Genomic DNA, 60948 nt, shown 5'->3' with positions numbered 1-60948 from the left:
AGCAATTATTTGTCACTATAACAATCTGAAGTCATTTATAACCATCCTATATTAACTCTTCCACATGCCAGCTCAGTGAGCTGTCTTCAATTTAGGCCTGTCAACTGTAACACATGAAATCATTTTTTTTTTCATTCATCATAAAGATTATCACAGAAAAAAAATGATGTTTTTATTTTATAATAACTTTTTGATTTTGGTTTTGGTGATGAGGTAATTCATTTCAGATATTAAAATCAGGTTTTATTGAGTACATGAATCATGCAGTTCTAGGTTTTTTTCAAAACAAAGACCATTTTAAATTTTTGCATATAAATCTTCCGTTTTTTTAGTATATCAAACACAGAACTGATCATTTCATTGTTAATTGATAGGAGATCTTAACAATCTTTCTGTTTAAATTTATCAAGATGCTTCGAGCTGATAGCATCTGAATTTCCTTCCATGTAGCTTGTGACATATTTTTTCAAATAAAGCTTTTGTTGGAAAGTTACCATTCACCAATTGTCCTTTAGGAAGATATATGAGCAGAAATTGCCCATTGAATTGGTTGTCATTATATACAGTTTAGAGTATTATGTTAAGTCTGTATCCAGATGTTTTAATATGTTACTAGATGGAACTCCTTGGAGTGGTTGTTATCTTTGAATGAAAAAAAGGAAAGTTTTGATCTAAGTTCAAATCCATAGAATCGAATCTTAAAACTTTAAAAAAAAAAATAATTAAAAAATGTATATACCTTAAAATGTCTAAGGTTAAGCATGTTGTTAAGTGAAGTATGAAATATATGTTAAAGAATCTGCTAAAATGATTATCTTGTCAAAATGAGATACAATTAGTTGGGTGTAACCCAATGATACCCCTGCCTTTGAGCAGATAGTACAGTTACATGTCAATAACAATAACTGTCAATCATATGTAACCATCGTTCGTCAACTGTAATCTGTAACCAACGTTCATCACATTATGCATTAACTGCCATCTGAACCATCGTTCACTGTGTATAATTCTTGCTTTCATTTGTAACCATTACATGATGTTAGCATCGGGTGCAGTAGGACCTATTTACCCTATCTGAACACCTATTAGAGGTTTTAATTCTCAGTCGTTAGTTTTCAATGTAGACTGTTGCTTGTCATGTTTTGTTTTTGCTTTTTTAGTTCGGATTGGATTTTCGTTTGGTTTATTCTGCCTCTCAATTATTTGGATTTGCCTTGATTTACGAAAAATCTTTACAAATTTTGTAATGCTGCATGATAAAAAATCCTTAGCAAAGATACCATGCTTATGATATTAGATAACAATATATTACTGAAAGGCATGCATGACTAATCCTTTCTTGTTCTTTGTAATAGTTTTGACATTTCTTTAGATGAAAATGTTAGTAATATCAACCTACCAGATGCTTACGTATGTAATGCTTTAAGGAAACTTAGAATATTCTTCACTGGTCAATAATATATATCAAAATGTAGGTACACACTATTTACAATTTAAATTCAATACCATATAAAAATAAGATGTGACATAATTGCTAAAACGAAAACCTTCCACCAAAGTTCAAATAAAGTGGATGAAAGCATTATAGGCAATCATGTGGCCATGTTAAGCTCACCTAGCCCTATGGTCCAGTTGAGCTGTTGCCTTACTTGGTGATCACTGTTGTCCATTGTCATTATAAACTTTTTAATCTTCTTCTCTCAAAACACCACAGGATCTATTTCAGACAAACATTGGCTGAATAATCCTTAGGATATCTGGTATCTAGTCTGTAGGGTTTTTTTCTATCTTCATTGATGATTTGATTCAAATTATTTTGCAAAATCCGTTTTTATCTTGCCCAGGCATGAGTAACTGCCCTTTTTAGCATGTTTTCAGAGTCTCTTTTTCTCTTTTTCAATAGTTTTTCCATATCTTGTATTAATCACTGAATGCTTGCCTCAGAGTCAAATGTCTGTCTCTGGATTTGGATTTTGTCTGAAATCCACATGTTTGTTACGATGAACAGTGACATTTATACTGTTTTCAAAGAATATGACATCACTTTTGATTCCTTAAGGTATTAAGATTAAATCGAACAAAACAAATCATCAGAATTTATTATTTACTATTAATAGAAACAGTCATAGGCATCTGATAAATGATAAATTAAAGATTATATTTGAATTGCATTCCAGTCTCAAAGTGCATAATTATTTAGTTAAAGATTAAGAAATATTAATGTGTTGCTGTTTTACAATCAAGATGGCAAAAGATAAGTAGTTTAACAGAATTCATCAAACATATTGGGCATAAAAGTATGTACAGGCAGATGTGTTTTTGTCTATACAAGACACATCAGTAACACTGAAATTTAAGTATTGTTGACTAATGCTATAATAATAGATTTTATTAGAACTTGAAATCACAACATTTTTTAATGTAGTTTTTTTTTGTACAATCCAGTTCTGGTACTGATTGATTGATTAATCAGTTTGCTTGGTATTATGCATGGCATACAATTATAACAATCTGGCAGGTCGAAACTTTCCTGGTGCAGTTCAAAATTACGTTTTGTTAGTGGCCCTGATTAAGATAGATAAAAAAAAATGTAATAATGTTACTGATGGAGTTGAGGTGTTATTTTCAATAATGTAACATCACTCTGAAAATTTGAATATGCTGTATTGATAAAAACACAATATTTGGTTTGTTATATATTCTTTTAAAAATTGTATGATGAATATTGAGAAGTGCTGTATATATTATACATTTACAAGCATATGTAACCAGGAAGGTCTCAGGGAAAAGTCAGATTTGTATTTTATGTCCCCCACAAACTGTAAATTTGATGCATTCCCTGACTGATGAGACCAAATATGCGATCAAATTTATGGTATTATAAGATAGTTATATAACTGCTTTGAAAGCACATATCAACTTGCCCTGCTGTTACATTTTTTCAGGATTACAGAAAAATCATTTTTTAGCAGAAACAAGGAAAACTGGGAAATCAGCTATACCTTAAACTATTTTAGCATGTTGAAACTGGATGTTAAAAATAAGTAAAAAAAAAAAACAATCAATCAATTTAAAATTGTGTCAGGCTAAAATCATTTGGTATTTATTTTTTTTGGGGTGGGGTACAGGAGGAATTTCAATATGAACATTGTGGCCTTGTAAGAGGTGAAAAAAATAGGTATCCACTTCATTGATCTTTGGTGAATAGTTGTGTCATTGGCAATCATACCACATCTCCTTCTTTTTTATAATTAGCGACAGATTAAAATTAATAATAAGTCCTAAAAAAATCCTTCTGTCCCCCTCTCCCTGCATAGAATATAAAATAATCCCCTAACTGCTACTGTCCATGTATTCGTCTTATTATTATCCAGTTTATCGTCCCTACAGTGATATCCTACTAAGATCTACTAAGGATTGTGTATCATAAACACGTTTATCACAAAGCATGTGTGTTGGGCGTCTCTTCCGTCAAAACTACCCATTTAAAGGGAAGAGAAAGAAGAGAGCCTGAAGATCTTCCCAATGCAAAAAAAAAAAGACCATCATTATAATACATTTATTTGGTTTCTTATTTACTAATTTATCTTATTTCAAAAACACTATTACATAGTATTAGTACAAATTATGGTTTGGTTTTAACTATTCAATATTTTAACTTCCCTGATAGAATTTCACAGCAATGGAAAATATATCATTGTGAAATATTTTCCCCCGGATAAGATAAAAAAATAACAACATCAAATACAAATACAAATATTTTTATTGGCACAAACTCATTTACAATAAATGGTTAAGACCTATGGCATTACACATAACTATAATAATTGACATGGTAGAATGAAAGGTTCCATAATAACATATGCTAAATTATGAAAAGTTACAAAATGATGTATCATATAAGTTCACTATTTCTTATATTTAGACACTCTGATATGAAAGAGGAAGACAGTCTAAGTAATAATGCTGAGCTATTATTGACCAATAGAGATATTTTTTCATCAACGGTAATGTTACACTGTATTTGAAATATAACGTTTATTTTATTTTCATACAGAAAAATGTCGGGGAATTGCTTCCTGGAAGGAAGCAATTAAAATAAAGTAAACTTCTTCTAAATATGAATAAATTAAAGAATTTTCTTCAGACAAAAGTATATATGTCCATAAGTTTTATAATGAAAACTATCCATTGAGTTATAAAAAAACATATGCATTATTTTTTTAATTTGAGGTTTAATAAGAAATGTTGTTCATCCTCAATTTCCCCATTTTTACAGACAGGACAGTATCTTTCCTCTCTAGGATTATTAAGATGTCTTCCCCTTTCAATCATTAAAAGATGTGCGTTTATGGGTATTTTGCATATTGCTGCTCTATCATTTAAATTGTTTAGTGAATCAACATATGATGGTCTTTGACCCATTTTGTAGACTTGACAAAAGAAACTGAGCTTAGAAGACTCAAAAATAAAATTGTTTTTTCAAGCATAAATTTTCTAGAGCATATACTTTCATCAGCAAATACACTTGTAAATCAAATTTTCTGTGCAACAAGATTTTCAAACCCTTGGATCCTAAAAACTCAATGCATTTTACAATTAGGATATTCATATCGTGTTGAAAAAGTTGTCTAACAAAGCAGCACTTGGGACAAGTAAAACAGCGAATTTATGATCAGTGCTTGCAAAATTAAAATGCTTTGTTAGACAACTTTTTGGGGGCCGCTCAAGGCCCCCAGCAGCTCTGAGAAAAATAACGTAAAATCGTGCATTCTGAGCGTTTACCGGACTCTTTCTGACATTGAAATGCAAATAATTTTTAGCAATTTTTTCGACAATATTCTGGTCTCAAAGCAAAATCATAGGCTCATTGTAATTTAAGACTGTAGGTTTTATGGACAAACATTAAAAGACCGATATGTAGGAATCAGCAAAAATCATAATTCTCATAATCAATATAATGATAAACATTCTAGATTCTTTCCCATTGACCGAGGAGTAAAACAAGGGGACAGTATTAGTCCCACACTCTTCAATTTATTTATTAATGATATAGTTGAAAATTTTGACCATAAAGGTTCAAAACCCTTGAGAATATTAAATTCTGATATAGGAAGTCTTTTGTTTGCCGATGACCTTATAATTTTATCCGAAAGTAAAGAAGGTCTTCAAAATAGCTTAAATAACTTATCAAATTACAGTGAAAAATGGCAGTTATGTCTAAATACTAAAAAAACAAAAACAATGATCATTGAACAAAGAACTACAAAACTGGAACCATACATTGTAAGGTTCAATAATGAAAAAATTGATAACGTTACTGAGTATAAATTTCTGGGCACTCTGATAAAAAATAATGGAAATCTAAATGCAAGTTTAACAGATTTAGCCAAAAAAAGCTAGGAAAGCTCTGTTTTCATTAAAAACACATGCAGCCTTTTTGGGAAATTTTCCTGTTAATGTATCCTGTAATCTTTTTGATTCTCTTATAAAACCAATTTTAACATATAATGCTGAAATATCATACATGGATACATATCAATCTTATTATAGAGCAAAAGGCAGATTAAAATCCCAAAACAAAGATATAGATAATTTCCAATATTTGGATAAGACTCCCTTCGAAAAGGTTCATGTTAATTTCTGTAAATATATTTTAGGTACTAAAAAAACATCTGCTAATTTAGGTGTTAAAGCTGAACTTGGTAGACAACCAATAGAAAAATATATAAAAACACAAGCAATTCTTTATTGGGCTAGATTAAATACTGAAAACATAAACCCATTGCTAAAAGAAAGTTATACATTAAGTAAACACCTTGATTCACAAGGAGTTTATACTTGGTCCACTTTTATAAAAGATTCAACACAAGAAATGAATATTGATATACAAAAAGTAATGTCCTGTCAAAATATGGAACAAGTTAACAAACTAAAGACTTGGATTAAGAATATTACAAGTAAATTTTATTCAGAACTACTGGAAAATAAAATTAATAGTTTGAACGAAAATAACAAACTTTTTCTTTTCAAAAATATTAAAGTCAAACAAGACCAAGAATTTTATCTAAAATATCACAATTTTGAAACTAGACGTTTATTTACAAAAATTAGAATTAGTGACCATAATTTGCTCATTGAGAAGGGCAGATATCTAAAAATACCTCGAGACAATAGAACATGTCCAACTTGTAAAACCTTAGAAGATGAAAATCACTTTCTCCTCCACTGTCAAATTAATAATGTTTTACGTATAAAACTTTTTAATGACATGGCAATAGATAATCCTATGTTTCCAAATCTATCTGATACTGAAAAACTAGTAGTCCTACTAAATCCTTCTAATATAAACCAAGTGAAAAAAACAGGTTCCTTTATAAAACAGTCTTTAGAGCTGAGGACAGGGGACTCTTAGTTACTTTTACTTGTATATATATAGATATGTGTGTGTTTAACTCAGTTATTTTATTGTTGCTGTTACTTTTGTTTATGTCACAAGTATAATGTTATACTTATATGACAAATAAAGATTATTAATAATACTTGATCTGTCTGCCTGTTCTTGTAGTGTTGTGCTTAGACTTTGGTGATTTTTTGTATGACTAGATTTAAATATAGTGACAGTGCAGTATCATACTTTAAGTACTAGTACTGCTAAAATCGACATTAGGGACCTGTTTTAAGTCATAGATGATTATTTTATTGTTGAAGCCCCTCCAGCAACTTTGACCATTGATCATTAGTATTTTTCTATGCATTGACTTTGTGTGTGATTAGGTTTCATGCACATATTTACTCCATATTTCTTTATTTTCTGTTAAAGGGTGTTTGCATGACTTAAGGATGTACTTAGGTGAGGTTTTGGAATTTGTGTCAAATGTTCGGACTTCTTTGTGTTTTTCTATACAATACAATGTAAAATATTTTGCCCCATAACACCCATTTTTTTTTTCATATTAGACTTAAGATTTTTATAAAATTTGATGAAACCCTTACAAAATTATAAGGTGACGTATTACGCCTGGAAATAAGGCGTAAACCAGGCGTAAGTGGTAGTTACGTGTCTATATCCAAGCGTAAGGGAGCAGGAAATGTAAATTTGTAGTCCTTAAGGGCGTAGAAAAAAGCAGCAAACCTGTGGCATAAATTGAAATAAGCAATTAAGGTGTAAGTTTTCTTACGGGCGTAAATTGAAATAAGCAAGGCATAAATTTTCTTACGGGTATAAAACTGTTGGTATGGCGTAAATAGAAATACCCATAATGCTTTGTTTAAAGGATCATGGGATTTTTTTCAAAATTTGGCTCTTTGGTTTTAGTTTGATAGAGTTGGACACATGGCAGCTTCATATATTCAGGGATAATTTGCTTGTTTTGTGCTTTTAGGAAGAATCTGAAATTGGAAATACTGAATCAAATAAATTAATGAAAATTGTGAAATAAAAGGAAAGTAGTAATACATGGTAGATAATAATAATGTGAGTATAACTAATTATAAGTTATAAGGTATTATGTTCTATCAGAATTTTTGAAATCCCAAAACCTTTATCCTTGGATAATTACATTAAAATCTTTTACATTATATTTTAGTTCAAAAGACAATAATTTTCAAAAACAACTTAGTTAAAATGCTACTTTTATTTAAAAAAAAAATAATTGTCATAATTCTAATTTAAACTTAAACTAATTTGAGCCATTGTCTGCATAAAATGTATTTATTTCTAATTTTTTTATTATAACTTCTTCAATCATGGTTAATATTTCAAGTTTTTTGTCAAACAATAAGAAATAAAAGCAATAGTACAGAAGTTTGTATCAAATACACAAAAGTACACAGCTAGGTTAATACAATGAACTAAAATAAGTGTAGTATTATGTAATGATATTATGCCTGGTTCATTTATTGACCAGGTGTACTCATTTGCATATTACGCCTATTTTTTGGTGAACCAGGCATACTCATTTGAATATTACGCCTGGTTTACGCCTTAGTTACGCCTAATTTACGCCTGGTTTAAGCCTGGTTGAAGCCTGGTTGAAGCCTGGACATGCATTTTGTAAACACTGCAATGCCGCCAGGATAAAGTATGATTTTTACGCCTGGTTTCCGTGTCACCTACGGGCGTCACAGTTCGTACAGGAATTTTTTTGGGGAATATCATTAGCAGATTTATCTTTTATTTCTAATTGCTAACTAAGTTTGTTCAAAATCTTCCAGAAAACCTTGGGATTCTTTTCACATGTGTTACTAAGTTCTGAGCATATTTTTCTTTTATATGTTTTTTCTTCATATTTACACAAAGTCGTTTAAATTTTGACGGGAATTAATAAAACTTTTTCCTGTTCTCTGCATTTTCAGGAAATTTATTTACAAGTTTTTCATAATTTTTCACTGAAGTGCAAAGCTCTTTACAAGATTCTGAAAACCAAGGTTTTGGGTCAGACCTCTTGTTTTTTTTGTTTTTTTTAGCTCACCTGGCCTGAAGGGCCAAGTGAGCTTTTCCCATCACTTTGCGTCCATCGTCCGTCTTCGTTAACTTTTACAAAAATCGTCTCCTCTGAAATTACTGGGCCAAATTTAACCAAACTTGGCCACAATCATCATTGGGGTATCTAGTTTTAAAAATGTGTCATGGCTAAAAATAGAGCATAGGGGTAAAATGCAGTTTTTGGCTTACAACTAAAAAAACGCCCTGATTTTATATTTTTTTTAATTGGTGTCTAGTTTCATATTGTTTATTATTTGAACAGAGTGTGTTAAAGTTTAGAAATTTCAAGGAATATATTAGTATTGCTGCACACAAATAATTATTTTCCTTTCATTTACATACTAGCCCTTACCAAACTGAAAAGTTTGCGGCAAACCTGCGGCTAACAATTTTGTTCGCCAAAGACTAGTAGAATACTGAAATATAATTTATTTATCTAAGATATCTTTACTGATATTTGTTAACAATCTAAATTCTAGTCAGTCAATTTTATATCCGTAATACTAACTATATAATAGTCCCAGTTTATATGAAGTTTAATAATATAAATCCATTTTTTTTATGTTTTACAATTTCATACATCATTGTTTTTACTGATTCATTCCAAGCTGACTAGTTCCCATGTGTTTTAATGAATTTCGAGAATTTATACCATATACATAGTTGAATAAGTTTATAAAACGTTAATATTCTTAATATTTATATTTTTTTGTTTATTGAAGTATGGAGAACGAGCCCAGGACGAACGGACTCTAAATATACAATGATATATGTGGGCGAGCGAACTCAGGACGAACGGACCCGATACCGAACGAACCTAGGGCGAACGGACCTATTACCGATTAGAGGGCGCTGAATTAAATATGTCGGAAGAAGGAGCAGGTGAAACCACGAGGGTTAAACGTCAAAAGATAGATGACTCGGACTCGTTTTTTAGGGATTTTTTAAAGAAGGAAATTGAGAGAGAGTTATTAGAGGAGGCATATACGTCTTTGTGTCGAGGATCTTCAGATATGGTTTTTCGGATATTAAAAGTAATGCAGACCAATGCTCTTCTCAGTGAGGGATTCTCGCGTGCATCTTGTAAAGTTAAGATGTATGAAAAAGAAAGGACTGATAAAAAGCCGCTCGCCCGTCTTTATGCAGCTGGGTCTATTTTTAAAAATGGTATTTACATTTTAAAGAAATTCCTGGCTCCAAACCCGGAAGTTCCGGTAGATGGAGAACAAAGAGAAGCTTTAAGAAAATTGTTGAATTTCTTACTTCAGGGTGAGTTAAATAAATATGCATGTAAAATTATATGTACACACTTAAATTCAAAGGGCTAGTGTGATGGGATTGGTTCCCCTAGTACAATGTAGTATATGTTGCAGATACTAAAGTAACTAAGTACTTCTTCTAGCTCAGTGGTTGAACATGCTGCCTTGTGACACAGAGGTCCCAGTTTGGAATCCTGATGAAGACAGGCAATTTTGTAATGAAATTCATGCTCTCTGGCAACATTGGTGCCCTACAATAAAAACCCATGGTTAGTAGAATTGCCTAGCCCGGGAACTGGGGTCGTATTTAAGTTTTTTTGTACCTTTATACCTTTATCTTCTGGTCGTTACATAAGCCAAAGGCGTCTACTGACCTCTCATCTTGGATTGTCGCATATGATTTCTCATCTCATCATAAATATCATATATTAAACTTATCAAAAAATACTTATTTAGGTGTGTGCTGCTGAAACACTTAAGGCCAAAACAAAAAATATGTGTGTTTCTGATTACCCAACCTACCCTATTTTTTTCCAGCCCAAATCCCGACCCTAAACTTTTATTAGAGGATTTCCGAAATTTCCGAAAAAACTACGTATTTTTTCCATAACCGTCTCTTTCATTACATAACCCGTTTTAATGGCTGCGCATTTGTTGACAGCAACAAGTTTGTTGGCTGTATGAATAAACAAATGCCAGCACCTTGTAGTAAGATAAAAATGCCATCCTATGCATTGAAAATAGGAGGACCCTGTTGAATGTTTTTTACGGAAAACCATGGAGAGCTGCCTAATAAAGGTTTGCAATTGACAGTTTAAAGATACAGATCTGGATCAGACCGGAAACGATTTTTTTCAGGAATTGAATAAAAAAGATTCAGGGTCGGGGGTTTGAGTCGGGGTTGGTCGGGAAATAGGAAACAGACATATATAGTTTTTTTGCCTTATGATACTACATTTACTGAAATTCCCTAAGATGTTTTTAAAAAAATATGACCTAAACAATGTTTGTTTGTTGTACAGTAACTTGTATCATGTAGTAGGGCAAATTGCAAAATAATAACTTGTGTTTTATACGGCGTCTTGTAATATACTACATGTACAAATGTGTTATAATGTTAAGATTACATCCCCCAAATAATGAAAGGTAACAATTTATTCAAATGGCTTAATTACAAATGCAACTGTATCCTCACTGGAGCCTCAGCATTACAATGTATAGCACTCCTGTAAATTATCATGAGTAGTAATTGATATGGGAGAACAATGGAGCGATCTTTTTTTAGTTATATTTTACCTCAAACTTTCAGACGTGAAACAGGACAACAAATACGTACAATATTCATCTTACACAGGCATGACAGGCAGATAAAAAAGATAAGAAAAGTCACAATTTAAGAATCTTCAAACTTAAAAGGGGGTACTTATGAATTTCAATTTACTAGTATAACGGTAAATATAAATTTCAGAACTCAACATGACTGAATATTGTGTGGTCAATATAGAAATTAATTGCATGTGACTGTCAAACTAAAACATATTTATTTTGCACTTAATTCGGCTAATCAATGGATGTACATGCAAACACATGAAATCGTTTTCGAGAAATCACCTGGACAAAATTTGTTGCAAGAAAAAAAATAATAAGAAAAACTAGATTTGTAATTGCTAGCAATAACGGATGGCACCCTCGTCCCCCCATTGCCAGGCGAGCGGCAGCCATTTTTGGAAATTCCAAAGTCAAAGAAGGCATCTACCCTTGCAAGTTATCATTTTTGCAAAATTTCATTAAGTTTGAAGCATTTTGAAATTTTGGACAATTTTGCTGTTTCCATGGTTACGGCGGCCATTTTGGAAATTCCAACTTCAAAATGCAACTCCGCACATGTCAGTCACTATTCCTGTAAAGTTTCATCCAGTTTGCAGCACTTATTTTTTTTGGGAAATTTTGAACATTTGTGCTGCAACCATGGTTACAGTAGATAATTCCAAAATTCTAAAAGCAGACATCTCATTGTCACATGTCATGTTATATATCAATACAGTTTCATTTACTTTGGTGCACTACTCTCTGAGAAAATGCTGATTTTATGCATTTTTCCATAGGGTCAATGCAAAACTTGGCCCCAGTTTCCATGGCAACGGCGGCCATCTTGAACCATTCCATGCTTACTGCAACTCTGCATTTGGGGGTCCTTACTATAGTAGAGTTCCATCAACATTGGTCCATTGGATTTCAAGAAATCACCTGGACAAAATTTGTTGCAAGAAGAAAAATAAGAAAAAAAAGAAACGTAGAATAACAATATGTCACCCCAACTCTGTTGAGGGTGCCATAAAAAGAAACGTAGAATAACAATACGTCACCCCAACTCCGTTGAGGGTGCCATAAAAAGAAACAGAGGAAAAGCAATATGTCACCCGACATTGTCGATCGGGTGACATAATTAAAACAAAAACAAACTTGAAGAAATGAAATGAAAATATGTTTAAAAACCCTATGTCAACGAATACGATACAAAACGGGAAAAAACGACTACAAGCAACACATACAGAACCATGAATATACACATGATACTTAACAATTGAAAAATAATTAGCCATAGTTGTCTTTCATAATTGCTTGACAGAGTAAAAAAGCATACATACATACTGTACTGGTACATGTACATATGCTTTTTCCCACGTCGCTGGCAGCATCAACAATGTATTAGTTTGTGATAATAAGGTCTAGTTTATGGTGAACCACAAGTGGTAGGTCAAAGATATTTGGTAGGCAGTTGAATAAACATTGGCATATCTCATAGCCATATAGATTATTTGGCCCTGCCCCCTCAGTCATGGTCTAATGACTTTGAAGCTTTTGCTTAGTTTACATGTATTTGTTTGTGATTAGGTGAGTTTATGGGGAACTATATAGCTACTAGTGGCGGTTCAATGATATTTGGTATGCAGTTGTATAAGCATTGGCAAATCTCATTTCCTTTGAGATTATTTAGCTCTGCCCCCTTAGTCATGGTCTATTGACTTTGGAAACTTTGCTTTGTTTACATGTACATGTATATTAGTTTGTGATTAGGTCGGTTCAAGGGGTACCATTAGTGGTAGGAAAATGATAATTGGTATTCAGTTGTATAAACATTTGTACATCCTATTTCCATGGAGAATATATGGCCCTGCCCCTCAGTCATGGTCAATTAACTTTGAAACATTTGCTTAGTTTGTACATACATGTAGATATAGGAGGATGTGGTATGAGTGCCAATGAGACAACCCTCCATTCAAATAACAATTTATAAAAGTAAACCATTATAGGTGAAGGTAAAAATACATGTATGTATTAGTTTGTGATAAGATGAACTGCTAATGCAAGTGAAGGGTATTTGGTATGGATTTTATTAATTGGTATTTACAAGTCTTATTTCCATAAAGATTATAAAGCATCACCCCTAATAAAAGTTCATTGACTTTTATATAGTTTAAAAGTTAATTTTTGTTTGTACGTTTGTTTAAAGGGAATGATTTATGATAAGTCGATGTTTTTTTAGTGGTTCATGTATACAGTTGTATTAACATTGTTACATCTCATTTACATTTACAACTTTTGATGATAAAAAGTATAATACATGTACATAAATCGGGGGTTCAAATAAACTGTGATCTTCCATATACAGGCTCGGATCTTCCCACTGGTAGTAAGTCACATTGACTTTCATATTTCACATTTGTTTTGGGTGCAGAGACTGCTGTCCCAACTGAAACATATGAAAATTTCTTTGTTAAATTATTTTGATATTTTGTTTTAACTTATCCCCAGATCATGATTCAGCATTACTGGAAAGTGAAAAGTGTGATGAAGCCCAGTGGGCAGTCAGAGTAGCACAACATTTATTATTACCTCTAACAGTGGCTGACAGTTACACAATTGATGATTATTATGATGGTTTAAAAAAAATCCTTCCACAATGTCCATGCAAGACAGGTGAAAGAATCAATGGAAGCTTGGGTGACACTTCATTTGGTAAGTGTACATAAATTTCCTATTGTTATATTATGAATCAAATTGGTACATTGCATGTTTAATAATTCAATTCATTGTCCATCATGTCATTTTCACAAGTTTGATGAATGCCATTTATGTATGAACTAAAATTGCTTCGGTTTGCCCTGAATAAGTTTCTGACACCTGTCTAGACGTTGTTGGATCTCTATGAAATTATATACCACAAGAAAAGGGTTACTGCTGTATTTACGTCAGGAAAAAGGGAGGACATTTTTATATGACCTACAAATTTTTTTCTTGCATCGTATTATGGTATGATGTTGTCCAAAGACACATTTGGTTTCCGGACTATAACTTGAGTTTAAGTCATTGGATTTCTATGAAATTCAATAGGAAAGTTCAATACCACAAAAGGAAGGTTGGGATTGATTTTGGGGATGATTGTCCCAACCGTTTAGGAATAAGGGGCCCTAAACATGCTAAAGGGGCCAAAACAAGCATTTTTCTACTTTCAGTATAATAACTTGTCTATAAGAATTTCAATTGCTCTGAAATTATACCTCAATGTTTAATACCACAAGAAGAAGGTTCCTAATGGGAAGGATTGTGCCTGATATTCATATGATGAAATCATAATCTTTCAATCAGTTTAATTGAAGTCTAGAGCTTGCATGTCAGTTAACTGCTAGTAGTCTATTGTTATTTATGTATAATTGTCATTTTGTTTATTTTCTATGGTTACATCACTCAGACTTCTCTTGAATTGAATTTTAAATTTACGTATTGTTATACGTTTACTTTTCTACATTGGCTAGAGGTATAGGGGGAGGGTTGAGATCTCATAAACATGTTTAACCCCGCCGCATTTTTGTGCCTGTCCCAAGTCAGGAGCCTCTGGTCTTTGTTAGTCTTGTATTATTTTAATTTTAGTTTCTTGTGTACAATTTGGAAATTAGTATGGCGTTCATTATCACTGAACTAGTATATATTTGTTTAGGGGCCAGCTGAAGGACGCCTCCGGGTGCGGGAATTTCTCGTTACATTGAAGACCTGTTGGTGACCTTCTGCTGTTGTTTTTTCTATGGTCGGGTTGTTGTCTCTTTGATACATTCCCCATTTCCATTCTCAATTTTATTTGATCAATTTTGAGGGTTATGGTGCCAATAGTTTAGGAATTAAGGACTACAAAGGGGCCAAAAACAAGCATTTTTGTTGTTTCTTGACAACAACTTGTGTGTTTATGGATGTCTCTGATATTGTGTCACAAGTTTCCATATCACAAAAGGAAGGCTGGGATTGAGTTTGGGGGTAATTGCTCAATTCATGCAGTATTCAGGGGCTAAAAAAAGGCCACAATCAAGCTTTTTTCTAGTTTTGAGGCGATAACTTGTGTTTAAGAGTACGGATCTCTCTGACATTGTACCACATCTTATCACCATTAACCAAAAGAGTCAAAATAAACTTAGTATACCCCCACCCCAACCCTTACCAAAAACAAACCCAGTATAAACAAAACGTCTCATATTTTTGAGTTGTCTTATTTAAAATATTCAGCTAGAGTTTGGCCCTCTAAATTACATGTATAATCATTTCTGTGTTAAGGAATTATTTAGTATAGTTTAACTTCACCTAACCCAATTTTGAAGGACTTTAAACTGACATTGAGTATGTGAATTAAATTGACAATGTCTAGATAGAACATGGATCAATTGGTAAAAGTATGATTATCGAAACAAATTGCAATATATTTTTTTTTGTTTTTTCAAAGACAGTTTTGATCCTTAAGCATTGTTAAGGTAACATTCTTATATAATTTTGTATTCAATTGGTACTTAAAATTCCTATTTTCAATGATAGATAATATTTTAGGAGCACAAATTTGTATTAAGCTAACTCAGGGGAAGTAACTCCAAAGTTAATTTCCAACATGTTTATGATGAAGTTAAGATGGAAGGAGTTTCTGTTAAAGCAAAGTTGTATTTTGATGACTTATTAAGTTAAATTCTATTCTAAAGTCATGAAAGTTCATTTTTACACTCTTCCATTGTGACTTGGAGATGGAAAATACAGACCCAAGATAAAAACACTCACTGACACGTTTATCAAATTTATATTCAATTTGACAAGGTACATTGTCTTAACTAAATTACCTATATGTAGTTATTAACACCTTTGAAGTCTTATCCAATGTAATTGATTATAATGACATGATTACCCTGGTGGCAATCACCAGGTGTCATATATATGTAATTACCCCCGGCTTAGTATATATCTGGGATTTTGATTGGTTAAAGCACGTCGTTACTAAACCCATAGCCCCTGGGTGTTGCTAACCCATATCCCCGGACGTTGCTAACGGTTTTTATACGACCGCAAAATTTGAAAATTTTTTCGTCGTATATTGCTATCACGTTGGCGTCGGCGTCGTCGTCGTCGTCGTCGTCGTCGTCGTCGTCGTCGTCGTCGTCGTCGTCGTCGTCCGGCGTCCGAATACTTTTAGTTTTCGCACTCTAACTTTAGTAAAAGTGAATGGAAATCTATGAAATTTTAACACAAGGTTTATGACCACAAAAGGAAGGTTGGTATTGATTTTGGGAGTTTTGGTCCCAACATTTTAGGAATTAGGGGCCAAAAAGGGCCCAAATAAGCATTTTCTTGGTTTTCGCACTATAACTTTAGTTTAAGTTAATAGAAATCTATGAAATTTTGACACAAGGTTTATGACCACAAAAGAACGGTTGGGATTGATTTTGGGAGTTTAGGTTACAACAGTTTAGGAATTAGGGGCCAAAAAAGGGCCCAAATAAGCATTATTCTTGGTTTTCGCACAATAACTTTAGTTTAAGTAAATAGAAATCAATGAAATTTAAACACAATGTTAATGACTACAAAAGGAAGGTTGGTATTGATTTTGGGAGTTTAGGTCCCAACAGTTTAGGAATTAGGGGCCAAAAAGGGACCCAAATAAGCATTTTTCTTGGTTTTCGCACCATAACGTTAGTATAAGTAAATAGTAATCTATGAAATTTAAACACAAGGTTTATGACCATAAAAGGAAGGTTGGTATTGATTTTGGGAGTTTTGGTCCCAACAGAATAAGGGGCCCAAAGGGTCCAAAATTAAACTTTGTTTGATTTCATATGATTTCATCAAAATTGAATAATTGGGGTTCTTTGATATGCCGAATCTAACTGTCATGACTGTGTATGTAGATTCTTAACTTTTGGTCCCGTTTTCAAATTGGTCTACATTAAGGTCCAAAGGGTCCAAAATTAAACTTAGTTTGATTTTGACAAAAAATGAATCAGTTAGGTTCTTTGATATGCTGAATCTAAAAATGTACTTTGATTCTTGATTATTGGCCCAGTTTTCAAGTTGGTCCAAATCGGGGTCCAAAATTAAACTTTGTTTGATTTCATCAAAAATTGAATAAATGGGGTTCTTTGATATACCAAATCTAACTGTGTATGTAGATTCTTCATTTTTGGTCCTGTTTTCAAATTGGTCTACACTAAAGTCCAAAGGGTCCAAAATTAAACTTAGTCTGATTTCAACAAAAATTGAAATCTTGGGGTTCTTTGATATGCTGAATCCAAAAATGTATTTAGATTTTTTATTATGGGCCCAGTTTTCAAGTTGGTCCAAATCAGGATCTAAAATTATTATATTAAGTATTGTGCAATAGCAAGTCTTTTCAATTGCACAGTATTGCGCAATGGCAAGAAATATCTAATTGCACAATATTGTGAAATAGCAAATTTTTTTTTAATTAGAGTTATCTTTCTTTGTCCAGAATAGTAAGCAAGAAATATCTAATTGCAAAATATTGTGCAATAGCAAGATTTTTTTTTAATTGGAGTTATCTTTCTTTGTCCAGAATCAACTTAAATCTTTGTTATATACAATATACAATGTATATTCACTTTTTACTACCAACTGATAAATTATAATAAATAACATTCAGTGATAACAAGCAGTTTTTTTTACATCTTAATATTTTATGATGTATTTAAATGAGTAGTTATTGTTGCAAACTCCATTAGAAATTTTAATTGAGATTAGTTTTGGAATAAGGGAAAGGGGGATGTGATTAAAAAAATTGGGTTCAATTTTTCTCATTTGAAATTTCATAAATAAAAAAGAAAATTTCTTCAAACATTTTTATGCCCACCTACGATAGTAGAGGGGCATTATGTTTTCTGGTCTGTGCGTCAGTCCGTCTGTCCATTCGTTCGTCAATCCGTTCGTCCGTCCGTCTGTCCCGCTTCAGGTTAAAGTTTTTGGTCAAGGTAGTTTTTGATGAAGTTTAAGTCCAATCGACTTCAAACTTAGTACACATGTCCCCTATGATATGATCTTTCTAATTTTAATGCCAAATTAGAGTTTTTACCCCAATTTCACGGTCCACTGAACATGGAAAATGATAGTGCGAGTGGGGCATTCGTGTACTGAGGACACATTCTTGTTTTGAGAGGATTAATATTCAACAGCATAGTGAATTGCTCTAAGAGAAAACAAAAATTTTAAGTTCATTAGAACACATTCATTCTGTGTCAGAAACCTATGCTGTGTCAACTATTTAATCACAATCCAAATTTAGAGCTGAATCCAGCTTGAATGTTGTGTCCATACTTGCCCCAACCGTTCAGGGTTCAACCTCTGCGGTCGTATAAAGCTACGCCCTGCGGAGCATCTGGTTACTTTATGATAAGAAATTGATGAGACAAAAGCCAGTACATTGCCAAAATGGCACAAGGATTTTTTGGAAGAGGCGTCAGAGCAAAAGGGCGATGATGAGGGCACTCAGGGCACAGCACCCAGTGTTCTCCCCAGGCCGTTTTAGCGTCGCGGTACCGCGACGCTATATTTCTTCCCGTGACGCTATAATTATTTTCAGGATGTTATTTTTCTCGTTCCTAAATTTTGAACTTTCATCTAATTACCACTTATGATCATAAAAAAAATATATCACTTTTAATTGTAATCCCTTCAAGTCGGACAATAGAGGCAATTTAGAATGGTTAAATAGGTGTTAATTGCCCTTTGGGTGATAACTGTTTGGATACGAATACCCCAAGCTGTCAGTTTGACATGATTGATACCACATGGTTTGCAATCGGCAAATTTCGACAAGGAGAAAACGTTATCAGAAAATCATAAAAAAATCGAAATATATGTTTGCTAAATGAAATTTCAAAGAAACAAACAATTTTTCTCATTTAAAATGAGGTTGAGTCTTAGCTTTTTACAACTTTTGATATATTAGTCTACTTTCTTTCTCTTCCTATTAAATCGAGAGTGAAAATTTTGATTTTGGCCATGGGCAAAATAAGTTTTGTACTTTCTATAGAAAGTGATCAAAATTTGCTTGTGCATATGTTTCATCCATTTAATGCATTAAAAACGCCATATTCATTCCAAATATCTTGTCAAACATTGTTTATTTTCGTATTTTTCATTGCTTTCTGCGGCCATTCTGTATCTGTATCTGTGTAAGGAATTCCCTCCTTCAAGGAGCACTTCTTTTCAGAATCGGTTTAAAAGTTCACAATATATATTTACCGGACTATATTTACAGGGGTCTTCGGTATTCAAAAAAAGCAAAAATCTACGCCCGTGGGGTGAATGTTGGCTACATTCAATGGCCCTTTCGTTTGTTTGACGGTAGAGCTTTCAAAAGTTCATTTCTTTTGGTATGTAAAGCATAGCACAGTTTTCTATTTATATACTCTACTTTGAAGCAGTTGTCCATACATTTGCATCTACAGCCACATACGCATAATTTAATATTTTAGTGTAAACTACTGATCGGAACCGGACCAGATATGACAAAAATCCGCATTTTACATTAATAACTACATATGCACAAATGGCACAGTAGACAGAAAACAATGATACATAAAGAGAAAACTAAGCATTAACAGACTACTTGTAGATAACTTTGTTAAAAATATATCATTTTGTAAAAAGAAACAACTGGGACCATGAACCAATATGTTTCAAAGACATGATAAAGAATTTTTTCTATTCAAATTTTTTATTAAGAACCCATGTTTTTTCCTACATATTTAGTGTAATTGTATCTATACAGGTTGCACTATAATAAACCATTCATTCATTTAGCTGGGTATAGGTAGGGTAACTGGAACCATATATTTTTATTTAGACTAAGAGGAAAAAAATAATTCTGGAACTATAAATGAATATAGAAAACATAAACTGAAAATACTGTTATCATGGTTATAGTTTAACTGTATTCTCAGTTATGAATTCAACAATATAAAAACAAAGAATAGGGTGGAATAGAATAATTTATTTACCAAATAAGGGCCTATAGCATACAAACAATATAATACATAACATAAGGGAAATAAAGCGTTGCCACGACACGATAAATTACATTGAAAAAAAATACAATTAATTTTTTTACGCCAAATGTGATGCTATCCAAAATTTCTGGGGAGAACACTGAGCTGCACCCTTCTATTTTAGGCTAATGAGACCACTGTCTCTGAACATTAAGAAATAAGGGACCAAAAAAGGGCCAAAAAGAAGCATTTTTCTAGTTTACAGACAATAACTTGTGTTTTAGTGTATGGATCTCTCTGAAACTATACTACACGTTTCCATACTACAAAGGGATGGTTAGGGGGGTTATGGCTCAAATCATTTAGCAATTAGGGGCAAAAAAGTTTTTTTCTGGTTGAAGGACAATTTTGACAATTTAAAAGCAGTGAAGGGGAGGTAAACCAATTAAAATTTAAAGAACACTGTTATATATGTTTGATTACTTGATTACCTCCCTTACACTGCTTGAAAATTATGTATTAAGAAAAGGTTATCTTCTGATGTGAAGTAGTAAATTTATTATTTAAAGTTACTGTTAATTAATATTAATTTTAACCATGACTGTATGTCATTTTATATTTTCTTATTTTATGATGTATTTAAATGAGAAGTTGTTGTTGCCAACTCAATTAGAAATTTGAATTCAGAAATTTTTTGGAATAAGAAAATGGGGGAGGTGAAAAAAAATTGGGAGCAGGTAAAATTTTTCTCATTTCAGATTTCAGAAATTAAAAAGAATTTTTCTTCAAATATTTGTTTTAAGGCAATTGATATTCCACAGCATAGTGCATCTGGTCTCAGATAAGCTCATAATTTTTGGAAAGATTAGAACTTGTTCTAAATCTTTACTTAGGCACTGGCCTCCTTAACAACAGGACAGGTTAGCTACTGTTAAAAAAAAATAAAAAAGTTTAAAAAAAAGTACTAAATGTATTCACACTGAAATATAGTTCCCTATGGTTATCATGTATGTGCACATAATACACAAATAAACTATGAAAAAATGGGTATATTATTGGAGCAGTTCATTCTAGAATGTATGTCATTAAGATGTGTTGATGTGCAGGCTTTTTAAAAAAAAAACATTTTGATTAGATACTTTGGTATTGATTCAATACTAGTATGATTGACAACTGTCATTATCACTAAACAATCAGAGACAAGGTGAACCTTTAATTACAAGGCCCCACCTCCTTAACTGCCAATCAAATTGACCACATTACCTATCAACCTCAGTCTTACATATTTATACAGACCACTCAATATGCATCTAATTCTTAATACACAAGTATTTGACCTCATAATGGAATACACAAATGTGTGTATTAGATGATTGATATTTATAAGGATGATAGATTTATTTATTGCTAATTACTTTTGATCTACATTACATAAAGTGATTCTGTAAACTATATCTGAAAAGTATGGATTAACAAGATCTTAAAAGAAATGAAATGTGAATATAAATACGAATATATAAAAGGTATTTGTAAGGCCTATAATCATATGATAATTTACTTGATAAATTTCCAATAATCATCTGTATAATTAATCAACAATTTAGATTAGTTGACTTTTTATACGACCGCAAATTTTGAAAAAATTTTCGTCGTATATTGCTATCACGTTGGCGTCTGCGTCGTCGTCGTCGTCCGGCGTCCGAATACTTTTAGTTTTCGCACTCTAACTTTAGTAAAAGTGAATGGAAATCTATGAAATTTTAACACAAGGTTTATGACCACAAAAGGAAGGTTGGTATTGATTTTGGGAGTTTTGGTCCCAACATTTTAGGAATTAGGGGCCAAAAAGGGCCCAAATAAGCATTTTCTTGGTTTTCGCACTATAACTTTAGTTTAAGTTAATAGAAATCTATGAAATTTTGACACAAGGTTTATGACCACAAAAGAACGGTTGGGATTGATTTTGGGAGTTTTGGTCTCAACAGTTTAGGAATTAGGGGCCAAAAAAGGGCCCAAATAAGCATTATTCTTGGTTTTCGCACAATAACATTAGTTTAAGTAAATAGAAATCAATGAAATTTAAACACAATGTTAATGACTACAAAAGGAAGGTTGGTATTGATTTTGGGAGTTTAGGTCCCAACAGTTTAGGAATTAGGGGCCAAAAAGGGACCCAAATAAGCATTTTTCTTGGTTTTCGCACCATAACATTAGTATAAGTAAATAGAAATCTATGAAATTTAAACACAAGGTTTATGACCATAAAAGAAAGGTTGGGTTTGATTTTGGAAGTTTTGGTCCCAACATAATAAGGGGCCCAAAGGGTCCAAAATTAAACTTTTGTTTGATTTCATCAAAATTGAATAATTGGGGTTCTTTGATATGCTGAATCTAACTGTCATGACTGTGTATGTAGATTCTTAACTTTTGGTCCCGTTTTCAAATTGGTCTACATTAAGGTCCAAAGGGTCCAAAATTAAACTTAGTTTGATTTTGACAAAAAATGAATCAGTTAGGTTCTTTGATATGCTGAATCTAAAAATGTACTTAGATTCTTGATTATTGGCCCAGTTTTCAAGTTGGTCCAAATCGGGGTCCAAAATTAAACTTTGTTTGATTTCATCAAAAATTGAATAAATGGGGTTCTTTGATATTCCAAATCTAACTGTGTATGTAGATTCTTCATTTTTGGTCCTGTTTTCAAATTGGTCTACACTAAAGTCCAAAGGGTCCAAAATTTAACTTAGTCTGATTTTAACAAAAATTGAAATCTTGAAGTTCTTTGATATGCTGAATCCAAAAATGTACTTAGATTTTTTATTATGGGCCCAGTTTTCAAGTTGGTCCAAATCAGGATCTAAAATTATTATATTAAGTATTGTGTAATAGCAAGTCTTTTCAATTGCACAGTATTGCGCAATGGCAAGAAATATCTAATTGCACAATATTGTGAAATATCAATTTTTTTTTTAATTAGAGTTATCTTTCTTTGTCCAGAATAGTAAGCAAGAAATATCTAATTGCAAAATAAAGGCAACAGTAGTATACCGCTGTTCAAAACTCATAAATCCATGGACAAAAAACAAAATCGGGATAACAAACTAAAACCGAGGAAAACACATTAAATATTGTGCAATAGCAAGATTTTTTTTTAATTGGAGTTATCTTTCTTTGTCCAGAATCAACTTAAATCTTTGTTATATACAATATACAATGTATATTCACTTTTTACTACCAACTGATAAATTAAAATAATCTTTACCATTCAGTGATAACAAGCAGTTTTTTTACATCTTAATATTTTATGATGTATTTAAATGAGTAGTTATTGTTGCAAACTCCATTAGAAATTTTAATTGAGATTAGTTTTGGAATAAGGGAAAGGGGGATGTGATTAAAAAAATTGGGTTCAATTTTTCTCATTTGAAATTTCATAAATAAAAAAGAAAATTTCTTCAAACATTTTTTTGAGAGGATTAATATTCAACAGCATAGTGAATTGCTCTAAGAGAAACAAAAATTTTAAGTTCATTAGAACACATTCATTCTGTGTCAGAAACCTATGCTGTGTCAACTATTTAATCACAATCCAAATTTAGAGCTGAATCCAGCTTGAATGTTGTGTCCATACTTGCCCTAACCGTTCAGGGTTCAACCTCTGCGGTCGTATAAAGCTACGCCCTGCGGAGCATCTGGTTTTATCAGGAATTGGCTTGAAACAGTTTTAAAATTTTAAAACTTTTAATTATAACAAACCATTATTTATTACTTTATTTCCCATTAATAATTATTAATTTTGGACCCCGATTTGGACCAACTTGAAAACTGGGCCAAAAATCAAAAATCTAAGTACATTTTTAGATTCAGCATGTCAAAGAACCCCAAGGATTCAATTTTTGTTAAAATCAAACTAAGTTTAATTTTGGACCCTTTGGACCTTAATGTAGACCAATTTAAAAACGGGACCAAAAATTAAGAATCTACATACACAGTTAGATTCGGCATATCAAAGAACCCCAATTATTCAATTTTTGATGACATCAAACAAAAGTTCAATTTTGGACCCTTTGGGCCCCTTATTCCTAAACTGTTGGGAGCAAAACTCCCAATATCAAACCCAACCTTCCTTCAGTGGTCATGAACCTTGTGTTTAAATTTCATAGATTTCTATTTACTTGTACTAAAGTTATGGTGCGAAAACCAAGAAAAATGCTTACTTGGGCCCCTTTTTGGCCCCTAATTCCTAAACTTTTCAGACCTCAACTCCCAAAATCAATCCCAACCTTCCTTTTGTGGTCATACACCTTGTGTCAAAATTTCATTGATTTTTATTTACTTATACTACAGTTATGGTGCGAAAACCAAGAATAATGCTTATTTGGGCCCTTTTTTGTCCCCTAATTCCTAAATTGTTTGAACTAAAACTCCCAAAATCAATCCCAACCTTCCTTTTGTGGTCATAAACCTTGTGTCAAAATTTCATAGATTTCTATTTAATTAAACTAAAGTTATAGTGCGAAAACCAAGAAAATGCTTATTTGGGCCCTTTTTGGCCCCTAATTCCTAAAATGTTGGGACCAAAACTCCCAAAATCAATCCCAACCTTCCTTTTGTGGTCATTAACCTTGTGTTAAAATTTCATAGATTTCTATTCACTTTTACTAAAGTTAGAGTGCGAAAACTAAAAGTATTCGGACGACGACGCCGCCAACATCATACCAATATACGACCAAAAAATTTTCAATTTTTGCGGTCGTATAAAAAATATAAACGAGTCAAAATTGAAAACTACGTTCAAACCTATGATTGCGTTGGATAAAAACCGCAATTTTTATATGTGTGCATATATTTAATAATAATTGTTGTATTCAAGAAACACTTTTCTTTAACCCTTGATTATAATCTTTTGTTAATATTGTAATTTTTGTCAACTTTGAATTGACAGGTAGAAAACCACTTAAGGTTTGTTTTCATTGCAATTACCAATTGAGTATATATGATAAGAGATTAATCAGACATGTGGAAATTTATCTAATTAGCACGATAGTTATCAAAGGTACCAGGATTATAATTTATAGTACGCCAGACGCGCGTTTTGTCTACATAAGACTCATCAGTGACGCTCATATCAAAATATTTATAAAGCCAAACAAGTACAAAGTTGAAGAGCATTGAGGATCCAAAATTCCAAAAAGTTGTGCAAAATACATCTAAGGTAATCTATGCCTGGGATAAGAAAATCCTTAGTTTTTCCAAAAATTCAAACTTTTGTAAACAGGAAATTTATAAAAATGACCACATTATTGATATTCATGTCAACACCGAAGTGTTGACTACTGGGCTGGTGATACCCTCGGGGACGAAACGTCCACCAGCAGTGGCATCGACCCAACTACACAAATGAACTAAATTAAAAGTCATGTAAGTTGGACAAATTTCATGTTTAAAATAAGCAAATTTGTGTATGTATTTAGACTGGACATGTAAAATGCAATGATTTTAGTACTTGTTTATGTTTACAATTTGATTACACAATTCCATTAAAATTTTACATAATTTTTAAAGCTATATATTCAATTAAAGTCAAAATAATTCAGAGATCAATGATGATTAAGTGTAATGGGTCATAACCAGTGAAACAATGTTCATGTATATTTATGTAGTAACCTTTTGTGGTTTATTAAGTAGATGAAGTTTGAAGTTATCATTTTATAATATATCAAACAAAATCCTTTCTAAAAATGCTCTAGATATATTAAAAAAATATTCATTCACATTATTCAAAATGTTTTCTTTATTAAATTCATTGTAATCAGATGTAATCATGATTACTTTGCCAATTGTAATCATTAATTTAATTTAATCGTACAAATGACAAAGTAATTGTAATTTAATCAATTACATTGAAAGTAATCAGACCCATCTCTGACTATAGGTCACCGTACGGCTTTCAATAATGAGCAAAGCCCATACCGCATAGTCAGCTATAAAGGTGTAATACCACCATTGATTTTCCCCTATTAGTCTTTGTTAAATTTGCACTTTTCAAAAAATTGTGCAGAATTTATCTTTGTTTCAAATAAAGAAATACTTGGCATGAGTTAAGTTTTATCCTGTCCAGTTCTATAGAAAAAGTTTCACATAACATTTCATTGCATATAAGAAAATAACCATCATTGTAAGTTAACCAATCAAATTTCTCCCCTTATTCTATCTGTGTACAAGGTTTAGTCACCATGTAACCTCAAGATTACAAAATTTTCTATAGAAATCACAAATAAAAAATAATGGTGTTTTGAAATACCCAAGACATATGTTTATGACACAGAAATAGTTTTACTGCAATAAAATGAAGGTTTAATTACCTACAATGGTCAAATTCAAGGGAATATTTTTTTAGACCTACTTTCGTATGCAACCGGATGTGACGTACCATGATTTGGTGGTATTACACCTAAAGAAGACCTTTTTGTTCAATAAACTGAATGTGACTTTTTCCCTTTGTAATACTGGTTATTTCAAGCATTTCTGTCAAGTTTTGTCATAATCAGTTCAATAGTTTGAGAAAAATCTAGTATATTGAAAGACGACATCTACAGCGATTCGAGCAAAATTTCTTCGACAAATCCAAACCAAGCCGCATCAAGATAGAATAGAGTGTGGACCAATAAATGATCAAATATCTATCTTATCTGCCTACAAACAGTTGAAAATGATACACAAGATGATTTTAGGAACATAAAATACCACTAATAAACCTCTTTGTCTTCTTTATAAGGTCTCTTTGGGTCAATTTATACCTCTCATTTCCTCAAAATTTCAACTTTTCAGGCCAATAAATAAAAATATTGGGGTAACTTTCAATCATTTATGGTGGAAATGTTATAAGAAATGAGTAATTGAAGCATTTTAGCAGAATGAACAATCCATATAAAAGTTTACTGTCTCCATGAAGGTTTCAATAAGTCCTTACGTAAAAAGTAAATTTACGCCACGTTCCAAAGAGGGACATAAAAGGCTTCTCTTTTAGTGAATAACTTGTCGTTACAACATTAAAAATAATTTCATCTACTTATAACTATATATTTATTTAAGTATTACCTAGGAAAATGTTATATCATAGCAAAATATAAGAAATAAGGAGAAAAAGCCCACCCCCCTCCAAAAAAATAAATATATGCACTTAGTATGGCTTGTTCTGTCAACTGAATATTCATGGTACAGTCCTATTTCAAGACAATTTTCTCATAAAATGTGTTTTGGAGACTCAATCCACTCAGAATATTTCATTTTTTGTATTATTTCACTTAAATAGCAAGAAATTTTAACACATGAGATTACTCACAAGGCTATAGGTGCATGTACAGCTTCCCATATTAGGTGTAATACCACCATTGATTTTCCCCTATTAGTCTTTGTTAAATTTGCACTTTTCAAAAAATTGTGCAGAATTTATCTTTGTTTCAAATAAAGAAATACTTGGCATGAGTTAAGTTTTATCCTGTCCAGTTCTATAGAAAAGGTTTCACATAACATTTCATTGCATATAAGAAAATAACCATCATTGTAAGTTAACCAATCAAATTTCTCCCCTTATTCTATCTGTGTACAAGGTTTAGTCACCATGTAACCTCAAGATTACAAAATTTTCTATAGAAATCACAAATAAAAAATAATGGTGTTTTGAAATACCCAAGACATATGTTTATGACACAGAAATAGTTTTACTGCAATAAAATGAAGGTTTAATTACCTACAATGGTCAAATTCAAGGGAATATTTTTTTAGACCTACTTTCGTATGCAACCGGATGTGACGTACCATGATTTGGTGGTATTACACCTAAAAGGCCCCGAACTGACAATGTAAAACAATTCAAACGAGAATTGTTCCTTATAAACTATGAGATTTCTCACAAGTATTAATTTATTATTTAGTTCCAGACATGCAAAAGAAATAATCTTCGCTGATGTAACATTTCAATTCATTACAACAACATGCCTTCACTGAATTCATTCAGGTGCACACATGATACGATTAAAGTTATTTTGTTTCTATATTTGGGGTACAATTTCCTTCCTTTATGGTATGCTTATAGCTACTGTGTGTATGTTTTATAGCATGAAAATAATAAAAGAGTCAGTGCAACCCATCATTAATTATTGTGATGGATCAGTATTATGAGATACTTATTATAAGTGACTACGACATTGTTAGTATTATAACCTATCGTCAGTATGAAAGAAATTAAAAGTGGTTCATATTCATCCGTATAAAAGTGGCACATGTATTTTATTTTATCCTTATATTTCTCATCATGCCGGGTACAAGACCTTAGAATATTACTTAATACAAAATATCAGTATAATATTTCGACCCCACTATATGAGAAAAGACCAGTGGCAAATATTTCTGTGTTCCTCCAGTCGATCCCGGAAGATATTTTCAAATGAATTATTTGTTTGGCAATGATGATGCTTTGTGTCTTAATAAAGGGCCTATAAAGCTACCTAAAGTGTTTTCTTTTTATAACAGCAATATATCAAGTTTAGACAAATAATTTTGTTAATGAACATTTATAATAATGGTCATGGATATCAATTTTTTTCAAAAAACTTCTTTAGATATACATGGTAAAATTTGTGTTCTAAATAACTAGTTTTGTGTATACACTTAACCCACACAAGGCCTACATTGACTATCGACTGCATGTAGCCAAAACATGATTTCACCTACATGTAAATATTGAGTTTTATCAATGGGCACGTAATTGTGTTTAGTTTACATGTGAATTACACTAACACAACACTGAGTTTAGTCAATGTGAACATGGCCTTACATCATTCTACACGTGACATCCAAGTTGAAAATTTTCCTCACATTCTGAAATTACGTTTTAAAAAAATTGAATAGACATCACTTGAAACAATGTGTTTATATCTTATAAAGACAATATTTTAAGATTTGTTAAAATTATATTACTAGAGTTGATAAAAAAAAAAGGTTGAGTTTTCTCTTCAGTTTTTTTTTTAATTTAAAAGGTTGGATTGATGGTTGGCATGGCAGATCTGATATATTGGTTAACAGTGTTGCAGTTGATTTGGCTTATCCAGACATGCCAGCAGATGATGATTTAGAGGTTTGTTCGTCAGTTTCTTCATCAGTTTCTTCCACAGAGGTTAAGGCATCCTCTAATTTCAATGAAAAAGATCAGCAACAGGTTTTAGCTCAAACCATAGTTTTTTCATTTCTCCAGCGAAAGGAAAATAAACTAAAAGGTAACTTGAAACATTGTTTGGTTCCGGGTATTGGAATCTCAAAGAAGAAGGCAGTCATCTATTCTTACGATTGTGATGAAGATGTGCTTCTTGGATCAACACAAATGGATTTATTTGGATATAAATCAATATGTTATAATACTATAGTAGTACTTTGGCTAGCATTGAACTATAAAATTTTTGGTACAGGAATCACAGAGTCAATGAAAAATTATAAAGCAGAATTTTTCAACAGAGTTGGCAGTTTCCTAGAAAATTACAGAAACGATGTTACTAGAACCTTGTGTAAAAAACATAAAAGATCAGACGAGGATACTGGTTGGACTAAAAATGGAGCAGTTGAAGATAAAATTGCTGTTAATGCAGATAATGAAGACTTGGGAATCAAAATGAAAAGATTATAGAATAGATTCATATTACAGTGTATGAATTACAAAATTTGATACCTCCCACATGCCCTAATTGTGTGGCCAGATTTGGTTTTTAGTCTCCAATGCTTATGGTTTTTTTTGGTTAAATAACAAAAGCTGCTTCAAGCATACATGTTAATAACATACAAAAATGACAAAGATGAGACTCAGTTAGCATCGTTAGTCAGTTTTTTAAACAGGTCTTTGTCAGGATAGGGTAGGTGTTGTACATGCCGAATTCGGCCAATATCATGTCCATTATTTCAAGACATAAAATGTTCCTCAAATTGACAGATAAATTTTTGAGAAAGTGATTGATTTCTTTAAAAATGAGAATGAATATTTTTTGTGTAACTTGTCTCAACTTTATGCATGTATTTTATTAACATAGTATAATTTAGATTATAATAAATTGAGAAATACACTAATGTTAATGTAGACATCGATTGTTTTCATATTGTATAAATAGATAAATTTTACTTGATCATCATGATGATATTTGAATACCATGGAATAGTTCATTTGAATCCATGAAAAAATCTTAGGTATAAATATATAGTCGGAATCTGAGAATCAGTAATATGGTAATTGTACAAATGTAAATCATGTAAAAAAATGTATATAAATATGTACATGATGTACTAGGCGAATATAAGAGTGTATATACAATTACACTTTTATCGTAAATTCATAATTGAAAAACCATACAGAGTATATTTTTTTTGTCTCTCCTCATGTCTACTGTCCGTCAGGTAGGGTTCACCTGACCACGTCCTCATTTCATGGATTAAGGGTAACATTTTATGGTCGTCAGTATCTCAGATACTATATTTTCTATACGGAGTTAGTCAAATATATTTGGTGTATGGGATGATTGTAAGGTTGACGATGTTGGACTGACAGGTTTCATCTGACCATGACCTCATTTTCATGGTTCAATAAACAATATTTAGTGTTTTGCTCACCGCCATGTGAGCTTATGCCATCACTTGTCTTCTGTTGTTGTCGTAATCTATTTCAAAAATCTTCTTCTCTGGAACTACTGGCCAAATACCTTCAAACTTTAACTGAATGTTCCTTAGGGTATCTAGTTTATAATTTGTATCCGTCGACAAACATGGCCACCATGGCTAAAAATAGAACATAGGGGGTCAAATGCAGTTTTTGGATTATATCTCAAAAACCAAAGCTTTTTGAGCAAATCTGACGTGGCATTAAATTGTTCAATTGGCCAAGATCTATCAGCCCTGAAATTTTCAGACAAATCGAACAACCATTGTTGGGTTGCTGCCACTAAATTGATAAGTTTTAAGGAAATTTTGAAGTTTTTTGGTTATTATCTTGAATATTATTATAGATAGATAGATATAAACTGTAAATAGCAATAATGTTCAGCAAAGTAAGATCTACAAAAAAGTTAAATGACCAAAATTGTCAATTGACCCCTTAAGGAGTTATTACCCTTTAAAACAATTTTACACAATTTGTTCATCAAGTTTGATAATATTTAAAAATCTTCTTGGATATTTTAAGGAAATTTTGCAGTTTTTTGGTTATTATCTTGAATATTATTATAGATAGATATTAACTGTAAACAGCAAAAATGTTCAGCAAAGTAAGATCTACTAAAAGTTTTAACGACCAAAACTATCAATTGACCCCTTAAGGAGTTAATGGCCTTTAAGGACAATTTTTAAGTTTCTAACTTTTAAAATCTTCTCAAATGAATCTAGTATAAATTTTGTATTTTATTTTTTTGTACATGTTGTATGTCAAGAAACATAGACACTGGCTAAAATGGAACATATGGGTAAAATGCATTTATATGCTTTTGAAGAAAATATGACCGATACAATGAACATTTAAATGGCATTTTTAAGCCACTCATTAATATGGGCGCATTGCATTTGCACCAATTTTTTTCAAAAATCCAATCTTTCATTTGCGCCACAATGTTATATTTCATTTGCGCCAAAAATAAAAACTTCATTTACACCATTTTACATGTATTGTATAGAGGAAAAGTTCAATATCCGTGAATAACATTTGTGTTTACAATATTCCCCCTGGAGAACTGAAGGAGTTCATACACATTTCTAATACAAAACTGAGAGTCACTAAGGTTTGGAATTATATAGTTTGAGGTGTCAAGATGGACATTAATATTGTCAATTTAGAGACAAACAAACAAAATAGTCTGTATTTTAGGATGGACACACATATATGTTATCATATGTTCTGAAAAATTTGGAAAGCCAGAAGACAAAAAAAAAACCAATTATTAAAACTTAGAATGAACATGCTTGTCGAAATATTATTTTCAAATCAAACAGAGAATAAATAAGTCATATGAAATGAGTGAGTGGTGAAAAATAATGTTTATCCTATTCTTGCTCCAATGTAAGTATATATCATAAACTTAGTCCTTTGTGCACGATTTTATCATTTTTTATGCAAATATATTGTATAATCGTCAATTTTTTTTCTCTGCCTGTTATGATTTAACAAATATGGCTTCTCATTAAATGCCATGTTTTGAAGCAGAAGTTTACCGAATGTCATCATAAAGTAAACACATAACAAAAAGTATGGATATTGAACATGTGTTTAACATGTACAAACAGATAATTGTTTATTTTAATGACAGATCCATACGTATTCCTGTGATCACCGAATTTTTACGAGGAGGGTTACGCTCAGGTCAATATGCATACGGAAAATATGTTGGCGAATTGCTTCCTGGAAGCAAGCAATTAAAAATAAGTAAACTTCTTCTAAATGTGGACAAATTAAAGAATTTTCCTCAGAAAAAAGTATATGTACATAAGTTGTATAAGTATAGATTATAACATGCCCTTTTCCATATTGGCCCTGGTATCATCCCGAGACTCCCATATCGGCCTCAAGGCTTTAGCAGAGGGCCGATATGGGTCGAGGGATGATACCCAGGCCAATATGGAAAAGTCATGTTATAATCTTTTTATCACATGTTTAAATGCTGCAGAAAAGAGAAAAAAAGGTCAATTATAACAATTTAATGATACATAAAAGGTAAAATCTTGAGCAATTTACCACAAACGTGTCGTTAAGTATGCAATGACGTCACGTCATTAGGAACAGGGCACAATATCAATATCTCTTTTTTGCCCGGGCAATTTTGAGGTTATTGCATATGCAAAACCTAAGGTATTCATAACAAATATGTGATAATGAAACTTTCCATATAGTCATAAAAGACATATGCATATTTTTTTTAATTTTGAGGTTTCTTATGACTTTAAATATTTATATTACCATAGTATGTTAGTTTTCTCATTCTTATTGTTTTACATTTGTCAGTTTGGGGCCTTTAATATCGACTATACGGTAAGGGCTTTCATTGTCAAAGGCCATACGATGATCTATAGTTGTTAATTTCTATGTCATTTTGTTTCTTGTAGAGAGTTGTTTCATTTTTTTTGGCAATCATATTACATATTTTTAAATCATTTTTAATAAATTTAGTTTTTTTTTTTTTTTTTAGAGCAAACAGGTACAATTCTTCATTTATCCTCTTTGTAAATACCCTGTAATCACATTTTTTGGGGCGAATGGAAGAAAACAACATTAATTAACTATATACCTGTGTTTACCAGTAAAATGGCGCAAATGAAATATGGTTTGTGGCGCAAATGAAATGCCAATTGACGCAAAAGCAAAGCACTGATTAATACATATTGAAAAACAAAAATACCAGGTGAACTATATAGGCTCCTTAGAACCTGTAGAAGCCACTTTTTAAATGTTATCATTACTATTTACTTAATCTTGAATCAAACATTTAGGGCACTATATATGACTACCATTATTTATATACATATAATTTAATTATTTTTTTATAATTTTTCTTATTTAACAATTTGTACATTTATTTGTTGTTGTTGTTTAATTCATGTACTTATTTACAATGCATAGGGAAACAAGGATAGAAACCTGATATTGGTTGAGAACAGTACCATCCTAAGTTCTATTTTAAGCTTGCTTCACTTTGAATATATATATATGAAATTGAAAATAAGATTCTTTGAAATGTATACTTTACTGTGATTGAAGCCTGAGTTCTTTGATATAATTGATTCATAACATCTATATGATCTACAAACTAACAAAATTAAACATGTTTACCCCAAAAGGTACTTCCAAATTTTTATAAGACCGCACAGAATTTTTTAGGATTTTGTATAATGCTATGATGTTTTCGTCAGCGTCCGAAGACACATTTGGTTTCCAGACAACAACTTAAGTTAAAGTGAATGAGTCTTTATAAAATTTTAAAAGAAGGTTAAATACCATATAGGGAAGGTTGGGATTGAATTTGGGGGCTATGGTACCAACAGTTTATTAATTGGGGGCCAAAAAAAACATTTTTGTAGTTTCCAGACATTAACTTGTGTGCAAGTGTATGGATCTCTCTCAAATTTCTAAACGATTATGGAGGTGGATCATTTGACCAGTAATGCAGACATTATAGTTTGTTGACTGTTGTTACATTTATACATGTTTATACTTCCTCATTTTACTAATGAATCTTAATGAATTTATATTTAAATTTTATTCATTTTTTTATATTAATTATAAATTATGAATTTTCAAAGGTTACTTCTTTTAATGTTTATTTATTTACATGTATGTACATCTCATCACCTAACAATATTTCTATTCTATTTTAATCATTTGTTATTGACTATTCAATCACTTTATTAGATTATGTAAATGTAAATGTATGTGTATGATTTTTTGTTTATCATTATTATTAAAATGGTGTGGGATATTGAGGTCTCTTTGCTTGTCTTGTATTTCTCTGTTTAACACACTAGAAATGAATGTGCTTACAAATTGTAAACTGATTTGTGAAATTGCTAGTCGAAGATCTAAATTGTATAGTCAAACTTGTAGATCTACAATACAAATATTCAAAACATTATACAAAGCAAAGCCTTACTTGTACATGTACTATACGGGTAATCAGAATATTATACATAGCACTGTCATTCTTATAGATGTATATTACCCAGAGTTTTTCCTAGAATTTCAAATAGCACAATGGAAATTAACATAGCACTGGTCTGCCAAAAATTATAGCACCATGGCCTCTGTACATTTCATCATAAAATCAGCCAAGATAGCACCATGGTATCAAATATAGTAATAGGGTACCACAGTGCTTTAAGGCCCCAGGGAAAACACTAAAACAGTTAAACACGACATTATACAGCACACTGTCATACTCATATATGTACTTTTACCAGCCGTCACAACATAATACAGGGCACTTGTCATTCCCATAGATGTACTTTACCAACAATCAGAACATTATGCAGGGCACTTGACTCAGGGGCGGATTTAGGCGGGGGAGTGGCGGGCGTGCGCCCCCCTAAAATTTGCAAAGCATGGGTTGTCTTAACTAATTTTAGTATTAGAAGAGACCATTCCATCTTTTTTAACATTCAAAGTATATAAAACAGTCAGTTCAACAGAATCATTATGATTACTAATCAACTGACCGGCTAAGATTTATTTAATTCTATATATATTATATACTTCAAAGGAAGGTGTCAAACACGGAGCTGCGTTTGGTGAAAAATAAAAAAGGTTTTAAGCAGTTAAAGTACAAACAATTGTTGCATTGTATTTGCGGTTTTTATAATCAATTTCTTTGATAATCGAAGTTCCAATACATCACTAACCCTTACTCACTTTCACAATTTCATCATGGCACGGCCAAAAAAACAGTCCAGGCTCAGACCAGGTGACTGATATTTTCTTAATGTCCTTAATGAAAGATAGAAATACTGTTTCAAGCGAAAGGTTAGTTTATAATTCGTATCTCTGTGTCTTTATATATTTCTTACTTGCAACCTGAAAATTTTGCAGAATTATGTACCACATTACATACATGGGATCCCCAGAAAACAAACACAACTTCGTAAATGCATCTCATTCTAATTTTGGTGGTTTGTGGCGAACACAGTATATATAAAGTCTGGCACGACCAGTAAAAACAGATATTATGAAAGAACAATTAAAAATCACGGTGAAAAGTAGAAATTTTCGTTTGCAAAATCTAATACTAGTATTGGTCAGGTGAGCTGTTGTGATCTGTCTCGTCTCACTTTGCTTCCATCGGTCCGCCAGTCTATCTGTCAACTCTTCACTTTTCCATCGTCTTAACCAAGTTTGTTGGGGCTGGTGTTATGGAGTGTTAAAGTAATTCTTAAGTGAACCGGTTTCATTTCACATTAGCGAAACCATGTACAACTGGCTTAGACACATTGAATATCTGCAAACAAGGGTTATATATTTTTGTGATGTTTCTGTATTTTTGTCACAACTACCAGCACCATGTCTTGCAAGGATTGGTTGAGATATTTATTACCTGATATTGTAGATTGTTGTCAGGGTGGATTTATGCGGTTTCTGCTTGAAACTTTAATTTCTCGCTCATTTTACCTCACAATAGTTCGAAATATATCTACATTGCACCCCTTTAGAAGCATATTTCAATATTTGTCATATTTGTCTCTAGATCTCTTTCCATACAAGTTTCATTCTGGGAAAAAAACCCAAAACAAAATCAATCTTACTCTTACTAGTAGATATTCTATACAGGTAAACAGAACATTATTCAGAGCACTCATACTAGTAGACGTACAATACCAGTAAAGAGAACATAATTTCACTCATACTTGTAGATGTACTATACCGGTAAAGAGAATATTATTCAGAGCACTCATACTAGAAGATACACTATACCGGTAAAGGGAACGTTATTCGGAGCATTCATATTAGTGGATGTACTATATCTGCAGAGTACATTTATCAGAGCTCTCATACTAGTATGTGTACTTAACCTGCAAAGAAATCATTTTTCAGAGAACTCATACTAGCAGATGTACTATACCGGTAAAGAGAACATCATTCAGAACACTCATACTAGTAGGTGTACTATAATAACAAAGAAAACAATATTCAGAGCACTCATACTACTAGATGCACTTCACCGGTAAACAATGGATACGAAAATATTATTCAGAGCACTCATACTAGTATATCCACTATATTGGTAAACAATGGTAAAGTGAACAATATTCAGAGCACACGTACTAGTAAAATACACTATACCGGTAAAGAGAACATTATTCAGAGCACTCATACTAGTAAAATACACTATAACGGTAAAGAGAACATTATTCAGAGCACACGTACTAGTATATCCACTATATTGGTAAACAATGGTAAAGTGAACAATATTCAGAGCACCAATACTAGTAAAATACAGTATACCGGTAAAGAGAACATTATTCAGAGCACACGTACTAGTATATCCACTATATTGGTAAACAATGGTAAAGAGAACAATATTCAGAGCACTCATACTAGTAGAATAAATATACAGGTAAAGAGAACAATATTCAAAGCATGCATACTACTAGATGCACTTCACCGGTAAACAATGGATACAAGAATATTATTCAGAGCACTCATACTAGTAGATTCACTACCGGTAAACAATGGTAAAGTGAAAATTATTCAGAGCACTAATACTAGTAGGTGTACTCTACCGTTAAAGAGAACATTAATTAGAGCATTCCTACTAGTTGATGCACTATATAGGTAAACAATGGATAAGAGAACATTATTCAGAGCACTCATACTAGTAAAATACACTATACCGGTAAAGAGAACATTATTCAGAGCACTCATACTAGTAGAATTACTATACAGGTAAAGAGAACACTATTCATCTAGCCCCAATCATCATGCCAGGCATTGTCGTTACTAAAAAAAAAACAATAAATTTCTTCTGATCTGAGAAACAATTCGACATTTTAGCAAAATGTTTATTATTGATACTGATGATCCACCACAAAGTTATATAATAGAACTATACAAATACATGTAAATGTAGTAAGCAAATACATGTACATAAAAAAGGACGCGGTATGATTGCCAATGAGACAATTCTCCACAAGACCAAAATGACACAAAAATTACTTCAGGTCACCGTATGGCCTTCAAAAATGATCAAGCTCATATCGCGTTGTCAGCTATGAAAGGCCCCGAAATGACAATGTAAAAAAATTCAAACGAGAAAACGGCCTTATTTGTATACAAACAAAAAACAACAACAAAAAATATGTAACACATAAACAAACGACAACCACTGAATTACAGACTCCTTATATCATGTTCTCAGATATCATCTCCCATTTAAGTAAAAAATACATGAACAAATTTACCTTATATGTGTTACTCTCCTAGCTACAAAATGTATCCAAAATCAAAGATGTGGAATATATTCTATCGTAATCATTTGGTAATTAATGCAATTAGTGTATCAGTTAACACAGTTAATAACACCATATAGGAAAAACACAGAACCCCTTTTGTCAAATAAAACACTGTCAAACATCCAAACATACTATCCACACTCATCTGTGTCCACACTTGTTGTGTATGTTATATATATTTTGAACTTTAGTGAACTGATATATTACACATGTCACTATAATAAAATTTACTTACTTACGGTAATATGTTTTACAAATTCATATAAAGACGTGGAAATGTAACACAAGAGTGCACACGCTGAAATGTCTCGCCTTCTATACTAACCATAGATATTATATTGATAGTCCTAAGTATAAAGTTAAGCTTTATAACAACTGTCACATAAACTTAACATTAACCAAGATAACTAAACAAAGACCAATGAACCTTGAAAATGAGGTCAAGGTCAGATAAACCATGCCAGGCAGACATGTACAGCTAACAATGCTTCTATACAACATATATAGTTGACCTTTTACTTATAGTTTAAGAAAAATAGACCAAAACACAAAAACTTAACACTGTGCAATGAACCGTGAAAATGAGGTCACGGTCGAATCAAACCTGCACGACTGACATAAAGATCATAAAATATTTCCATACACCAAATATAGTTGACCTATAGCATATAGTATTAGATAAAAAGACCAAAACTCAAAAACTTAACATTGACCACTGAACCATGAAAATGAGGTCAAGGTCACATGACAGCTGCCCGCTAGACATGTACACCTTACAATCATTCCATACAACAAATATAGTAGACCTATTGCATATAGTTTGAGAAAAACAGACCAAAACACAAAAATTTAACTATAACCACTGAACCATGAAAATGAGGTCAAGGTCAGATGACACCTGCCAGTTGGACATGTACACCTTACAGTCCTTCCATACACCGAATATACTAGCCCTATTGCTTATAGTATCTGAGATATGGACTTGACCACCAAAACTTAACCTTGTTCACTGATCCATGAAATGAGGTCGAGGTCAAGTGAAAACTGTCTGACAGACATGAGGACCTTGCAAGGTACGCACATATGAAATATAGTTATCCTATTACTTATAATAAGAGAGAATTCAACATTACAAAAAATTTGAACTTTTTTTTCAAGTGGTCACTGAACCATGAAAATGAGGTTAAGGACATTGGACATGTGACTGACGGAAACTTCGTAACATGAGGCATCTATATACAAAGTATGAAGCATCCAGGTCTTCCACCTTCTAAAATATAAAGCTTTTAAGAAGTTAGCTAACACCGCCGCCGCCGCCGCCGGATCACTATCCCTATGTCGAGCTTTCTGCAACAAAAGTTGCAGGCTCGACAAAAATAACCAAAAAGGCAATAAGATGATTGGTTACAATTTTCCCTAAAAGTTTGTGAATTTTCAACCTATATGTCTATGTAAATAAAATTCGGAAACGCATGCTCATCCCGCCACGATGGCGATTGTGTATCACCTAACTCCATTTCATATTCATATATATTTCGCCGTTTGCTATTTATAAGATTTATGTATAGATTGGAACTAGTATAACAGTGGTTAATCAAAGGCGGATCCAGGGGGGGGGGCATCCCTTTCGTGGGAAAAAATTGGTTAATTATATAGGGAATCACTGAAGTGTGACTGGAGCGGGCCCCCATTAGGTCAGTCAGCACCCCCTTACAAAAAGTTCTGGATCCGCCACTGATAATGTATCATACAAATATATTTTGAGGCATACGCATGAGGCATGAGAAATCTGTAAAAATTATTAAAATAAAACATAGTTACGCAAGGGAAATGATATGATATAAGGAGTTACTTATCCTATTTCTGTGTTTGTTTCGTTGGTAGCTAAATCATTTTAGAGTAAAGATTCCTATGAGCAAAATTTAAAGACGTTTGATGATCAGCTAATTAATTAGAAGTTTCTCTTTCGAAATTGTTTTTGTTCCTGTATTTTTGTTCTACACACAGACACATATAAAAAAGACGATGTGGTATGATTGCCAATGAGACAACTGTCCACAAGAGACCAAAATTACACAGAAATTAACAACTATAGGTCACCGTACGGCCTTCAACAATGAACAAAGCACATACCGCATAGTCAGCTGTTAAAGGTTTTTAACCGAAGCAAATTATCTATTTTATTTATATTTTGATTAAAAACATTTTGGAATTACAAAACAATATTATGTCCATGGCAGTTGATTAATTTGTTATTGTTTGCTTTCTGTATTATGGCATATAATTTCAATATATTAAAAAGTCGGACATGTGTATGTATGTATGGTTTTCAACTACTTCAAGTTTACTTTGTTTTCACGCCCAAAAACAAAAAACTCTTGATATAATAAAGGTCTAGTTTTACAATAACAAAATATGAAAGATTGTTACTATATTAAATCAAGTACTTAAATACTGAACATAGGATTAGCATCCTTTGTTGACCTGTCAGTCAAATGCGTTTTGTCAAAATATACTTGTTCACTGTTCGGTCTTTTTAAAAATGTTGTTTGTGCTGTATTTAGACCCCTCTACCAAGAAATTTGTTTTGCATGCACATGTGTAAAAAAAAATCCAAAGCAATCATAGGTTTGAACGTTGTTTAGACTTGTATATATATTATATCTGTTCAACCTTCAAACCTATATGAAACATCAACTATTTATTGAAAAAAAATATCGTTAGTGCTATTTGATAAATTATGTAACATAAACGAGACAAATGTGTTGCAAATAGAACCATTTGCCGATTGCACTTCAATTTATTTATTTTGACAGAATACGGTATTTTTTCAGTTTTAATTCGTGTATAATTTTAAAATACTTATAGTAGATGTAGGTTCAGTGAGAAATAATATAATACGACATGATATATAAAATTCGAAACCATGCAGTAAATGCAATTGGCTGGTCCTCTATCTCCAATATACGGGTATCTCAAACACCCAAATGTAATGAATTTTAATTACCATTAAAACTTTCGACAGTCTTTGTTTTCTTGAGGTTCACATCTAATATACCTGTACATGTACATCTGTAGGGTAATCTAGTTTGACATCAGTTTGCTTTTTACCATTTGGAAAAATGTTGTGTACGCGTTTTTCCAAGGGCAACTAATCTAGATGAACTATTATTCTTGCACATGAACAACGGAAACGTATGGTAAACCGTCAACAAAAAGATACACACAATAAAAACATTAAACACTGTCATCCTGAAGAATATACTATACTGGTAAGGAACTTATCATTATTTACCTGGGAGAGGGGCTGGTCATTTTGAAATCAAACATATAAAATTTCTTGATCCCCCCCATAATATTTCACTATTTTTATTTGATCCCCCAGGAAAAAGCATATAAAAAATTTAATTCCCCCCTCTATTTACATACGAAAATTTTAACAACAAAAACACATGTAATTTCACGAAAATTGAAAATTAAAACATATTTGAGGGAAAATTGTTTTGAAATGTTCCATAAGGCCCTTTCCATGAATATAAGTAGGTAGAGCAAGCCAGTGCTTTTAGTATTTTTTTCTGACTTTTTTTTCTAATTTCCTATATTGTACTATAAAAGAAAACTTTATCCTATTAAAGTAACTCAAAAAATAACTTTTTGAAACAGTAACAACATGAATAACACATTATTTATTAAGATGAATCTATTATATGAACGCTGCTTAAATTTAAGCTTTACATAAGGCCTTATTGAAACATCATTTGAGTCGCTAAACTTTCATTTATTGTCACATTTCATTCACAAATATGTGATAGTTACCTTTAATTTTTTTATCTATTAGCCTAAAAAGTACAAACTTTGAGGGAGTTAAAGGTATAAATGGACCCAAAGGGATCTTGTCAGAGACGGCTTTAGGTGCCCCCCCCCCCCCCCACCCTTTTTGGTTTCGTTTTGAATTATACTTAATTTCTCTCAAACTAATAAGCTAATTAAAATAAAGTTTGGTTGTAAGGCTTTTTAATTTAGTGATCAAAGTGAGTGAAACACATATATAACGACTGAATTATTGACATCACCAAAGTCTTGTGATGTCTCAATTTACAATATATAAATGGTGTTTAAGATATATTTTGATTTGACTGTTGAAATGTTCTACACTGAAGTATGTAAAATACTTATTTTCATATGTATAAAAATTTGATCCCCCCACTTTGAATTTATATAAAATTTTGAACCCCCTTTTCCACATACAGAAAAAAACTTGACCCCCCTTTTTTTACCAGCCCCCCCCCCCCCTTCCCAGATAAAAAATGATAAGTCCCTTACCAACGTCATTGTGATTTACATAAGTATCTTAAAATTCTTAATTATGTTTTATATAGTATTGTCTAATTGGAGAACCGTCTGTACAAAATACCGTAAGACATAGTGAAAAAAATTTAAAGGATATGTTGGGCACATCACAGTCCCATCACCATGATCACAGGAACTCGCCATAGTTTACTGAAATGTGTTTGTGCTTTCGATTTCATTTATAAATTAATTTTATTTATATAAGACAATATACTTACGGCTATTTCGTTTTTGTATATAAATGTAACAATCAATCATGATTATTGCAAAACTAACAGATGTCTTACTTCTATCTGTCATGTACCTTATCGTTGGTCAACGTATAACACTGATTTCGTTGACTTTTTTTTATTAAAATCTGTCAAATTGTTTAAAACAAACAACAAGAGGCTGTCACAACGACAGCAAACCGGATTTATTAATATTTATTTGTGTCCTGGCAATATCACAAGAACTATTACTGATGAATGGTGAAAGTGAAAATCGCGTATCAGGGGAGTGAGGTTTCACCACAATTAACTAGTACATAAATTAATATATATCAGAGTGTGAATTTCACTAACCGCCCTCTTTGGTCGCAACACTTTCTACCCCTTGTGTCACTCATCTGAGTTTTATTTAAATTGATTTTGTCGCAGAAATAAGGGACTTATGTGGCGTCAGTCAAAATGAGAAAAACAGAGACAAATACATACTCAGATCCTAAAAAATAAGATGACAAATAGGACGAAATATGTGCCCAGAAAAGATGAGCAATTCCAATTATGAATTAAGGGGGGGGGGGGGGGTTGCATGACTGGTGATTTACAACAAAACTTGTTATGAAAAACAAATATGAACATTTCGGCAACTGTTTATAGTATTCATAAGGAAAAGTGATATCGTGTCATTGACTGTATATGACATAGAAATATACAGTCAACGCATGATGTTGCCTGCTTAAATAGAACGAGCGCAGTATAAAAGCCAATAACTAGTAAAAAATCTAAGACAATGTGTGACATTCTTGTCCCACTTGTGTCTTTGTCAATATCTAATTGTAAAAACTTTACATTATGTGTTTTGTGGCAAACTTTATACTTATTTTTCATTCAAAGATTGTTTCAAGAAGAAAAATATATAGATATCATTGATTTTAAGAAAGGTAGTTCATATGTTAATTAAGAATCGGTGCTCACCCATTAGATTAGGAATTGAAAATGCCAGATACTCAAAAAATCGTATTGTACAGCTGATAAAGTTATGGATTAGCGTCATTTTTCAGTCGAATGCTCACGTCATAAAACTATAATTTGAGGGATGAACTCTTTCAGCATATTTCTAGCACTTGTCAGAACTTTAAAAAGTTAAATAAACATGATTATTCTTCGATGTCAACACAAAAAACTTTACTTTTATGGGGGAAAGTGATGATGTTATTGTTAGTTCAATTTTGAATTATGTAGTACAGGTCTTGATACTGACTAATGTTTGATATCAATGTGTCAGTTTTTTTTTTTTTTTTTTTTTCCTATTTTGTTTTGGATCCGATTGTGACTGAGGTTTATGGTGAAATAAAGATACAATAGCATATTAATAGTATTGTAATGTCTTAATGTTGACACAATCATTTTACCTCCGCTTCGAAAGGGGGGGGGGACTATTTTATCTCTGTCTGTCGTACCGTCCGTCCGATCACGCCATCCAGTGAAAAAAGTTTTGAAATATCTTGATGAATTGAGTCAACATTTCGCTAGGTTCCTGCAGATGAAAGTTCGAACATATCTTTAGGGTGTTTTTTTTCTTCTTAAAGTTGGTCAAGGCCTTTAAGATGAAAATGACACCTTGTAAAGACCAATAATATGCTCAGTTTGGTCCCTAGGGTGAAAAGATCCGGGGTTGGTGTGGTCAATATTGGCGTCTCTCTGACCATCGAAATTGGGGGGTAGGGGTCGATTAAATATTCTTTTTGGCCTACGATCACATTTTTTAGTATAAATAAAGATTCAGGCATGTAGTAGACACCCTTAGCATTAGTTTGAGCTATAATATTCCCCAATGACATGCCTGGGCGGTGCTGGGGGAAGATTTTCATTCTTATGGGTAGTTGCCTTTTTACTTTTTTTTTTGCTTTTCTTTTACTTTGTCCAACAAGTTTGAACTAATCCCTCCTCTGCACATTTTTTTGACAGAAAGAAAAGCTCTTAAACTAGTCTCCATTACCCTTTGGGTTATTGTTTTTGTGATCCGATTTTATACGGTACACCATACGAAATTTATAGATATAGGAAGATGTGGTGTGAGTGCCAATGAGACAACTTTCCATCCAAATAACAATTTATAAAAGTAAACCATTATAGGTCAATGTACGGCCTTCAACACGGAGCCTTGGCTCACACAGAACAACAAGCTATACGGGCCATAAAATTGTATGTACAGTGACTGGGTAACCGGAACTCCTGACATCGCTAAGATCAAGTAAGGTCACCTAATCTTTGCAGAATAATTACTAGCATATCCGACTTGATTTTTCAATGAATATAACGTCAAAGGGTTTTAAAAATGCTATAGATAGGCATTATTTAAACTTCAAAATCTTAACTTAAGTCTATGAAATAGTTATAGTGTATCTGTATTGCATTGAGGCCTTAAGGGTGATTTTTTTTTATTATCAAAAATTGGATTATTTGGGTTCTTTGATATGATGAATCTTACTAAAACAAATTTATACTGGACAAAGCATGTTTCCAAATAACTTGCATAGTATATTGAGTACTAAAATAGGAAGAAGACTAAAACATTAAGCTGAAAAATATAGAAATTTTGTTGCCTGCACAACTCCAGCTCATTAAAAATACGAATTAATACAGGAAGGTGCCTGCTTTACTCATACAATAAACTATGATGATAAGAATAAACTGTGGGCATTCAATGAATAAACCTTTGCATATAAGGTCGAAATGATGATCTGCTACACCACTGGTATTCTTATATTGATATGATAACAAATAGCAATCCAGATTATAATAATGGCTAAATACAGTCAGTATAACAGCACTGAAATGATGATCCCTGTCCTCACCCAACAGATATTGATGTCATACGAGTAGACAGTACTTCATTACTTTGATTGAATTTGTTAAAGTTTTGTTCTTTTTATTTTTTAAGAGACAAAGCTAGATGCTGCAGATTTTGAAACTTATGATAAACCATATAGCAAAATTAACTAGTCCTTACAGATGAAGTTCCAGATGATGTCTACGCTAATAATTCCTATACATGTTGGTAATAAATAAGCTTCTGTTCAAATTGCCTTAAATTCCATGAAAGGTTTGACAAAGTTATTGATGACTTCAAAACTGTAACATCAGACTGAATCAGAATATTTACTTTGAAAAGCTTAAAATTGAGAATGGAAATAGGGAATATGTAAAAGGGACAATAACCCGACCGAAAAGCAGATTACAGCTCAAGGCCTCCAAAGGCTCATCAACGCAGTGAGAAAATACCGCACCTGGAGACGGGTCTCAGCTGGCCCTTTAATACAAATGTGTACTTCTTCAGTTCATTTATCAGTATAATACGGGAAAATGATAATAAATACTCTGAAGGTTTTGAACTGCATGGATTTTTGCATGTCTAAATTTTTCTAAAACTCCTTAAAGGTTTGACAAAGTTATTGATGTCTATTTTTTTTAACCAGACTAACCTTTATACCTTGCTGTTCGGTGTGAGCAAGGCTCCGTGTTGAAGGCCGCATCTTGGCCTATAATGGCTTAAATTGTTACATGGATGGAGAGTCGTTTCATTGGCACTCATACCACATCTTCCTATATCTATGAACCTAAATATTGACACTGCCGATGCCGATGACGGAATATAGGATCTCTATGTCTCGCTTGAAATCGCGACATAAATGTTGCAGGCTCGACAAAAAGCCTCAATATGTTTGATCATACAAGGAAACCTATCTACACTGTTACAATGATGTTTAGATCCTAAATACATTTCTAAGCACATCTTTTGTGCACTTTTTTTTTTACATGTTTAGGTTTGTGTTTATAATCGTGTTTAAATTCAAGTCATGTTTAGATATGTGCTTACTGAGAAACTGAGAAATGTGTTTAGAATTAAACACAATCCTGAACACGTTTAGAACTAAACATATAATACAAGTGTTCATTTCTAAGCACGACTTTTTTTTAAAGTGTATCATATATAACAACAACTATAAACACGCACCACTGAAGAAATGTTTCAACTATCGGTGTTCTAGGTAGTCTTCTTCTTTCTCGGAGTACCTGTTCAACACAGAGACAGATGATACCAATTTGAAATTAAAACTCGTTATTGAAGAGGAGCTGACAAACTAATAAAAATGACCAACACCATGCTTCATTGCTAAAAAAAATGGGACACATGAACCAAACTGCGTGATGAATGGATGTGCTGTGTATCACCATAAACATGTCTAGTAATTTTCAGGCCGCGCTTACGCTGCATGGTTTCTTCTTATGTTCGATAAGTTCAGAGGGAGAGGGATGTTTTAAGCTTCTTTTTTTTAAAACAAAATTGTAATCCAAGACCACAACAATAGACCATCTTGTACTATTATACCACTGTCCAAGGTTAGGGGAGGGTTAGGATCCCGCTAACATGTTTAATGCCGCCACATTACGCATGTATGAACCTGTCCCAAGTCAGGAGCCTGTATTTCATTGGTTGTCGTTTGTTTATATGTTGCATATTTTTTTCTATAAATAAGGCCGTTAGTTTCCTCGTATGAATTGTTTTACATTGTCATTTCGGGGCCTTTTATAGCTGAATATGCGGTATGGGCTTTGCTCATTGCTGAAGGCCGTACGGTGACCTATAGTTGTGAATTTCTTTGTCATTTTGGTCTCTTTTGAAGAGTTGTCTCATTGACAATCATACAACATCTTCTTTTTTTATATTAGCCTATATAAAATTGAGAATGGAAATGGGGAATGTGTCAAAGAGACAATAACCCGACCATAGAGCAGACAACAGCAGAAGGTCACCAACAGGTCTTCAATGCAGTGAGAAATTCCCGAACCCGGAGGCGTCCTTCAGCTGGCCCCTTAACAAATATATATACATTTGTACTAGTTCAGGGATAATGAACGCCACACTAAACTCCAAATACTACACAAGAAACTAAAACAGTATCGTAACTATATCCCTTCTTAATAAGTCTATTTAAAGGTTTTGTTAGCTTCTGATGTGAATACTGACATTTTTGTGCTTTATAAATTTTCCATAAAATATTGGATGTGCAATACCTGAACGTATAAGAAGTCTGCATGTTGAACTATATTTACGAATGATGTCCTTATACCGATGATATAAAATTTTGTATATGCTTCTTTCAGAAAACAATGAAAGACAAATGAAAGAGTAAATGTACAAATTTGTATAAAACTTAGGACTGGAGACAAAGTCTATTATTCCTCTGTAATTTAACTATATCTGAAGTCAAATTACTACATGAGTTACAACTTCCCTGTTTAGCTTCTACGATAGATTATAACTAAAAAGATTTATAAAAAACAAATTCTGTATCAGTACTACGAGGATCAGTGGGGTCGCCAAATGGACGGATGTACTGATAGAAAGCCTTATAACTATATTACTTTCAAGACAAAGTTTGGTCCTTAAAGAAAACGTTTCCCTGAGCGGAAAGATACATTTCACTCGATAGCTACGAATTTCGTCACATAGACAATTTCGTTGTCATAAGGGGGTGGGGGCCGGCTTGGGGACGGTGGGGGAACACACACACACAATGTATGTCTCAGGTACACCGAAAATAAAAATTTATGAAAAACATTTTCTATTTCCACAAATATAACGTTACATTAATCTCTAAAAAATATTATTTAACCTTTTAAAAATGCTGTTAAGTGACAATTCGTGTATACAATATTTTAAATTATTACCAATCATATATTCTATTACTGTAAACATGGTAAACAAAAATGTCAATTTGAATGATGATCTCTCATATCTCACCGAAGTCAGAAAAGGTTTTTGAAAAGCTAATATATATATTGATCCATCTACTTCTTCTTTGTGGAGTCGTGAAACTATTAGTTTCCCACAATTTTACGGAATTATAAAAACAAATACTGTACCGTTTTTTCCAGCACTATGCCTAAACTATCTCCTTTTCTGATGTACAGAGACCAAATGTTGGGGCTCATCAGTGAGAATAAACCAACTTCTGATGAAGAATATTTTGACCTTTATTTTGCGATAAAGAGAACTGACATAATTCAGGTACTCATTGTACAGTTGTACTAGATGAAATTTCAACACTAGAAACAAGAACATAAATACACAGATATGACATACAATAGATAAGTTTTTATAAGGCAGCAACCATTTGATTTTCTGGTGGGGCTATGGATTTTTTTGGAAAAAAGTTAGTTTCCAGGTTTTGGAAAAAAAATATAATTTGTTTTTGACCCTGAGAAAAAAAAATGTTTGTTTCACCCTCAGCTGCCACTATATATATGTAATGCTAAAGAAAAAATTGTTTTCGACTTGGCGCCAAAAAAATAGATTGTCTTTCGCGGAAGGCGAAAAAAAAAGAGTGTCCAGAAAAAAAATATATAGCCCCCCCAGAAAATCAAATGGTTGCTGCCTAAGTCAGTCAGGGGTACCCCTGGTACTATTGTACAAGTTATCTTTATTTCCTTGAAGTAAATTATACTTAAATAAGTTAATTATAATGTTTGAATAATCTCCCCTTAATTTTCTCAAAAATTTACTTACAAGTATTCTTTTACAATTCCACAAAAATTTTCAAGTTTTGAGATGTAAATACAATTGCCGTTAACAATTTTTCTCAGGTTAGCTCATAAATTTTGATTAGAGTTCAATGTTTTATCTCATTATTTCAACAAAGCAACTGATTGCGCAAAGATCTTAAGTATTTGTGCAAGGCCTTCAAAAATTGCTCCTTGGAGGCTTGTAAATGAGCAGTGTTCTGAAGATAACAGACAAATGAGATTTTCATTGTCCACGAAATTACATTAGTAAAGGACATCTGCAAAGGACAGACATTCAAAAGTTCTATTAGAGCAAAGAAGTCCTAAGAATTCAAGAAAAGAAGATACTGAGTTATAGTGAGATAGGATGAATTTTTTACTTGCATAAGGCCAAACAAAAAATATATGTCTGTTAACTGTTACCCAACCGACCCTACTTTTGAGCGCCGACCCTAAGTCATTTTATTTCCGTCGTAAAGTGAGAAATAAACTGAACTCGTGTCAAAAGTGAAGTTAGTGTTGCCAATAATCATGATAATATACAATACAATACAAATATTTTATTTTTTATTGGCACAAATTTTGCCACAAACTCAATTACTATAATTGGCAACGGCCCATACAACTAGTATACAAATAGTAATGATGCAGCAATTTAACAATACTACATAGCATATCAGTATATAGACTACTGACATAAGTATATTGTATGTTATCATGGTTATAGCTTCAAATTGTTCATATTACTCATTTATAAGGACATTTTTCCTTAATTCAAATGATTGATTAATAAAAGATGATATTAATCTAAGTGTTTTTCTACACTTGCTATTAAGTAGTAGTTTGATATATTCATTCTCAGTTTTGGATTGTTTGTCATAATTTTTAAAATACATGAAATAGGACAATTTTGATATAAGAACATTTCTTTGTGATTCATATTTTGTGCAGTGCAAGATAAATTTTGTGCAGTGCAAGATAAAATGTTTTTCGTCTTCTATATTTTTATTATGACATAATTAACACAGCCTTTCTTCTCTGTTAACTTGCATGTTTCTACCTCTTTCAATTTCAAGATTGTGTGCGCTTAGCCTTAGTTTTGCCAAAGGTGCCCTATCTTTCAACATATTCAATTGGTCAACATAGTGTGCATGTTTATTTGATAAACAAAAATGTCGAAAAAATGATAGTTTTGATGATTCTGTAATATATGAATTCTGTTCTTGTAAAATTTGGTCATGAATTCGTTGTTTTATTTGAGCAAGCATAGGTGTAATAGGTACATTAAAAGATGTTAAATTATGGATACATTTATTCATATTACTTGTCCATACATTGTAGGTTGTTTTCTCTTGTTTGAATAAATATGTCAAGAGCTATAGATATAGTCATGTTGTTAGATGAGATTAAATGATCTAAAAATTTCATGGAAGACAACAAAATTTAGGTTTTAAGGGGAGTCTACCAAGCTCACTGTGACATGCATGGTTGGAGTTTTACAGTGAACCCCAAGAATTTCTTTCGTAAATTTTATATGAAACATTTCATATGGTTCGAATTCATTCTCAGTATTTTTTGAATTGATTCAATACCCCAAACTTCACTTCCATATAATAAAGTTGAAAGTACCATTGTATCAAAAAGTCTTTCTAAAAGTCTACACGAATTGTTGAGACTAAGAGATTTCTTTATTTTGAATAGAGCTTTTCTAGCCTTTTCCATCAATAAATTGGAGGCAAGGTTAAATTTGCCATTGCATTTTAAAGTAATCCCAAGGTAACAATATTTATCAACTGTCTCAATATAATTATTGTTGATAGTAAAAGAGTTTTGAAATGATTTGCCGTTAGAATTGAATATTAGGACTTTTGATTTTGTAGAATTTACTTCCAGCTTCCAATCTGTACAGAACTGAGCTAGAGTGTCAAGACTACATTGTAGTCCTTCTGGAATACTTGACAATAGTACCAAGTCATCGGCATATAACAATCAATGAATCTTATCATCACCAATTCGCACAGGGTCTGTGCTATTGTTTTTTTTAAATTTTCAACAATATTATTAATAAAAATATTAAATAGTAAAGAGCTTAGAATATCGCCTTGTTTGACACCTCTTTCAGATATGAAAGATGTACTTAAACAATCATTAAATTTTATTCTATTCTTTGTTTTGGTATACATTGAAAAAACTATGTTAAAAATTTTCTTTGGAATACCATGTGTTAACAATGGTTAATAGTATATGGAATAATCCAAGTCTCCATACCGTATCAAAGGCTTTTTTTAATTCAATAAATGCAGCATAAACTTTCTTATGTTAAGTCTTGTATTTTTCAATAATTGATTTCAATGAAAAAATATGATCAGCTGTTCGATTATGTTCCATAAAACCAATTTGGTTTTTGCTTATCAAATTGTTGCATTGTGTAAATTTTAATAATCTGGCATGTATAATCTTGTGAAACACTTATTCCTTTTTCATAAGTGGTGCCAGTTGGTAAACAAGAGTGGGGCGAGTTGGTAAAAAAAAATGGGGCGATTTGGCAGTGGGGCGAGTTGTCTTGCTTCCGGTCAAGACTATGGGTGACTGTTTCCCACATAACAGATACGTTACCCAGGTGAGGATCCAGAAGGGGGGGGGGGTTACAGGAGTTGGAACCCCCCTTTTTTTTGGACGATCAATGCATTTGAATGGGGACATGTAATTGGAACCCCCCCTTTTTAAAATGGCTGGATCCGCCCCTGTTACCGTCATGTTTTATTTCCTTAACAAATGAACTTTCATACAAAGTGTCATGATTCATTTTTTTCCTCCAGAACTATTCTAGAGGTACCTAAGATTCTATTAATAGTCATAAATCTTGAATGAATTTAGCTTCTTTGTTCTTCATAGCATCTTAAATTTTTTTATAGATTCTTGCACACCACAGTTTGACCTCCAAAACCGTGTCTCAGATTTTTCCTATTGTATTTAATTCTCTCATAAATCTTCAATGAAGTTTGCAACATCAATTCATTAGAGACCACTAAGTTCAATTGGGTATAAAATTTGTTCTATTGATGTTTTTGGAAATCTGAGACACAGTTTTGGAGGTCAAGCTGTGTTGTACAAGAATCTATAAAATATTTTGGGATGCTATGAAAAACAAAGACGCTAAATTCATTCAAGTGTGGACATCACAATATAGCGACTAATTACATAATAATTAATTATGTAATAATTATGTCATAATGAAATTATCACAATTTGAAAGACTAATCTTTCTTCTTTCTTTTGGTACCTCATTTATAAAATATAAAGAAGGATGGAATGAACTGCATCAGTTTAAAGTTGTCTGTTTGGGAATGACAAAAACTTTGTATTGTGCTACCTTAAGTTATACAACATTAATAATTATGTTAAAAGGTACATTTGTGTATCAATTTTAAACCTGGATCATGCAGTATGAGCAATGAAAACCTGTCCGCATCTCTGAACTATATCATGACTTTATTAAAACAGTACATATTATATATTATTTCTTATTTTATTCAAAAATCTTGAATTTGTCGTCTGTTTATTTATCATTCTACATTAAAAATTCATAACGGATACTGTAAAAACGGTATTTCAGGATTCGCACATTATATACACTGAATCTCTAGTTATACTACATGTACTAAGTAGTTGTGATAATGTGTTTTGAGACAGTGAGGCAATTTTGTAAAATGTATTTAAAATTTTAATTTTCAATTTTATTATTAGATTGTTGGTTCCGAGTATGACCTGCCAATTTTGAAGGAAGGTGACAGGTATGGTCACAGAGAGAAGAAACAGAGAAATAAGCTGTACACATGGGTGAAAAACCTTTGTGTGCAGCATAAGCATGGGAATGCTTATAAAGCAGGTACATGTATGTATAACTACATGAAATTAATAACACAGATTGATATACTGGGTTGTTGGTGGTCAAGTGGTTTAAGTAGTTTATCTACAGGGATAAATAGCTTGTCAACACTAACAATGACTGAGATTGTGAGATTATGAGGTGCATTTGACGGATATCTTTAAAATTGACAAGGATTACCATTTTTGCTGTTGAAGGTCAATACTCATTGATGGTTCTCTCCAGATAGTATGGCTTCTTCCACCAATAAAAAATGGCTACCGCAATATAGCTGAGAGTGCTTAAAGTTGAGTTCATCACCAACAAAGAAACAGATTGATTTGTGTATGATATTTAAAAACCAGTTTCTTTGCTGTATTCTTTGTTATTTGATGCAAAGTAAATACATGTATAATCTGCTTATCATAATCTATTATGTTAATATGAGGCAGGTGTTACCTGTAAAAGGCAACTTGGCTCACTACTGTTAAAGGGGCATTAGACATTTTGTGTGTATTTCAGTATAGACACCATCTGATTAACCATTGAGGTAACCTCCAAAGTCTGCCGACGGTCATATAACTTGATATAAATATAGATATAAATAGATAGCAAACCTGTGCAATTTGATTTTTTCTAGGTTTGTTTGATTTCATATTATAGATTAAAAATATATGTTAATCATCATTTTTGTCGAGCCTGCAACTTTTGTTGCAGAAAGCTCGACATAGGGATAGTGATCCGGCGGCAGCAGCGTTAGCTAACTTTTTAAAAGCTTTATATTTTAGAAGGTGGAAGACCTGGATGCTTCATATTTTGAATATAGATGCCTCATGTTACGAAGTTTCCGTCAGTTACATGTCAAATGTCCTTGACCTCATTTTCATGGTTCAGTGACCACTTGAAAAAAAAGTTAAGATTTTTTGTAATGTTGAATTCTCTCTTATTATAAGTAATAGGATAATTATATTTGGTATGTGCGTACCTTGCAATGTCCTAATGCCTGTCAGACAGTTTTCACCTGACCTCCACCTCATTTCATGGATCAGTGAACAAGATTAAATTTTGGTGGTCAAGTCCATATCTCAGATACTATAAGCAATAGGGCTAGTATATTTTTCGGTGTATGGAAGGACTGTAAGGTGTACATGTCCAACTGGCAGATGTCATCTGACCTTGACCTCATTTTCATGGATCAGTGGTTATAGTTAAGTTTTTGTGTTTTGGTCTGTTTTTCTCATACTTTATGCAATAGATCTACTATATTTGTTGTATGGAATGATTGTAAGGTGTACATGTCCAACTGGCAGATGTCATCTGACCTTGACCTCATTTTCATGGTTGAATGGTCAAAGTTAAGTTTTTCGAGTTTTGGTCTTTTTATCTTTAGAATACTATATGCTATAGGTCAACTATATTTGGTGTATGTAAATATTTTATGATCTATATGTCAGTTGTGCAGGTTTTATTTGACCTCAACCTCATTTTCACAGTTCATTACTTAGTGTTAAGATTTTGTGTTTTGGTCTATTTTTCTTAAACCATAAATAATAGGTCAACTACATTTGTTAGTAAAGCATTGTTAGCTGTACATGTCTGCTTGGCATGGTTCATCTGACCTTGACCGCATTTTCATGGTTCATTGGTCTTTGATTAGTTATCTTGGTTAATGTTAAGTTTATGTGACAGTTTTTAATAAAGCTTTATACTTAGGACTATCAACATAATATCAATGATAAGTAAAGAAGGCGAGACATTTCAGTGTATGCACTCTTGTTACCTGTATAAGAATGAGATTTTGTGGATTGAATCAGTCAATCAAATGATTTATCCTTGTTTCACATTTAATGTTGACATTCTTTTCCTTTTAATAACAAAACACACCTTATTCTTGCTTAACCAATTTCCAGTTTTCAGAAAATAACTCAAAAGTGCTTTGAGCAGTTTTCTTGAAACTTTGGTGACTGGTTTATATCTGTTTGAATAACCTCCCTTTAGTATTTTAGTCATAATATGCACTCATGGTGCAGCTGTTTATTTTTATATCTAGTAGCTAATGCCCCTTTTATGTAGTATGCAAACTGAGGTTTGTTATTCACCCTTGTGATTATTTATATTAGGATGAATAGGAAAAAATTCTGAAAACAAAATAATTTCTTGATATTCTTTCTGTCATTTGCATGTACCCGTACACCAGATTGTGGATTCATTTATTTTCTTGGGTACCAATTTTCATGATGATTGAGAAACAATTGTATTTATTTTGATATTTGATTTTGTGATTTTGCAAAATTTTGTATACAAGTCTAAGATTTAAACTTTGTTGAACATTTAAAATTGTGATTTCCTTACATTACCCTGGAAATCAACTAAAGTTGGTACCCCACAAATGATAATGAATCCTAAGTATGCTACTAACATGTTTAACCCCGCCACATTATTTATGTATGTGCCTGTCCCAAGTCAGGAGCCTGTAAATTCAGTGGTTGTTGTTTGTTTATGTGTTACATATTTGTTTTTCGTTCATTTTTTTACATAAATAAGGCCATTAGTTTTCTTGTTTGAATTGTTTTACATTGTCTTATCGGGGCCTTTTATAGCTGACTATGCGGTATGGGTTTTGCTCATTGTTGAAGGCCGTAAGGTGACCTATAGTTGTTAATGTCTGTGTCATTTTGGTCTTTTGTGGATAGTTGTCTCATTGGCAATCATACCACATCTTCTTTTTTATATAGAATTTAAATGACACATCTCTTTATGCAGGTGTGAAAGTCATTAAAACGACTTGAAAACACTAAACACTGAAACTGAAATAAATTTCATTCCTTTTAAATGATACTTATTAGTAAATCTGTGTAACTATGTTTATGAGGATCATTGACTAAAAAACTATAATTTAAACATGTTAAAGCTGTGAACAAAATTTCTTTGCCTCATTATTTGGGACTCATCAAGTACTATATAGTATATAAATTAAAGTAATAAGTGAATAATTTTGTTATGATATTACATTCATGTTTCATATTAAATATTTTTAGGGTTTGAAAAGCAATGGGAACACTTTGCAGACCTGAACCCAACTTTGGTTGTAGAATATGTACAGAAAAGGCCAGCTTTAATGGCATGTATAAAAAAAGGTATTTGAAAAAATTCTGTACTGTCTACCTTTAACCATACTTTAGATACGATTTGAAACATACAAATTTTTTGCAAAATACAGTTTTTTCTAGAAAAGATTTTATGTTGATGGCACAGTACTGTGTGAGTTTTCCTATGAGTTATTGTATTTTGTATCCACTTATTCGATTGCCTAGCCCAAATGGCCATGAATAAGCTATTGCCATCATTTTGCATCAGTAGTCTGTCCATAATAAAAGGACACATGAGGTTTTGCCATCACCAAGATCACTAAGCGTCCATTATAAATTTTTCTCAAGATCTTTTCCTCAGAAACTATTTAACCAATTTAACCAATTTTTGAGTAAATGATTCAATAGTATTGGATATAAAGTTAATATTTTTGTCCTTGATTTTCAAAAAACATGGCTGCTATTATGGCAAAAAAGAAAACAGGGTTAATAACAGTTTTTATCTTGCATCTAAAATAATATAAAGCAAGTAAAAATTATTTATTAAGCATATGCATCATGTGATCTATTTGCCAGAAATTTTCAGACCAATCAGACATCCCGATTTGGAGTTATTTCCTCTAAAATAATAAATCTTTACAAAATTTATTTGTTCTTGTCTCTCCATGACAGACTAAAAAGCAAGACATAGGTATGTGGTGGCAGCAGCAACTAAGGTGGCATCAACAATATATTAGTTTGTGATTAGGTCAGTTTATAGGGAACCACTAGTGCTAAGTCAATGATATTTGGTATGCAATTGAATTAGCATTGACACATTAAGATTACTTTGTCTTGCCCTCCCAGTCATGGTCTATTGACTTTAAACATTTGCTTAGTTTACATGTATAAGTTTGTGATTATGTCAGTTTATGGGGAACCGCTAGTGGTAGATCAATGATATTTGGTATGCAGCTGTATATTAGTATTCTAGTTAGAAGAAAATAGCTTGCAGTTATCCGCTATCTCAAGAAGTTACACATTTGCATTAAATAACATGCGATGAAATAAACACTTGAAATGAGTGAAATTCTAAAGATGTCGTAGACATGTTGATTTATTAATTGATTAGGATAAGATATCTTGGTTTTCAGTTGATTGCATCCGTGTCGTTCTCTCACAAGTACAAATGAAGATCTCGATCATTGTTCTGTTTATTTCTGTGTCATTTTGTCTCTTGTGGAGGGTAATCACACCACCTCGTCGTTTTATAAGTACAGAAAATCTTGGAAAGCTCATTTTTAATTGTTTTATTTTTTCTTTAATCGAATATTACAATCGTTACACCATTTTCCAAAGTCATGAATGCTTGGCGCCTTAAACATGATTTTACCCTGTCACATTATGTATATATATCTATATATATATGTGTCTGTTCTTATTTAGGAGCCTGTAAACCAGTGGTTGTCATTTATTGCTGTATATCATATTTGTTTTCCGTTCATTGTTTTAGTACATATGTCATTTTTTTTATTTGTCATTTATTAGAAATGGCACATCTCATTTCCTTGGAGATTATTTGGTCTCACCTCTAAGGTTATGGTCTATTGACTTTGAAAAGTTTGCTTAGTTTACATGTATTAGTTTGTGATTAAGTCAGTTTATGGTGATTCATTAGTGGTAGGTAAATGAAATTTAATATGCAGTTGTATTAGCTTCAGCAAATCTCATTTCCATGAAATGAATGAATGATTCTAATTCTAAAAAAACAACAGTTGAAATGTTCAACTGAACATTCTTTTTTTTATTTGGTGTTTCTATAGAATATTTTGGAACCTGAGGTTACATGGTTAGTACTACAGACAAAATTTCACATAACATTTCATTGCATATAATAAAATAACCATTACTGGAAGTTAACCAATCAAATTTTCACCTTTTTTCCTGTGTACATGCTTTAGTAACCTGACCTTGACCTCATTTTCATGGTTCAGTGGTTAAAATTAAGTTTTTGTGTTTTGGCCTGTCTTTCTGATACTGTCGTAAACTATATTTGATGTAAGGAAATATTTTATGATGTACATATTAGTTTGGCATGCTTTATTTGACCTTGACCTCATTTTGTACAGTTCATTGCTCAATGTTAAGTTTTTGTGTTTTGGACTGTTATTCTTAAACTATAAGCAATATGTCAACTTTGATGTATGGAATGATTGTAAGGTGTACATGTCTGATTGGAATGTGTCATCTGATATTGACCTCATTTTCACAGATCATTGGTCAATGATAAGTTTTCCTGGTTACGTTTGTTTCTTAGATAGTATATGCCATAGGTCAACTATATTTGATCCATTGAATGATTGCAAGGTGTACATGTCTGTATGGCAGGGTTCATCTGACCTTGACCTTGTTTCATTGGTCAATATGAAGTTTTCAAGGTTTGGTCTGTTTCTTGTATATTTACTGTAAGTAATAGGTCAAATATGATTGATATGTATGGAATGATTGTAAGGTGTAATGTATTTCTGGCTTGATTTATCTGAGTATGCCCTCATTTTCCTGGATCAAATTAAGTTTATATATGTGATACACGAATTAAAACTTCATATTTAGGACTATCAACATAAAATCAATGCTCAGTAAAAACAGGTGAGACATTTTAGCATGTGCACTCTTGGTAGTCTTAGGGGGAGGATTGGCACCTTTAAACTAATTTAACATCCAACATTCTGTTTGTACCTGTCCCAAGTCAGGAGCCTGTAATTCAGTGGTTGTCATTTGTTCCTGTGTAACATATTGTTGAAGGCCATACAGTGACCTATAGTTGTTAATTTCTGTGTTATTTGGTCGCTTGAGGAGAGTTGTCTCATTGTCAATCATACCACATCTTCTCATTTTTATATTGACTACTGTGATCTATCTTGCTTTTTCATTTGTACTTAAAAAAAACCTTTAGGACTTCTAACAGGGGGTAAAAATCACTATCATTTTATATTTTTGTTGTAGCGACCACGACAGAGACAGAAGAGCCAGAAATCAATTCACCAGGTAAACTACCAGCATAATTATTTTCGAATCGCAACCATACTTTGCTCCTACATCATAAAAATCAATTTCATATGGTTATTGTGTTTTTTTTAGATTGGTTCAGACCAGTTTGATAAATTTTGATGAACCACAGATTATTTGTGACTATGTTCTTAATTATTAAATACTTCAAACGAACATAAAGCATTTATAAAGTAAAACTCAACACCATTATTTGGTTATCAGCTCGCCCCGACAGCACAGAAAGCTTATTTTATTATAAACTATAAACAAATGTCCAATTTGAATTTGCTGTCATCGACCGCTGCCATCGCATATAAACACAATCTACCATAGAAAAATGTTCTATAAGTTGAAGAAAAAAATCTTTACAGTAATACATACATGTATCTTATCAACTATTTTTACATAACATACTATTTACAATCCTATGAAGTCTTAAAAAAGGGTGGGTGGGTGGGAAACGAACCTTTACTGTCAAATGGGCGAACCTCGAATGACAATTCTAGACTTTCCTATTATACTTTTAGCGCTAAAATTCTAGCACAAAGTTATCATGATTGATATAACTTAAACCTGTAATAACTTGCTGATTGTCCAATCAAATTAAACATAAACATGTTTTGATTTAAACACACGTGCTTAAAGTAAACAAATACACGTGCTCCCGAGTAACCTTTATAAATACATTTCATGTCTTCTCAGGGGTCCATTGTCCATGCAAACTACAGTTTGATACACTTTTCAGCATACATACCTTGGTCTAGCAAGTCCAGAAATAGGATGGGAATTTGTCAAAATTGATGCTTTTCATACCAGATGATCAACTTTGGAGCGGAAAGAAGTCCACAATCCCTATCTCCACACCCCACCAACCCACCCACCCCAACCCTTGGTCCATTATCACCTAAATTATCTCCACCAGTAATCATAAACAGCATGATATGACTCATTTGCAGATAATTTGTATATCTTCGCAAATTTAGGAAAATTGGCCTCTTTCTAAAAACATTCAGCATGGTAAGAGTTAATAACCAGGCTGGTGGAAATGAAATTTTCCAGTTTAAGTTTGAGTTTTGTTGTTTTTATGCCCAACCTAGGGGCATTATGTTTTTCTGTCTTTGCGTCTGTTCATTTGTTCGTTCGTTTGTTCGTCCGTCCGTCTGTCCGTCCCTCTGTCCGTCAATAATATTATTATAGATACAGATAAACTATATTCAGCAAAAATGTTCAGCAAAGTAAGATCTACAAATACGTTTTATGACAAAAATTGTCAATTGACCCCTTAGGAGTTATTGCCCTTTAAAGACAATTTTTCACTACTTGTTCATCTAGTTTGCTTACTTTAAAAAATCTTCTCCTTTGAAACTGCCTAATCAATTTCAGTCAAACTTGGGCTGATTAAGTTTCAGAGTATCTAGTATAAATTTGGTATTTTATTTTCTTGTATGTCAAGAGACATAGCCACTATGGCTAAAATGGAACATAGGGGTAAAATGCATTTTTTTGCTTTTGAAGAAAATATGACAGATACCAAAGAACATTTAAATGGCATTTTTAAGCCATTCATTAATATATATTGAAAAGCAAAAATAATCATTGATGAAAGATTTCAGCAAACATTGAAGGTGAGTGATCTAGGCTCTTGAGAGCCTCTTGTTTTTAACCCTGTTTCAAAGGAAAAAGTGGTTATTTAATTGGTGAAGTAATGAGCAGGCAGGCCAGTGGCTGCAAACAGCTTCTGTGCAATAAGTAATAAACCATTT

General features: G+C 32.3%; 1 protein-coding gene across 1 annotated transcript; it reads left to right on the top strand.

Annotated features, from left to right (window-relative positions):
* Positions 1–9310: 9310 nt before the first annotated feature.
* On the top strand, positions 9311–34559 carry LOC139495058 (uncharacterized). Its single transcript, XM_071283213.1, has 3 exons — positions 9311–9757; positions 13564–13767; positions 29099–34559. Exons 1-3 carry the CDS (start codon positions 9352–9354, stop codon positions 29737–29739), a joined length of 1251 nt encoding a protein of 416 aa, XP_071139314.1. The 5' UTR covers positions 9311–9351; the 3' UTR covers positions 29740–34559.
* The last annotated feature ends 26389 nt before the right edge of the window (positions 34560–60948 follow it).

This window comes from Mytilus edulis, chromosome 11 (genome assembly GCF_963676685.1).
Source record: "Mytilus edulis chromosome 11, xbMytEdul2.2, whole genome shotgun sequence".
In the NCBI taxonomy this organism is placed as follows: domain Eukaryota; kingdom Metazoa; phylum Mollusca; class Bivalvia; order Mytilida; family Mytilidae; genus Mytilus; species Mytilus edulis.
The sequence above is the reverse complement of the archived record's forward strand: the minus strand, read 5'-3'. Positions and strand labels throughout refer to the sequence as shown.

Coding starts and splice junctions, on each gene's coding strand:
- LOC139495058 (XM_071283213.1), top strand. CDS start 9,352: ATGTCGGAAGAAGGAGCAGGTGAAACCACGAGGGTTAAACGTCAAAAG. Junction 9,758..13,563: donor GTTGAATTTCTTACTTCAGG/GTGAGTTAAATA, acceptor ACTTATCCCCAG/ATCATGATTCAGCATTACTG. Junction 13,768..29,098: donor CTTGGGTGACACTTCATTTG/GTAAGTGTACAT, acceptor TTAATTTAAAAG/GTTGGATTGATGGTTGGCAT.